General features: G+C 46.3%; 2 protein-coding genes across 2 annotated transcripts; one reads left to right on the top strand and one right to left on the bottom strand.

Annotated features, from left to right (window-relative positions):
- Positions 1-56,183: 56,183 nt before the first annotated feature.
- Positions 56,184-60,493, top strand: LOC123054125 (copper chaperone for superoxide dismutase, chloroplastic). Its single transcript, XM_044477819.1, has 6 exons — positions 56,184-56,524; positions 56,619-56,642; positions 57,911-57,983; positions 58,083-58,217; positions 58,595-58,815; positions 60,105-60,493. Exons 1-6 carry the CDS (start codon positions 56,285-56,287, stop codon positions 60,339-60,341), a joined length of 930 nt encoding a protein of 309 aa, XP_044333754.1. The 5' UTR covers positions 56,184-56,284; the 3' UTR covers positions 60,342-60,493.
- On the bottom strand, positions 60,407-63,201 carry LOC123054124 (subtilisin-like protease SBT1.3). Its single transcript, XM_044477818.1, has one exon. The coding sequence runs from the start codon at positions 63,167-63,169 to the stop codon at positions 60,650-60,652; it is 2,520 nt and encodes an 839-aa protein (XP_044333753.1). The 5' UTR covers positions 63,170-63,201; the 3' UTR covers positions 60,407-60,649.
- Positions 63,202-72,089: the final 8,888 nt, after the last annotated feature.

Below are 72,089 nucleotides of genomic sequence, written 5' to 3'. Positions count from 1 at the left end.
ATTATGCGAGCATTTGTTTAGGTTTGAGATGTGCACATTTCTTTATCATACAAGAACACTTGGATTCTAGTGATATGTATAAGTGGATGCATAATTGACTGATGAGAAAACTGGGAGTCTTACTGATGAGAATACTTGATCGCCAATGAATTTGACAATGTGGCAATTCAATTCAAAGTGAGAACATACCGAAATACAAGCATTTCCAAATCAAAAATAAATGGGACCAGTTGAAATTTTATTACAACATATTTAATAAGCTCAAGTTGAGGGATACCGGATGGGGATGTGGCTTTGAGTTCAACACTGTAAACAAGATCATGAGTAGTGTAAAAATGAGTCCATTGTGAGTTGTCATGTTTATGTTTTGCATATCTTTTGATGAATTCATATCACTTCTATTATTACTAATGTTTTATTTTAATGTATGACATGACTTTAAAGGTTGTGGCTAGTTCAAGAAGTATGGAGTTCACAATGAAGAAAAGTTGCACGTCGTGTTTGGAGACATCATTAGCGGTTGTACATATCACTAGAATCCAGGTTTTGACGTGCCACCACTTCTACTACAGCAATAACAATTGCCTTGGATGTTGATGCCATCCAAAATGTTGAGTTCTTAGAGGATCCCGAAGTGCCACCTTCTCTTTTTACGCCTTGAGTCAATAGGAGCTAAAAATGCACTGATAAGAGGAAGAAGAAAAAAGACCCTAAGACAACACAACTTTCGGGAACACCAGAAAGTATGTTGTGGTGCTAGATATGTTAGTACTGGGATTGCCCCCCCCCCCCGCCCCCGGCCCCTGACATGGAGAGATGCCCTTTGGGCCCACTTAGTATTATGATGTCTAGCATCGCATGACCAGGTATTGTGACTAAGGAGTTAGTCATGGGGATACCGAAATACGATAATGGGAAAAGAGTACAAACAGACGACGAGGATAACTATATATAGTGATTAAAGTGTTGATCACGTAGATAACTGTCAAAGTCTTTCCTCAGGTTATGTAACATATCGCGAAGCAAAAGGAATTGTATGCGATAACACAAGGTTCACCCACTAAAGATCTTCGACAATATGTGGAAATTATTGTGGGTGTCCATGTCTTGCTAATAATTATTGACCGGAAGGTATTCTAGACATGTCCACATATGCCCAAATCTATAGGGTCGCATGCTTAACGTTTTAGCAACATGTCAGAATGCTATGATTTAATGGAGAATGAGTGAGAAGGGTTTCATAAGTGATTTGGAAGGTCTTGGAAGTGTTCCACGAGGTCCTGGAGTGTCCCAATGATATTAGGTTTCGGAGGTATTGGAAGGTTTTGAAAGGGTCTCGAAAGTTTCAAAAGATTCTAGAAGATTTCTATCGCCCCTCGCCCCGATTGCTTGGGGGGCAAGGCAACCCAAGGGGCCCAAGTCGGCGAAGCCCCTCTTGCCTTGAGAGGCAAGCAAACCCTGGGAGTACCAGTAGCACTCCACCTGGGGGTCGGTTGACCCCTTCCTTTTGGCCACCTATATATGGGACTAGGGGCACACCAGGAAAGCACCCAAGCCTTTGGCTGACCCTCTCATATATTGGTTGGATCCTTCCCCCTCTAGTAGGCCACCTCTCCCCTATGTAGATTAGTTCTAGTTCTTCCTTGCTGCTCTTTATGTTGGTCAATAAAGTGTTGTAGTGTTGCTACTTTGATACACGTGAATACCTTAGGCATCATAATCTTTGACGCGTGATTGGGCAGATCGTCACAAGGGGAAACTTTCATGGTTGGGAGGCTTAACTGTCGGTGTCAAAACCGGCGGATCTCGGGTAGGGGGTTCCAAATTGTGCGTCTAGGGGCGATGGTAACAGGAGACGGGGGGCACGATGTTTACCCAGGTTCGGGCCCTCCTGATGGAGGTAATACCCTACTTCCTGCTTGATTGATCTTGATGAATATGAGGATTACAAGAGTTGATCTACCACGAGATCGTAATGGCTAAACCCTAGATGTCTGGCCTGTATGATTGTGATTACCTCTACAGACTAAACCCTCCGGTTTATATAGACACCGGAGGGGCCTAGGGTTGTACAGAGTCGGTTTATAGAGGAAGGAATCTTCATATCCGAACGCCAAGCTTGCCATCCACGCAAAGGGGAGTCCCATCCGGACACGGGAAGAAGTCTTCTGTCTTGTATCTTCATAGCCCATTAGTCCGGCCCATGTTACATAGTCTGGACGCCCGAGGACCCCTTAATCCAAGACTCCCTCAGTAGCCCCCAAACCAGGCTTCAATGATGATGTATCTGGCGCGTTGATTGTTTTCGGCATTGCAAGGCGGGTTCCTTCTCCGATTACTTCAAAATACCTGACCCGAAAAGCTGTACTCGGTTTGTGCTTTAATGTCACACCCTTTGACTTCTGCGCCTCCATTCCTTCTGCTTCCACATGTCGAGCAAATATGAGAGGTCAGGGTATTTTTTGCACATAACACCCCGGCCATGTAAGAAAGGCATCTATTTAAAGAGACTGGATCTCAGATCCCATTCCACACCAAGCGGAAAATCCTTAGAGCTTGCTAGGAGAAAACCATTCCAACATGGCTAGCGTTCCTAGTTCTTCCTCCCGCCCCCACGGCTCCGAAAAAGGCGATTGGGAGAGATGTTCCGTATCCCACGATCAACTGATTAAGCTTCAAACGCAGGGATTTCTTCCCCCCGCGGATCTAATCCCTGTTCGGGCAGGATTGACCTCCTTCAATGCCGAAGCCCAGGCGGAGAATTTCCTCAATCCAACCAGGGGGAACGAGTGTGCTTCGTTTCCTACTTGTTAAGAGGCGTCGGATTTCCAATTCACCCTTTCCTCCGAGGCCTCCTGGAGTACTATGGCCTCCAACTGCACAACTTCACTCCGGACTCCATTCTGCATATCGCGGGTTTTGTTGCTCTTTGCGACCTATTCCTAGGCTGCGAGGCCCACTTTGATCTATGGAGGAAACTTTTCTGCCTCGTCCCTCGTACCCAAAAGGGATCCGTATTCAAGGTGGGCGATGCCGAGATATGGCGCATAGCAGGGACCGGATACCTGTCCGGCACACCGAAGAAGGCGTCTGAGGAGTGGCCTTCGGAGTGGTTTTATATCGAAGATGTCGCTCTCCCCGATCCAATCCGAATGGGCCTCCCCGAATTTTCCAGCGCCCCGTTGAGGAAACGCCACAACTGGCGTCCTCGGAGCCTCGAGGAGGAGGATAGCGCAGAAGTCCATCAATTAATGGGCAAGATAAGGACACTCGCTCAGTCCAGATTATCAATAATCGAGGTAATGGCAACTTCCATAGTGCGGGGTGTTCAGCCACTCCAATTCAGAGGACTCCCTATGTGGCACTACAATGGGGAAGACGATGCCTCACGTTGTGGACGGAAAGGTCCGGACACCCCTGCCGCCCTGGCCACAATATTGGCCGATCTGTATAAAGGGAAGAAAGAGGAGTTTACTCGCCTTAAGCACCAAGAGGGATTCTCCATGTACAATCCCCCTAGCTGGGTGAGCTTTAATCCCACATCATTACTCAATCCCTTCCCCGAGTCATGTTTAATTGACATTCACTCGTTCATTTCTAACAGGAATGGCGAAAGGCTATTGCGGGGATCTATAGCCCCGCTCCACAGCCGGAGGACCATAATCAAGACCTCGATCCCGGATTTGAAGAGGATCCGAACATATTTGTAGAACTCCAAGAGGGAGTCTTCTACCAGGCGAGCTATGATGCCACAGAAGTGGCCATCGTGGCCGATTATCCTGGCCTCCTTCCTGCCTCACATGTAAGTAGCCAGGAGACATTTCCTCCGAAAGAGCTTCCTCATTATGCCTCACCCACCGCACTATCTCGTGCTCTGAAGGGGAGGCGCTCGGAGCGTCATGCCGCACCAGAGGCGTCTCATAAGAGAGCGGCGCCTACGCCGGGCGGGTATTTGAAGAGAAAGGCAAAGGACAACGCGGCCGAGCCTTAGTCGAAGCGGTACGACTTTAAATATGCCCCCTGGCAGTCACATCAAATCGTGACATTGTCCATTGTGTTTTATCAGGAAGAGTGTTCGCCAGACTATGTCCGGGGATCCTGCCGGTCGCGCCTCCATCAGTCAGATTCCAGACCCTGCCTCTCGGGAGGGGGCTGACACGGGAGCGACGCCGGATTGTCCTCCTTCAGAGGATTTGGATAATGTATCTGTCACGAACTCTGAAGTGGAGAGCGCCATGAACCATCGGCGCCGGAGGGCCGCGCTCCGCGACCCCGAATTTGCTAAAGAGGCGTTCGACGCCTTCAGCTCGGCTGATGCGTACATCCGAGCTGCTCGGGATGGGCTTACCAGAGCCACTAGCCAGTATTTGAAAGATAAGCGGGTAAGTATGCATTGTAAAGATCTGGTAATCATGTACCAGTAGCCCCCGAGACTTGAAATAGTTGAAACAACTGATTTAAGGATCATTGTATAATCAGGTACTCATAGAGAAGAACAACATGCTGTCTCATGAGCTAGAAAAGTGTCGGACTCAGCTAGCTGTTGCTACCGCCGAACTGAAGAAGTCCGAGGAGGCACCGCCTGCTAATGTTCCCCTCCATCCGGAAAAAGTATAATCATGTACCAGTAATGTTAATACTATTGTGTTTCCGATGACAAGGTCAGCAGATCAACTGAAAGAGGAACTGAAAGTCGCGCAGGCGGGTGAACAAGAGGCCAAAAGGCAACTGGCCGCAGGCGAACGTGTGCTGACACGGGTCAGGGATGAAAAGAACAAGCTGCAGGATTCCAATACCCTGCTGGGCAAGAACTAAAAGATGTGCGAGCCCAGCTAACTGACACCGTCAAGGAGAATAGGAGGCTACGAGGCGGCATATTCAGTATGCTTTTGAACTTACCTTCATGTAATTCAACAAAGAAATGATCTAACAGATTTATGTCTGCAGGTATGCTGACTGGTCGTCCCGAAGAGGAAATGTCCGGCTCTCAAGGCGACCTGCTGCAAGAGCTGTCCCAACTGCACGAGTGAGCTCGGCAAGCAATGCGGAGCGTTGCCAAAGCTTTGTGGCCATCCGCCTCTCCTCCAGGAAGTATGGAGGAGCTTGTGAAGCTATTCTAAGGAGCTCGGCGGCGCTTCCAATTATGGAAGATATCGGCCTGCCGAGAAGGTGCGCGAGAGGCCTGGGCCATGGTAAAAACACGGTACACCAAGCTTGATCCGAATCATATGGCCCGGGTCGGACCTCGGGGGTCGGATGGAAAAGAAATTCCAGTTAGTCTGGTATATGACCAAGTAAAGATAGCCGCCAAATTTTCCCAACAGGATTGTAAGCTAGACAGCCTGATAGACGGCATAGAGGAAGACATTTTTGAGTCCAAGTGACTATGTACTTCAATTGACAAATTTTTCCCTAGCCGGATTGTAAAACAATTTTCATGGCAGACCTTTTCTCTTCGACCTCTGGACCCAAAGGTGCGGAGTGTTTCCGAATACTAGAGCGGCAGTACAGACCGGGGTATGCGTGGAAACTAGGCGTAGGGGTCATAGTTGCTTGAACAGACAAGTTGTATCCAACTAGCTATGTTATATTACATGTTGATTGTAAGAAACATCTTCCAGGGAGAATAGTTTCGTTAAGGGTTCCTTTCCCTGGGTGAACATGCGTTCGTATGCATGTCCGAACTGTGATCGAAAAGTCGCAGTATACGTAACATCCGGGGGTTCATAGTGTAATGAGTGTAAAACATATTTAGTCCGCCGACCGAATATTCCCTTAAGAACGCTACCTCCGGCTTCACCCAGTCTGAGGTACACGTCCGGATGACCCGGCTGTAACAATCGCAGAGGTGCTCCCTTTATGCTCTAGCCGAACAAACGGGAACGTAGGGCATAAGCACAGGAGCTAGGCAACCCAGCTTGGCAAAAACTTAAGTCATAACGATGCATATAATGGCGAAGAAAAGGTACATATGAGGAAAGGACACATATGTGTGGAGCTTGATGCTCGGAAAATAATAATAATAAGCTTCTATAAAAGAAGCCCCCAGGCATTATGGGCGTATACATTTAAGGATGTGTACGTCATAGTTGCGCGGTTTAGCCGCACAAGAGCTTAAATCTAGAAAAAAAGTTAAAGAGAGGAAAAAACGGAGACAAAGGGAGAAGAAAATGAACAAAGAGTCCGGCTCTAGGCGTAGTGTCTTCGGAGTCTGGCGGCGTTCCACGGATTCGGCTCTAGGCGATTGTCCGATGCATCACACAGGCGATACACTCCTCCAATGAGAACTTCATCTATGATGAAGGGACCCTCCCACTTGGGCTTGAGTTTGTCCTTTTTCTTTCCTGGCAAGCGTAGAACGAGTTCACCAACATTATAAGTCTTGGCCCGCACCTCTCTGCTTTGATATTTGCGAGCCTGTTGTTGATAGAATGCAGAACGGGCTTTTGCAACGTCACATTCCTCCTCCAAGGCATCTAGACTATCCTGCCGATCCAACTTGGCTTCTCTCTCTTCATACATTCACACTCGAGGTGAGTCATCAATAATGTCGCAGGGCAAAACGGCCTCTGCGCCGTACACCATGAAGAATGGTGTGTATCCGGTAGTGCGATTGGGCGTGGTCCGCAGCCCCCAGAGTACGGAGTCGAGCTCCTCAACCCAGTGCTTGTCTGATTCTTTCAACGGCCGCACTAGTCTAGGCTTAATGCCGCTCATAATAAGACCATTAGCTCGTTCAACTTGGCCGTTTGTTTGTGGGTGATAGATCGAGGCGTAATCGAGCTTAATGCCCAATTTAGCACACCAGGTTTTCACTTCATCGGCTGTGAAATTGGAGCCATTATCGGTGATGATGCTGTGTGGGACACCATAACGGTGCACGACACCGGATATAAAGTCTATCACCGGTCCGGCTTCAGCCGTTTTCACTGGTTTGGCCTCTATCCATTTGGTGAATTTATCTACCATGACTAGCAGATATTTTTTCTTATGGCTTCCTCCTTTAAGGGGTCCGACCATATCAAGCCCCCAGACCGCAAAAGGCCATGTAATGGGGATTGTTTGTAGAGCAGTAGGCGACATATGGCTTTGATTGGCGAAGAGTTGGCATCCGACACAATGTTGGACCAGGTCCTGTGCATCTGCTCGGGCCGTCGGCCAAAAGAAACCTGTACGAAAGGCCTTACTTACAAGGGCCCGAGCTGCGGCATGGTGACCGCCGAGACCAGCATGGATTTCGGCTAGGAGCTGCCGTCCCTCTTCTTCGGAGATACAACTTTGAAGGACTCCAGTAGCACTTTTCTTGTAGAGATCTCCGTCATGGACCTTGTAGGCTTTCAAGCGCCGAACAATGCAGCGAGCCTCATTCTGGTCCTCAGGGAGCTCTCGCCTATTAAGGTAGGCCAAGAAGGGTTCGGTCCGTGGGGCAATTACTGCCATTATTAGATGGGTCGATGATGTTATCTCGGTGGCTGAGCCCCCGATGATATCGGTATTGTGTTCGGAATCTGGGGGTGTAATCGGGTCTGGACTGGTATTGCTGCTCTCACCCTGCCATACCATGGATGGCTTGAAGAGCCTTTCCAGAAAGATGTTAGGCGGGACAGGGTCATGCTTGGCGCCCATGCGAGCAAGGACATCCGCCGCTTGATTACTTTTTCTCGAGCCACATGATGAAACTCGAGTCCCTCAAACCTAGCTGATATTTTGAGTACGACGTTACGATAGGCCGCCATCTTCGGATCTTTGGCGTCGAAGTCTCCATTTATTTGGGATATTGCGAGATTTGAATCCCCGCACACCTCCAGGCGTTGTATGCCCATGGAGGTAGCCATCCGAAGACCGTGCAATAAGGCCTCGTATTCGGCTGCATTGTTCACTACAAAAAAATACACTTCCGTGATGATACGTGTTTGTCACAGTAGGTCGCGTTTTTTGTCATGCATGTACATCCATGACAAATTCATGACAAAATCAAGATAGTCATACCTGTGCTGTCGTAGAAGTGTTCCATGACATTACCAAAATTATCATCACGGAAGTGTCCACTTCCATGACGATAAATCGCGCGTCACAGAAGTGCTTTCGTCAAGGGTGACCGACACGTGGCATCCACCGTAATGGAACGCCGTTAAGCTATCGGGTTGGGTTTTGGATCCGATAACCCGTTGACAGCCCCGACCAATGGGGATTTTCCACATGTAAAATCATCATTGGCTAGAGGAAACACGTGTCGGCTCATCGTTGGGATAGATGTCATCCACTCACTGGACAGAAGGCGCCTATGATACGTCGACACGTGGCACGGCCCAACAGTGGCCCATTCCTGTGAAAAGTGTTGGAAATATGCCCTAGAGGCAATAATAAATTGGTTATTATTATATTTCCTTGTTCATGATAAACGTTTATTATCCATGCTAGAATTGTATTGATAGGAAACTCAGATACATGTGTGGATACATAGACAACACCATGTCCCTAGTAAGCCTCTAGTTGACTAGCTCGTTGATCAATAGATGGTTACGGTTTCCTGACCATGGACATTGGATGTCGTTGATAACGGGATCACATCATTAGGAGAATGATGTGATGGACAAGACCCAATCCTAAGCCTAGCACAAGATCGTGTAGTTCGTTTGCTCAGAGCTTTTCTAATGTCAAGTATCATTTCCTTAGACCATGAGATTGTGCAACTCCCGGATACCGTAGGAATGCTTTGGGTGTACCAAACGTCACAACGTAACTGGGTGGCTATAAAGGTGCACTACAGGTATCTCCGAAAGTGTCTGTTGGGTTGGCACGAATCGAGACTGGGATTTGTCACTCCGTGTAAACGGAGAGGTATCTCTGGGCCCACTCGGTAGGACATCATCATAATGTGCACAATGTGACCAAGGAGTTGATCACGGGATGATGTGAGTTACGGAACGAGTAAAGAGACTTGCCGGTAACGAGATTGAACAAGGTATCGGGATACCGACGATCGAATCTCGGGCAAGTAACATACCGATAGACAAAGGGAATTGAATACGGGATTGATTGAATCCCCGACATCGTGGTTCATCCGATGAGATCATCGTGGAACATGTGGGAGCCAACATGGGTATCCAGATCCCGCTGTTGGTTATTGACCGGAGAACGTCTCGGTCATGTCTGCATGGTTCCCGAACCCGTAGGGTCTACACACTTAAGGTTCGATGACGCTAGGTTATAGGGAAAGTATGTACGTGGTTACCGAATGTTGTTCGGAGTCCCGGATGAGATCCCGGACGTCACGAGGAGTTCCGGAATGGTCCGGAGGTAAAGATTTATATATGGGAAGTCCTGTTTTGGTCACCGGAAAAGTTTCGGGTGATATCGGTAATGTACCGGGACCACCGGGAGGGTCCCGGGGGTCCACCAAGTGGGGCCACCAGCCCCAGAGGCTGCGTGGGCCAAGTGTGGGAGGGGACCAGCCCCAGGTGGGCTGGTGCGCCCCCCCACCAAGGCCCAAGGCGCATGGAGAGTGGGAGGGGGCAAACCCTAGGTCCAGATGGGCCTAGGGCCCATCTAGTGGGGCGCCCCCCCTCTCTCCCCCTTGGCCGCCCCCCTTGATGGGATCTAGGGCTGGCCGCCACCCCTTGGGGGGGGAACCCTAGAGGGGGCGCAGCCCCCTCCCCCCCTATATATAGTTGAGGTTTGGGGCTGCCCAAGACACGAGAACGTCTCTCTTTCGGTGCAGCCCTACCCCTCTCCCTCCTCCTCCTCTCCCGCGGTGCTTGGCGAAGCCCTGCGGGATTGCCACGCTCCTCCACCACCACCACGCCGTCGTGCTGCTGCTGGACGGAGTCTTCCCCAACCTCTCCCTCTCTCCTTGCTGGATCAAGGCGTGGGAGACGTCACCGGGCTGCACGTGTGTTGAACGCGGAGGCACCGTTCTTTCGGTGCTTAGATCGGAATCAACCGCGATCTGAATCGCTACGAGTACGACTCCCTCATCCGCGTTCTTGCAACGCTTCCGCATCGCGATCTACAATGGTATGTAGATGCACTCCCCTTCCCCTCGTTGCTAGATTACTCCATAGATTGATCTTGGTGATGCGTAGAAAATTTTGAATTTCTGCTACGTTCCCCAACAGTGGCATCATGAGCTAGGTCTATGCGTAGTTTCTATGCACGAGTAGAACACAAAGTAGTTGTGGGCGTAGATGTTGCCAATTCTTCTTGCCGCTACTAGTCTTATCTTGTTTCGGCGGCATTGTGGGATGAAGCGGCCCGGACCGACCTTACACGTACGCTTACGTGAGACAGGTTCCACCGACTGACATGCACTAGTTGCATAAGGTGGCTAGCGGGTGTCTGTCTCTCCCACTTTAGTCGGAACGGATTCGATGAAAAGGGTCCTTATGAAGGGTAAATAGAAATTGGCATATCACGTTGTGGTTTTACGTAGGTAAGAAACGTTCTTGCTAGAAACCTATACAAGCCACGTAAAAAACTTGCAACAACAATTAGAGGACGTCTAACTTGTTTTTGCAGCATGTGCTATGTGATGTGATATGGCCAGAAGATGTGATGAATGATATATGTGATGTATGAGATTGATCATATTCTTGTAATAGGAATCACGACTTGCATGTCGATGAGTATGACAACCGGCAGGAGCCATAGGAGTTGTCTTTATTTTTTGTATGACCTGCGTGTCATTGAATAACGCCATGTAAATTACTTTACTTTATTGCTAAGCGCGTTAGCCATAGAAGTAGAAGTAATCGTTGGCGTGACAACTTCATGAAGACACAATGATGGAGATCATGATGATGGAGATCATGGTGTCATGCCGGTGACGAAGATGATCATGGTGCCCCGAAGATGGAGATCAAAGGAGCAAAATGATATTGGCCATATCATGTCACTATTTGATTGCATGTGATGTTTATCATGTTATGCATCTTATTTGCTTAGAACGACGGTAGCATAAATAAGATGATCCCTCACTAAAATTTCAAGAGAAGTGTTCCCCCTAACTGTGCACCGTTGCGAAGGTTCGTTGTTTCGAAGCACCACGTGATGATCGGGTGTGATAGATTCTAACGTTCGAATACAACGGGTGTTGACGAGCCTAGCATGTACAGACATGGCCTCGGAACACATGCAAAACACTTAGGTTGACTTGACGAGCCTAGCATGTACAGACATGGCCTCGGAACACAAGAGATCGAAAGGTCGAACATGAGTCGTATAGTAGATACGATCAACATGGAGATGTTCACCGATGATGACTAGTCCGTCTCATGTGATGATCGGACACGGCCTAGTTTGACTCGGATCATGTATCACTTAGATGACTAGAGGGATGTCTATCTGAGTGGGAGTTCATAATCAGATGAACTTCATTATCATGAACATAGTCAAAAGGTCTTTGCAAATTATGTCATACTTGCGCTTTAGTTCTACTGGTTAAGATATGTTCCTAGAGAAAATTTAGTTGAAAGTTGGTAGTAGCAATTATGCGGACTGGGTCCGTAAACTGAGGATTGTCCTCATTGCTGCACAGAAGGCTTATGTCCTTAATGCACCGCTCGGTGTGCTGAACCTCAGCGTCGTCTGTAGATGTTACGAAACATCTGACATACACGTTTTGATGACTACGTGATAGTTCAGTGCGTAATGCTAACGGTTTAGAATTGTGGCACCAAAGACGGTTTTGAAACGTCGCAGAACATATGAGATGTTCCGAAGACTGAAATTGGGATTTCAGACTAGTGCCCACGTCAAGAGGTATGAGACCTCTGACAAGTTTCTTAAGCCTGCAAACTAAGGGAGAAAAGCTCAATCGTTGAGCATGTGCTCAGATTGTCTGAGTACCACAATCGCTTGAATCGAGTGGGAGTTAATCTTCCCAGATGAGATAGTGATGGTTCTCCATAGTCACTGCCACCAAGCTAGTAGAGCTTCGTGATGAACTATAACATATCAGGGATAGTTATGATGATCCTTGAGCTATTCGCGATGTTTGACACCGCGAAAGTAGAAATCAAGAAGGAGCATCAATTGTTGATGGTTAGTAAAACCACTAGTTTAAGAAGGGCAAGGGCAAAAGGGATACTTCATGAAACAGCAAGTCATTTGCTGCTCTAGTGAAGAATCCCAAGGTTGAACCCAAACCCGAGACTAAGTGCTTCTGTAATGAGGGGAACGGTCACTGAAGCAGTACTACCCTAGATACTTGGTAGATGAGAAGGCAGGCAAGGTCGACAGAAGTATATTGGATATACGTTACATGAATGTGTACTTTACTAGTACTCCTAGCAGCACCAGGGTATTAGATACCGGTTCGGTTGCTAAGTGTTAGTAACTCGAAATAAAAGCTGCGGAATAAATGGAGACTAGCTAAAGGTGAGATGACGATATGTGTTGGAAGTGTTTCCAAGGTTGATGTGATCAAGCATCGCATGCTCCCTCTACTATCGACATTTGGTGTTTGCGTTGAACATGATTGGATTATGTTTATCGCAATACGGTTATTCATTTAAGGAGAATAATGGTTACTCTGTTTATTTGAATAATACCTTCATGGTCTTGCACCTAAAATGAATCTCGATCGTAGTGATACACATGTTCATGCCAAAAGATATAAGATAGTAATGATAGTACCACATACTTGTGGCACTGCCACTTGAGTCATATTGGTATAGAACGCATGAAGAAGCTCCATGTAGATGGATCTTTGGACTCAGTCGTTTTTGAAAAGATTGAGACATGCGAACCATGTCTATTGGTATATATGCATGAAGAAACTCCATGCAGATGGATCGTTTGGACTCACTTGATTTTGAATCACTTGAGACATGCAAATCATACCACATGGGCAAGATGACTGAAAGGCCTCGTTTTCAGTAAGATGGAACAAGAGAGCAACTTATTGGAAGTAATACATTTTGATGTATGCAGTCCAATGAGTGCTGAGGCATGCAGTGGATATCGTTATGTTCTTACTTCACAGATGATTTGAGTAGATGCTGAGTGTATTTACTTGATGAAACACAAGTCTGAATTATTGAAAGGTTCAAGTAATTTCAGAGTGAAGTTGAAGATCGTCGTGACAAGAGGATAAAATGTCTGTGATATGATCATAGAGATGAGTATCTGAGTTACGAGTTTGGCACACAATTAAGACATTGTGGAAAGTGTTTCACAATTAATACCGCCTGGAACACCATAGTGTGATGGTGTGTCCGAACATCATAACTGCACCCTATTGGATATGGTGCATACCATGATGTCTCTTATCGAATTACCACTATCGTTTATGGGTTAGGCATTAGAGACAACCGCATTCACTTTAAAAGGGGCACCACGCAATTCCGTTGAGACGACACCGTTTAGAGAAACCTAAGTTGTCGTTTCTTAAAAGTTTGGGGCTGCGATGCTTATGTGAAAAAGTTTCAGGCTGATAAGCTCGAACCCAAAGCGGATAAATGCATCTTCATAGAAAACCCAAAACAGTTGGGTATACCTCCTATTTCAGATCTGGAAGCAAAAGTAATTGCTTCTAGAAACAGGTCCTTTCTCGAGGAAAAGTTTCTCTCGAAAGAATTGAGTGGGAGGATGGTGGAGACTTGATAAGGTTATTGAACCGTCACTTCAACTAGTGTGTAGCAGGGCACAGGAAGTTGTTCCTGTGGCACCTACACCAATTGAAGTGGAAGCTTATGATAGTGATCATGAAACTTCGGATCAAGTCACTACCAAACCTCGTAGGACGACGAGGATGCGTGCTACTTCAGAGTGGTACGTGATCCTGTCTGAGATATCATGTTGTTGGACAATACTGAACCTACGAGCTATGGAGAAGCGATGGTGGGCCCATATTCCGACAAATGGTTAGAAGCCATAAAATCCGAGAGGATCCATGTATGAAAACAAAGTATAGACTTTGAGAGTACTACTTGATGGTCGTAAGGCTGTTGAGGTAAATGGATCTTTAAGAAGAAGACGGACATGGACGGTAATGTTACCGTCTATGAAGCTCGACTTGTGGCAAAGAGTATTTCCACAAGTTCAAGGAGTTGACTACGATGAGATTTGCTCATCCGTAGCGATGCTTAAGTCCGTCGGAATCATGTTAGCATTAGCTGCATTTATGAAATCTGGCAGATGGATGTCAAAAACAAGTTTCCTTACCAGTTTTCGTAAGGAAAGGTTGTATGTGATACAATCAGAAAGGTTTTGTCGATCCTAAGGATGCTAAAAGGTATGCTAGCTCCAGCGATCCTTCCATGGACTAGAGCAAGCATCTCGGAGTCAGAATATACGCTTTGATGGAGTGATCAAAGTTTTTGGGTTTATACAAAGTTTGTTAGAAACTTGTATTTACAATAAAGTGAGTGGGAGCGCTACAACATTTCTGATAAGTATATGTGAATGACATATTGTTGATCCGAAATGATGTAAAATTTCTGGAAAGCATAAAGGGTTGTTTGAAAGGAGTTTTTCAAAGGAAGACCTGGATAAAGCTGCTTACATATTGGGCATCAAGATCTATAGAGATAGATCAAGACGCCTGATGATACTTTCAAAGAACGCACACCTTGACATGATTTGAAGAGTTCAAATAGATCAGCAAAGAAGGAGTTCTTGGCTGTGTTACAAGGTGTGAGTATTGAGTAAGACTCAAGACCTGACCACAGCAGAAGAGAGAGAAAGGACGAAGGTCGTCCCCTATGCTTTAGACGTAGGCTCTACAGTATGCTATGCTGTGTACCGCACATGAAGTGTGCCTTGCCATGAGTTGGTCAAGGGGTACAATAGTGATCCGGGAATGGATCACATGACAGCGGTCGAACTTATCCTTAGTATCTAGTGGACTAAGGAATTTTCTCGATTATGGAGGTGAAAAGGAGTTCGTCGTAAAGGGTTACGTCGATGCGAACTTTGACACTAATCCGGATGACTCTGAGTAGTAAACCGGATTCGTATAGTAGAGCAATTATTTGAAATGGCTCCAAGTAGCGCGTGGTAGCATCCACAAGATGACATAGATATTCGTAAAGCACACACGGATCTGAAAGGTTCAGACCCGTTGACTAATAACCTCTCTCACAAGCATAACATGATCAAACCAGAACTCATTGAGTGTTAATCACATAGAGATGTGAACTAGATTGTTGACTCTAGTAAACTCTTGGGTGTTGGTCACATGGTGATGTGACCTGTGAGTGTTAATCACATGGTGATGTGAACTAGATTATTGACTCTAGTGCAAGTGGGAGACTGTTGGAAATATGCCCTAGAGGCAATAATAAATTGGTTATTATTATATTTCCTTGTTCATGATAATCGTTTATTATCCATGCTAGAATTGTATTGATAGGAAACTCAGATACATGTGTGGATACATAGACAACACCATGTCCCTAGTAAGCCTCTAGTTGACTAGCTCGTTGATCAATAGATGGTTACGGTTTCCTGACCATGGACATTGGATGTCGTTGATAACGGGATCACATCATTAGGAGAATGATGTGATGGACAAGACCCAATCCTAAGCCTAGCACAAGATCGTGTAGTTCGTTTGCTCAGAGCTTTTCTAATGTCAAGTATCATTTCCTTAGACCATGAGATTGTGCAACTCCCGGATACCGTAGGAATGCTTTGGGTGTACCAAACGTCACAACGTAACTGGGTGGCTATAAAGGTGCACTACAGGTATCTCCGAAAGTGTCTGTTGGGTTGGCACGAATCGAGACTGGGATTTGTCACTCCGTGTAAACGGAGAGGTATCTCTGGGCCCACTCGGTAGGACATCATCATAATGTGCACAATGTGACCAAGGAGTTGATCACGGGATGATGTGAGTTACGGAACGAGTAAAGAGACTTGCCGGTAACGAGATTGAACAAGGTATCGGGATACCGACGATCGAATCTCGGGCAAGTAACATACCGATAGACAAAGGGAATTGATACGGGATTGATTGAATCCCCGACATCGTGGTTCATCCGATGAGATCATCGTGGAACATGTGGGAGCCAACATGGGTATCCAGATCCCGCTGTTGGTTATTGACCGGAGAACGTCTCGGTCATGTCTGCATGGTTCCCGAACCCGTAGGGTCTACACACTTAAGGTTCGATGACGCTAGGGTTATAGGGAAAGTATGTACGTGGTTACCGAATGTTGTTCGGAGTCCCGGATGAGATCCCGGACGTCACGAGGAGTTCCGGAATGGTCCGGAGGTAAAGATTTATATATGGGAAGTCCTGTTTTGGTCACCGGAAAAGTTTCGGGTGATATCGGTAATGTACCGGGACCACCGGGAGGGTCCCGGGGGTCCACCAAGTGGGGCCACCAGCCCCAGAGGGCTGCGTGGGCCAAGTGTGGGAGGGGACCAGCCCCAGGTGGGCTGGTGCGCCCCCCCACAAGGCCCAGGGCGCAGGAAAGGGGGAAGGGGGAAACCCTAGGCACAGATGGGCCTAGGGCCCATCTAGTGGGGCGCCCCCCCTCTCTCCCCCTTTGGCCGCCCCCCAAGCCCCATCTAGGGCTGGCCGCACCCCTTGGGGGGGAACCCTAGATGGGGGCGCAGCCCTCCCCTCCCCTATATATATTGGGGTTTTGGGGCTGCCCAAGACATGAGAACGTCTCTCTTTCGGTGCAGCCCTTCCCCTCTCCCTCCTCCTCCTCTCCCGCGGTGCTTGGCGAAGCCCTGCGGGATTGCCACGCTCCTCCACCACCACACGCCGTCGTGTTGCTGCTGGATGGAGTCTTCTCCAACCTCTCCCTCTCACCTTGCTGGATCAAGGCGTGGGAGACGTCACCGGGCTGCACGTGTGTTGAACGCGGAGGCACCGTTCTTTCGGTGCTTAGATCGGAATCAACCGCGATCTGAATCGCTACGAGTACGACTCCCTCATCCGCGTTCTTGCAACGCTTCCGCATCGCGATCTACAAGGGTATGTAGATTCACTCCCCTTCCCCTCGTTGCTAGATTACTCCATAGATTGATCTTGGTGATGCGTAGAAAATTTTGAATTTCTGCTACGTTCCCCAACAACAAATAGACGCATATAGCCCATTTACAGCCCGCTAACCCAAGGCCCGTTACGCCCTATCCGAATTAGGCCCAGTAGCGTCATCTGGGCCATCCAATATGATTCCAGCCCGTTTTCACTTCTGGCCCATGTATAGCCCATGACGTCTTTCAGCCCATATGAGGCCCTTTGTAACTCTTGGCCCATTAGCGGCCCGTGCTGAAACTGGCCCGTAATGAACAGTGTATTACTTTACACCCATTAACGGCCCGTGGTGAAACTGGCCCGTAATGAACAGTGTATCACTTTATACCCATTAACGGCCCGTTATTCCGTTGGGCCGTTTCCAGCCCAAGTTAACTTTCGGCCTTCTGAGGGCCATTTATTCTTGGGCTCATTTGCAGCATTCGGTTACTTATGGTCCGTTACTGTCATTTTCTGCTTGTGGGCCAAATTCAGCCCGTCGTTACAGTCGTCCCGTTTGTGGACCGTTAGTCTGTTGGGCCATTTTCATAGCATCACCAAATACGGCCTATTAACGATGGCCCGTTATGGTCGGCCCATGAACGGACGATTCCAACTCTAGCCCGTTTACGGCCATAATGCGGTCTGTTTGGCCCATGTTTGGCCAATCGATCATACGGCCTGTATAAGGCCCATTGATGATATGGCCCGCAGAAGGCCCATTGTTTCTACGGCCCGTAGAAGGCCCATTGTTTCTACGGCCCGTAGAAGGCCCACTGTTTCTACGGCCAGTAGGAGGCCCAGTGTCACTACAGTAAATATTAGCCCATGGTTATTGTGGCCTAGTTTTAAAAAATAGGTTATTGCAGCCACTAGCTAACCGCGGAAAAAGAACTACAATGACTACAAGCAAACAAATAAACAAGACAACAAGGAAATAAATAAGCAAGCAACTAACGCTTGGCTATCACGGCTATTACAAATATTACATCCACTGGGCATCAAAGTTGGCGACCAGCGCAAATAAACGCCGCAGCAAAACAAATCCAGAACTGAAACCACTTCAGAAGATCTCAAGAAACAATATCCTGGGTACCCATAATGCTGGCAAGATGCTTAGCAAGCTTATTAACTTTCTCTTGTTTGGCGCTTAAATCCTCCAGCGCTTGCTGTTGCACCAGAAAATATGCATCTGAATTCTGCAGGGACTTCCTCAGTCCTTCAGCTTCCTGTCGCGGCACATCTGATCGATGTCTTTCAACTTGAAGTTGAGACTCAAGAAGACGAAATGATTCAGGCAGCGAGTTCGAAGAGCTTGTGCCAGCAGTAGTGGCCAGTAACTCGAACACTACATCAAGACAGGACTTTTGGGTTCCCTCACTGTCGTCAAGATAGTTTTTATCAGCTTTCTTGGAGACCAACAGGGATGTCTCACTATCTTGAACCTTATCTGCATTACTTCCTTTACCATTGGATAACGCGGTACTGTTCTCCAATATTTTGTCCGCATTCTAAAAGAGAAACAAGCAGACACATCACATGTTTACCATGTTGTATATGAAACTCATTTTGGTAAATGAGTTCAGTAGTAAAGTGGACAGGATAACAGCATGAAACAAACATATATCTATGTACCATGGTCACTTTATGGTCTATATCATTCTAGTTTTTGTTGCCAAATCAAGATAGAGACACAGTTCAAATAATATTTGTTCAAGACAAAGCAGAATAGACAGAATATAAGTGTGGGTAACTATAGAGCAATAACAACACTTGTAATGTGCATGACATGAGAACATAACTGTTTATTCAATTGAAACTGAAATCAACATAGAGCAGGTTACAACAGCAAACCAGTTAAAGAAACAGGTTTAAAACATACCTGTTGCGCCATTGGAGTTTCAATTCCATCCTTCAAATTTGAAAATAGTTGGTATGAGTAAATACAGTAATGCAAGAGCAAAGGAGTATGAACCATAGCTACAGAACCTGACCTGAGAACAAATCTTCTTCTCCTTTAAGCGTTGAGTTGGGATTCGGAGTGGTGGTCCTCGTGCTTTGGGCACTGCAGTTCCCTTACTAACTGCTCGTGTTTGGGTGCTCTGTGGTGGAGACGGTGCTGTGTCAACTGGAACTGGGTTACTATCTGCCGGGGTTGGGGTTAGAAGGGGTGTAGCTGGTTCTCTGTCCAACTGGGTAGGGGTACAATCTGCGAGAGTCTGGGTTATGTGTGGTGGATCTGGTCCTTGGGCAAGTACAACCGTGGTTCTATCTGCATCAACTGGTAGCACTATCTTTTCTGAAGACCGTGTTGTTACTCCCTTAGATACTGCCATCACGCTCTCCAATTCAAATGGCTGATAAACAAGAAAAGTAATTGAAAGTATAGACATTGTATGATAGACAGGTGCAATGGATAGTGGGGAATAAAAGAGGGCATGAAATAATTCATATTTATGTTGTCTAACCAAACAGGATAGCATGACACAATTTCACATATATGATGGCTAACTAAACAGGATAGCATGACACAATTTCACATTATGATGGCTAACTAAAAAAGATGGAAAGACATAGTTCAAAATATGAGACTATGTAAACAGGATGACATGACATAACTATATAATGTGTTTATTAAATAGGTTGGCATGCCATAATTCACATACATTCACGGATAGAATGCCATAATTCAAAATATGATGACTGTAAACACTAAACAGGATGAGATGATATAACTATATGATGTCTTTATTAAATGGGTTGCCATGCCATAATTCAGATAGATGATGTGTATGTACTATGTAAACATGATGGCATGATATAATTCAAATATATGATTTATATAGTAAGCAAGTAAGCAGATGGCAATCCATATATGATGTAAAAACTAAGCAATGCAAGACAACATGCATGACATGGGTAATATAACCCTGCCAAGTTTGAGCATAGACCTCAGGGGGGAAATAGGACTGGTCATCAGTCTCTGAATCCTCCTCTGAGGAGCTCTCTGTAACCAGCAAGATGTCTGCTTCAGCAGGTAGCATTGTCTGCTCTGAATACCTTGTTTTCACTCCAGATACTTCCATCACCGCTTCAAATGGCTGATGCACAGGAAGAGTAGTTGAATATACAAACGTTGTCGACAAATGGAACACGTAATACAAAAAAATGATAGCATGATATAATTCACATACATGATGATTGGCTAAACAGCATGGCATTGCATAATTCACATATATAATGCCTTTGCAACAAGATAGCATTGTATAATTCACATATATAATGTCTTGCAACAAGATGGCAATGCATAATTCACATATATGGTAATTAGACACTGAACAGGTGGCATTCACACAAAGCATGTCTAAACTAATCAAATGACATAGCAATGCGAGACACCATACGCACGATATGAGCAACATAACCCTGCCAAGTTAGAGCATACACCTCGGGGGGGGGGAATAGGACTGGTCATCTGTCTCTGAATCCTCCTCTGAGGAGCTATCCGTAACCAGCGAGATATGCGCTTCGTCAGATAGCATAGTCTGCTCTGAAGACCTTGTTTTCACTCCAGAATTTGCCATCACCGTGTCAAATGGCTGATGCACACGAAGAGCAGTTGAATGTACTAACATTGTTGACAAATGTAATATGTAACGAAAAAAAGGATGGCCTGATATAATTTACATATAAGATGACTGGCTAAGCAGGATGGCATTGCAAAATTCACATATATGATGCCTGGCTAAACAAGATGGCGTTGCATAATTCACATAAACGATGAATAAACTAAACAGATGGCATTCGCACAAAGGATGTCTAAACTAAGCAGATGACATATTTGATGTATAAAGTAAGCAATGCAAGACACCATATGCATGATATAACCAACATCAGCATGCCAAGTTAGAGCGAAGACCTCAGGGGGTAAATAGGAGTTGTCTTCTCCTTCTGAATCCCCCTCAGAACAGATATCTTCCTCTCGATTACAATCCGAAATGCGTGGAGGGGGGCTGCCTTTGCGCCTACCATGGAGCGACGTCTGCATGAAATTTTATTGCCACGCAAGGCTCGTCTCTTTTGCTCTACATGTTCAGTTCCATTGTTTACAATAACTGTCATGCATAGGAATAAAACATAGTGAGATTATGTAAGGAGTGCATGCAGAAATCCAGAGTGATGGTAGCAACCTGTGGATAGACCCAAAACCAATAATAGCAGGCAGATAATGGCTTCAGTTAAAAAATACAGATAATGGCTTCTTTACTGTTTGTTTCCCACCCAACATGAAACTCATAGTAGACACCGGAGATTAACCAGATAGTAGATAGATACTATTGATAGCGGCCCCGATATGTACCCCACAACCATTTAAAAACTCAAGTTTGACCATTAGTTTGGAGCTGACTCAGAGTCTAATCGGTGAACAGGACGATAAAGTAGCATGTAATATTAAGCGATGCATAACGTAAGCAGACACGAAAGAGTGCGACCTCTCTTGCGGACCCGTGTAGTCCTCGAGGTCATCTGCTCGGTTGATGATGGTAATGCAGTTTTCATGGCTGCCAGCGGCGGGGAAGAAGATCTGAGGCGGCGAAAGACAGTCTGGAGGCCGGATCCCTGCTGTGCTGGACCCTTCTGTCGTTGGAGCAGCTGAGCTGGGGTGGACGACGGCGCAGCAGGAGCGGGACAAACCACGCAAGGTTTTCTTTGACAACTATCTGTAAGAGAAGTAATTCTGTAAGGGCTCGTTTGAATTGGAGGATTCCAACAATGCAGGGATAGGAAATAGACAGGAATAGGATAGGAATGCACGTGCAAAACAGAGAATTTAAAAACACAGGATTTCTGCCAATCTGGGTGTTTGATTCACAACAATTGGAAGATCACAGGATGCAAAGAAGCATGGTGAGATTAAGTCAAACCACAAGAAAATGTACGGTTATAATGCTATTATGCTACTATCTCTTAGTCTTGTGCTTCATGAATAGGAATTTGAAAAGGAGGACAAGTGAAAATTAAAATTCCTACGTTTTTTCTTTCAAGGAGACACTAAAGGAACAAATCCGTGTGCTCAGTGGACAATATATATAACATGTAGAGTAAAAAAGAGATGCAACAAGTGTACAACCTCTTTGGCGAAGCCATGTCGATCTCAGCGTGATTGGGTTGGCCGGTGAGGATGCTCCGGCTGACTTTGCTGTCGGAGGAGGGGAAGAAGATCTTAGGCGTCTGGAGATGGAGCCCGAGGTACTGCTCCGCTGTGATGGAGGGTTTCGTCGTTGGAGCAGCTCCGGTGAGTTGTACGACGCCGAGGCTGAAGCAGGACAAGAGAGACAACGAACAACGTTAACCTGAGTGGAATTCTAATAGCATCTCCAATACATGACGTAAAATACATAACCACAAAGTGCTAGATGTAAAATACATCAGCCGCTCATCTCTGAACTTAACTGTCGAAACTGAACTTAACTGTCGAAACTGAACTTAACTGTCGAAACTGAACTTAACTGTCGAAACTGAATTTTGCTGTCGAAACTGAATTTTGCTGTCGAAACTGAACGCACTAGCAAGGTGAGGCTACACGTCGGTCGACTGACTTTTTCATCTCTGGTCAGTCGATTTTGCAGCCGTTGGATACGAAATCAAGGGCCTGCGGTTCATCTTCAACCTCCACCCCCTGAGCCGCCAGCCACCACCGGCCAAACAGCAGCCCCCCGCCGCCCGCGGCCGGCGGTGCGCCGCCCCGCCCGCCCCGAAAACACTCCCCACCGCCGGTCCGCCGCCGCCCCGGCCATCCCTCTAGGCCCCCCCCGTGCCGAGCTTTTTCTCCGGCGATCCCCACGCCACCGCCCCGCCAACGCCCCGCCACCGCCGGCGACCACCGCCCCCATCCTGAACCCTAAGATAGATAGTGGGGTACCTCTCCGGCGAGCCCCCCTCCCCGCTGCGGCTGGTTCTTCCTTCACCCCGGCGAGCCCCCCCCCACCCCCTGAAAATCGACTGACCCAAAAGTCGATTCAGTCGACTGAAGTGTAGCTAAATCGGAGCAGCATCGCAAGCAAGAGCAAGAGCGAGAGCAGCAGCGCGAGCAAGAGCAATAGCAAGAGCAGACCAGGCAGGGGACCGAGAGCAAGAGCAGAGCAGCAGCGCGAGCGAGAGCTAAAGCAGCAGCAGCTCCTACTGATGTGGACGTCGCCGCCGAGGGAGCGACGCCGTGGAGGAAGTGGCCGGCGACGCCGCCGTGGATGGAGCCGCGCCGTGTCGGCTCGGGACCGAGCGCCGGCAGCACCGTGAGATCGAATCAAGAAGAAAATGCGGCGATTAGTGTACAACCTCTTTGGTGGCGCCGATTAGGCCGCAGCTTCATCCGAGGAAACGGTGATGATGATGCTCTTCCGGTGGTGCAGGTGAAGACGGCGGTGTGGGAATGGAGGTGGCGCGAAAGACGAGGGGAACGTCGGGGCAGCTCCTTGGAGGTGGAGGACGGGGTGGCTGAACCGGCGGGACGATGAGATCGACGACGGATCCTCATCCGGTACGGTGGATGAGGGACGTCGAGGTGTTGCTGTGGACGACGTCGTCGGGGAAGAGGCTCCGGCTGGGTGGCGGACGGAGCAGGGTGTGGGGTTTCGTCGCGGGTTTTCGCGGCCTCGGTGTACGAATGGGTGGGCGGATGGGATGGCAGTGGGGAACCATGGCTTAGAGACGCGCTTGTCCGAAATGTGGGGTAAGTTACGAAAGTACCCCCACCGATTTGAGGCGGTTCTTTCGGTTCAGGGGTACCACGGGCATTTCGCGTGTCGGGATTTCACAGGAGGTGGGAGTTTTCGCGCGCGTTGTAATTTCGGAATAGCAAGGCGCGGGTTGAGATGGAGGGAGTTGTCGGAGCACAACGAGACAAAGATATATCTTAAATATTTCGGGCTAACAAGGCGCGGGTTGAAATTTCCGGACAAGCCTAACGTGTACTGTACCAAATCAATGCGCACTACAAATGTCATTCAAAACTTTGAATTCATGTTATGTTCAATTAAAATATTTCGCTACGTGTATAATGCATGCAACCTACTACTCAAATGAACGTTTTAGTGCATTCCAAACGTATATACTACCGCTTCAATATGAACTAAATTTGAATTCGTTTCTCTATTTGAATAAGATCTACAGTAATGATTGTTGTGAAGTCAAAGCATTTGAATTCGTTTCTCTGTTTTAATAAGATCTACAATCATCATTATTGTCAAGTTAAACCATCGTTTGTGTATTATCTTCACAGCACACCACATGATTAGTCTCGAGTTACATATGAACTATGTGTACTATATGAACTCGAACTAGATTTTTTGAATCCACTTTATTTTGATTTCAAATCACATTACATTTCTAGCTCTAGCTAGATCTTCATAATCTAAACCATGTCTCATATGTATAATGTGTTTATCACATTATGTATGGTGCCCCGCCCCCTACGCCTACAAGTATTTAGATGTGAGTTGCAAACACCACACATTACCACAAATTCAAATAAAATGTGAGAATGTTCGATATATAGTATTGTTTAGATTGTTCGATATTTAGTTGTAAGCTGCAAACGCCACACATTATCACAAATTCAAATAAAATGTGAGATTGTTTGATGTATAGTATGGTTTAGATTGTTCGGCATTTAGCTGTGAGTTGCAAACGCCATGCATTATCACATTATGGTATAACATGTGCACAGCACGTGTATCACCGCTATATTCATGCATGCAATGTTTAAAACACTATGATCTCCTATTCAAATATATGAATCCGCTTTCATATCAAATTATGATCTTTGTTAGTCTCTTACACCCACACAATCCTCTAACCTTTGTAGCTACCACTAACTTTCTCTCGTGCATGCACACGCCCTCCTCGCCCTCCCCCTCCCTCGGCATTCTATCCACCGGGCACATTCATTTTTTTCTTTAGGTCGTTCTCCCAGAGTCTCCACAACTCCTTTCCGACACACACCGATCGATAAACCTCTCCAGCGATGCCTGCCTACAACATACACACACACCTTCAATCTCCTCCTTTATGTGTCCTTGCCTCGTGTCTCTCATACGGTCAGACACACGTGTAAACTCTCGCCCCTCTTTTCATCGATCTCACAACCGCACACTCCTCCCCCTATCTAGCTAGTAGTTGGGCCTCTCGCACCACCTCCTAGCTCCATTCTCTCTGTCTATCCGTCTCGCTGGGCCTTATTTGCCTCTAACAAATGGACGTACACCGACCGATCTCTCGCTATACATATAGCTAGCTAGGTCCTTATAACTCGTTTTTACCCACACGTCAATCGATCTACCTCATTAGTTGTGTCTCTCCCTTCCTCCGACAAACAACAATTGATCTACCGATCTAGTTAGGTTTGCTTACCAAACACATGGTTCCCCTTCATCATCCATGGATGCGTCCCGACAGATCTATCACGCACAGGCACACACAGAAACACATCCCCACTCTTATTGATAACATTGCAGTTCCACCCTCAGTTTGTCTAGTAGGCCTCTCCCACCATCTTCGAGAAGCAACTCCATCACCCATCCAGCACTCTACCCCTCTCCCTCCCTCTCCCTCCCTCTCTCTCTCCTCTCTCTCTCTGTCCCATCATATTTCCCGTCCTTCAGTTATGTATGGATGTCGACCGATCTCCCTCAAGACATAGCTGGGTCTCTCCTTCTCAACACATATACGAGTCGTTCTACCTCTATAGTTAGGCCTCTGCCTACCCCTCCCCCCACCCCCTCCCCCCCACACACACCGATACATCGAGCGCTCTAGTCATGTCTCCCTGCCACACACAAACTTGACATGTGCCCTCTAACGTTCCGGTAGGCCAGTCGCCCTATATCTTTGACTTGCACACACACACAATTTCGATGGCTCTCTTCATCGATCTCGCACCCACCCACTTGATCCTCTCTTCGACTCTATCGATAGCTATGACCGCTCCCTCTCTTCTCGTGGATTGCCCGACCCTCTATGTATGATATGGATAGGCCTCCATTTCACACACATTGCATGCAAAATTTTGTTTGAGATGTCATCGACACATATTCCCACAAATAATTCACGAAATCAACCCCCCACCCCACCCCCACCCCAAAACAAAAAACACTCACGAACGCGGTTTGTATCTCTCACACACACCCACGTAGGTGGGGGACGTGCACGAAGAGAAGAGGTGCATGCACGGCGCACGTACTCCCGTCTCTTTCCCAACCACACCCGCGCGGGTACACGGTGGAGCTCATTTCTGTACGAAAAAGGCAGCCCACGTGGTAATTTGGCACGTGTACTGGTTGTCCACTTGGTGGAGGGAGGATCGTCTACCACGGGTGAACAAACAAATTGCGACTTGACGTGTTATGTTAAAAAAAGAGGCAAACCATGTGGGGCCTACCTTAGAGGCAAGGCTCTATACACTGGAGTACTTTTGATGTGTCCCGTCAACTCGCAGAACGAGGAGAAGCTTGCTTAGTACGCCGTCTCCCCCGCCCACGGGCGCGGTGGCTCGCAGGATGAGGTGAAGCTTGCTCCGCCTTACGCCCGCTCCCTCGCCCATGCGCGCGGTGGCTCGCAGGACGAGGAGAAAAATTTACTACTCCCTCCGTTTACTCCTCGTCCCTACTACCTTGGTTATAGAGATTATATCATATTGTTTGGAATATATATGTCCTTTAGTAGATTTCAATATGAACTACTAGTACATACTCCAAACACTGATGTATATAGACGTATTTTAGAGTGTAGATTCACTCATTTTGCTCCGTATGTAGCACTCTCCCTCGCCCCTCGACCCTCGCCCACGTGGTGGACGTGCAGCAATTCATTCGGTCTCATATAGCCAGAACGATATATACTGCACTACCATTATTGCTCGACTTCCCGAAGAGGCGAAGAGCCAATCGCAAGGTTAATATTTTGGAGATGCCAAGCGCAAGGTTATAGGAGAACGAGTAGTAGGTGCCGCGTCATTTATAAATAAAGTTTTTTTCTTCAGTGGCACGTACGCAATATGATAGGTTCATATGGAGAGAAAAGGAAACCGCTCCACTATATACATAGTCAGGACGGGCCAGCCTACACGGTTGCTTGCTGGGGTTGCTCTCTTCACACTCTCTCGCACAAAACGACTGTGGCCACATCTCTAACATCCCGGCGGATCACGTCCGCTTGGGGAAGGGGTGGATGCTTAGTGTAGATGCGGTGGCCGTCGCCGACGGCGAAAACCCACTGTCGGCACGTCCCGATCAGGGGTCCCCGCCGTTCTCTCTCACAAAGCCGGTGAGGTTGCCTTCGTCCCTTGCTCACTGCCGCGACGTGGGCAGTTGCCGCCTCCCGCCGCCCTCCTCAAGGTTGAGCTACGTCCCTCAGGTACAACTCCCTTTACAGCCGGCTTGCACCACTGCTCCAGCTGCCCACATCACTCCCTGTGGATATTTCTCTACTTCTTTGCCCCGCACATACCTCTACTGGCTTCTACGTACTGTATTTGTGATGAGTTTATGTCTCATCAACTAGTCCCAGTAATCTTATTCTAATCACGCTTCTTCAATTTCTTTGCCACAGGGATGCTCATCTCGATTTTGGTGAAACTGCACAAAATGATCCGATGGTCAAAAGGTTGCAAACTTCATTTATTAGGAAGCTCGAACGTTGCCAGCAAATTGAAGCCTGGTCAGGGTTCACGGTTCAAGGGCTAGGGACTGCATGGATCGTTTTTTTCTTTAGCTGCCTCTGTTCCAAAATAAGTGTCAACTTTAGTAGTAGTACAACTTTGTACTAAAGTTTGCACAAAGTTGAGACACTTATTTTGGAACGGAGGGAGTACATATTTGCTATGATCTGTCAATCATTGAGATGCAATAGCATGCATGTTAGTCTCCTTTGTATTTGATGAAATGTTGCAACGGGCAACCTTGGACGCAAGATACATGTAACAGAAGCTGGAAGCTTCATAGCATTGTACAAATTTATCTCGCTGATAAATTACAGTACGTACTATACTAGTACTTCCTCCGTTCCTAAATATAAGTCTTTGTAGAGATTTCACCATGAACCACATGCGGATGTATATAGATGCATTTTAAGTGTAGATTCATTCATTTTGTTCCGTATGTAGTGGAATCTCTACAAAGACTTATCTACTAGTAATAGCTAGCCCCCACTACTAGGAATTCTCTATCCTCTCCTTGAGCCACATCATCAAAATTGATGTAGCCGTTAGATGAAGTAAATCAGTCCATAATAGCCGTCTGATCTAGACGTTGAGAGGCTCCGCACTAAGCCACATGCAAGCATGCAGAAATACCGTGGCACATGCATGTGAGTGGGTTTTAAATCACATCAACATGTCTGCATGCAAGCATGCACCGGTAGCATGCATGTAAGTGAGCTTTTAAGTCCCATTAACATGTCAAAAAGAAAAATATAATCCCATTATGCAGTAGGAGTTGGCTGATCTTTTTTCCTTACGTGGGATGATCTAAATGATGATGGGAGTTTATTTAGTTTGGCTACCACATTTGTCATGCGGTTATAGAGTTTTTTTAGTTCTATGAAATCGATAATTTTGCGCAGAGAGATATACCGCTGTTCCGCGGCAACGCGCGGGGACTCATCTAGTAATATTTAGGAACGGAGGGAGTACTATGTAAAGAGTTAGGTGTCGCACGGTGATAGTGTGAGGTGGGCCATGTAATCACTGAGCCTGCGTGTTTTCACTGCTCTTGCACGCCTCCGCTGTAAGAATGGAGAAAATTGTAATCTAGTAGTAGTACCTCCTTTCGCCGAAAGCGTGGGACATCCAGCAGTCCTACCACCTCAGTAATAAAGACCAATGAGCCGTCAAATCACATAGACCCAGCAGTAAGTTGGACGGACGAAGCAACCATCACTCTTGCGCCAGTGAGAGGTCGCGTCCGCTCTGCCCGGGCATGAATGCGGCACCGATTCTTTGGAGCGGCGCTGACCGTTTCGGGCGGGAAGCGCGCGCGGGCGATGGAGGGGCTTTGGGTGGGCCAGGCTGGTCAGGAGCGGGCGTGGCAGCTGTCCGCATGTCCCTACCGGACACGCCCGGAAACGAGAGGATGCACCGACTCTCGCGGCTAAAATCGTACACTACACAACATCTCTCTGTAGGAGTAGGTCGATCTGTCGCTCTCTCTAACACACACATGCTGTTAAACACACACACACACACACACGCACACGCACGCACCTTGGTCCCGTTGCACCTTCTAACGTGACTTATTACACCTAGACGGAGGGAGTAGTAAGTATACGAGATACGGTGGCACACTGACTTAAGTCGAATACAAGTGCCCAAAATTTGTGTGCATGTTATAATAAGGATTCACTTAAAATAGTACGTGAGCGAACAGAGGGATCAATTGGACAGTGTTCCCGAGCAGTAGCGAGATGTGTGAGGTAAGATACACCGCTGGCGCTTTTAATTTTTCTTATTAATTTGTTTGTTTCACCCTCTGACTGGTGGGACCCAACGTACTACGTGGAGAGAGGTAAGGTGACTAAGGCTGCATTATTTCTGCACCACTGTGGATAGTCTTACCACCAAAGCCACATGACACGATTATGATTGAAATCCCAATGACTCCCACACACACACAAAAAAACACGGCATGCTTGTCACACGAATGCAGGAATGTATAAAAGGTTATTTCCCTCTCGTTGAACATAACGGGAGGGTTGTGTAGCTGGTTAGCCTGTTCGCTCATCAAACTTGAGGTCTCGGGTTCGATAACTACACTTGAGCATAATTTGTGCCAGGAGGATTCTTTGACTGGTCAAAATGTTTTCTAGGGTTTGCACGCTTCACACTCTCTCTCCAGTATATATATACACGCTGGAGCCTCAGCGCTTGTAGTTGCTCTCTTCACACTCTCTCGCCCTCTCCCGCTGGAGCCTCAGCGCTTGTAGTTGCTCTCTTCACACTCTCTCGCCCTCTCCAGATCTAAACAAGACTTCGTTGGCCTCTCTCTCCCCTCACTGCTGCTCAAAGAGCCGGCAGGATCCGTCCGCCGGGAAGGGAAGGAGGCTTAACGCTGTCGCCGTCGGCGAGGGACTACCGGCGCAGCTGTTCACTTTCCACCCAGCGGCGGCGCGGGAGGGCCTCCGACCCCTTCTTCTTCGCCGCCGTCCCGTCGCCCACCGAACCACGCCCCAAGAACCTTAAGGTATAATTTACTTACTCCACATGCATTGCTCTAGCTGCATGTATACCATGAATCTAGGACGTGGTTCAAAGAGGAAAGGAGTGGGGGAAAGTAGTGGGAAAAGTTGTATATAGCATGAATCTAGGACGTGGTTCAAAGAGGAAATGAAGGGGGAAAGTTGTATAGCATGAATCTAGGACGTGGTTCAAAGAGGAAAGGAATGGGGGAAAGTAGTGGGGAAAGTTGTATCGCATAAATCTAGGACGTGGTTCAAAGAGGAAAGGAAGGGGCGAAAGTACTAGTTCAAAAAGGAAAGGAAGGGACAAGGCTGTAGAGTTTGAGCAGGACTAGATTTGCTGCGCTCACATAGGGAAAGGTGTCTAAAGATAACAAAACTGGGACCAACACAAATATGCTCCTTGGTTGTTTGTTCTTTGTTGCAACAGACTGTGCATGACCACAGTACATCGGTAGATGCACATGGTGCTGGTGCGTCCACTGTCCCGTGCAACTCATTAGCTGTTGTTAATCTAAGGCCCTGTTTGGTTAAAAACTCCCTAGTCCCTACCTGCTTGGTTCCAGGGACTAAACATGGACTAGAGGTTATTAAATGACATGCTAAAAGACCATGTTACCCCTAGTAATGAACTAATAGAGACAAGGTGCGATGCGTGGCAGGGGCAACTGTTGGAAAAAGTCCCAAAAAGACTCCCTCGGGGTCTTCTTTCTTTAGTCCCAAATGCCCACTTTTAGTCCCTAAAAGTCCCTCCTGTTTGGTTTAGATGGGACTGACACGGAGTTTTTTTAGTCCCTACACCAAAATGTCCCTGTAAACAAACACCCTCTAATAATGCCGCTGGAAAATTGATGCAATGCCACAGTTAAAAGCAAATTACATGTTTAACGAATTTTATTGTTAATATAATCTCTATGTTAATATTAATCAATGCCACCGTTTGAGAAATGCTACTGTCTTGCTTTCTTTCCCATTTAGATAAGGTAGATGCTTCTTTTTGTTGGCTTCTGTGTCATCCACCGTTATTGACCACTAATTGTTTCCTTTGCACCTCTGTGTAAACAGGGTTATCTACTTCACCTCGTTGCCATTGTGACCTTTTGTTGCACTGCACAAAACACTTTTGTTTTAAGAGTGTTTTGTGCAGTTCAACCAAAATGTCACACCGACAACGTTGCTTGATTGCTTGATCTTAGTGGAACTGCACAAGAGGAGATCTTACTTCCTATCCGTTAAGGCGAATTTGGTTCAGATCTTCTTCTTGTGAGTTGTTTGAATTCCGCATCATGAGAGGTCAGTACTAGCCTTCTTTCACATGATTCTGCAGTGTGCTTTCATATGTTGTGCTACTTGTACGATAATGTTGCTTGATTTTAGTGAACTGCACAAATGGAGACAAGACTTCCAATCTGTATGTGCACCGTAATATCCCATTGAGGTAAGATAAGGATATTTCACAACTGCTGGCCTGTATTTTGCCACTTTCATCAGAAAATTAAGTTTAGTACTATACTTGTGCTCCCTAATTGACATGCCAAATCTTACATTGAAGGCGAAGCTTGTCTGTTATTGAACCAAGTGATGAAGGGGAAGAACAAGCGGAAGAAAAACAAAAATCAACTCCCGGTGCTGTAATGAAGCACTGGAACTGTGATGACACAAGTAATGATATAGTTTTGCATCTTAATTTATTGCTATGGCTGGAACGAGCAATTGTTTTGCCACTGATTTGATGCCACTCTTAATGTAATATGTAATTATCTCTACTTGTGCAAACAGGGATCTTCTTTGAAGATACCATATATTTTAGTGGAACTGCACAAGAAGATGTTGGAAACATTAAACTAATCGAGGAGTATATAGTAAGCATGGCCACCACCGTAGATAGCAACAGATGGTTCCGGAGAAGTGCTTCATCTGTATGCTCTACACAATAAGCCTCCTGACAAAGGTTGGTACTCGCCCACTGATTTCATCCATATGATTGAGCTTTGTCATCTCTATTGGTGTTGTGCTACTGTTTAGATACTGTCATGAAAAAGTGGTATTGTCCTTGAGAAGTGCTTCATCTGTGTTGTTTTAAATATTTCCTTTCCTTTTTTTCGAGCAAACAGGGATGCTAGCATTTAGTAGTCCTCTTGTCTTTGCACAACAGGATCATCTTCCTCTGAAGAAGAATATGGAGTACGTGAAGTGACTAGTTCCGATTATGCCAGGATGAAGAAGCCCTGTCTATCTTCTCATCAGAAGGAGCAGTTGAAGGATGGTTACATTACTCCCCACAAGACCAAACTAACTTCAGCTCAGAAGGACTGACAAATCTCCATTTTTTTGCTGTGATGCGCGAGTACAATGTTGTTCTAGGATTCTTTCTGGTGAGTTCCATTTTTCTAAAAGTGTGCTCTACATGGACCATGTATGTGCCTGTTGAAACTGTCAATTCATAGTACAGTTTGCTTTATACTAATCACTTTTTTGTATTTGTGCAAACAGGGGTGCTCAGCTTGATTTCAATGGGAACTGCACAAAATGTTCATGAATACATCGAATCATTCATTTCCACCACAAGAAAGGAGGTGCCGATAAGTTCAAGGCGTTGCAACATATAAGGGCGAAATCATACAAGCTACGCGCGAATTTGGTTGATTTTGGTGGAACTGCACAAAAAGAACAGCTGGTTTATTTAGCACGAGGTGCCATGTCAATGTCCGAACTGATGGCAAACCCTGCCCATTCCACAATCGTAGGCATTTGATATTTTGGAATGGGACAACCTTGTCAAATTTTGCTCATTGATTTTAGCAAGACATGCGTTTGATATTTTCGAATGGGACGCCCTTTGCTGTCAGCAGCGTCGATCAATTTTTTCTTTATTCTTTAGTTGTGAAGTAAATATTGCCTCTGACATGTGAGTCGCTGAGATGCATAATCATCGATTGTTTTGAATGTTCTCTATGAATTGCCAGGCCTGTGTGTTTGATTGCAATGTACAGAAACGCTAAAAAGCTGCTCAAACTCTTTGTACTCCTTCTGTTCCTTTTTACTTCGCACATTGTGAAAGTGCATACTTTTTTGTATAAGATTGGTCAAAGTAGAGATACTTTGACTGCAGACAAAACTTGTATGCACGACTAGAAAGGACCGGAGGGAGTACATGTGAAACTGCTGCAAACGAGGTGATCACCCTGGGAATAATGCTAGTACGTATTGTTTTGCATGTTCATCCAATGCCAGTGATACAGGAATTCGAACTAATCGAAATAAATTCATTCATACACGGTCGGATTTCATATAAACATGCCGGATTTCATTACATTTCATACATTCTTCAACTAAAAAGGGGTGCGCTGGAGGTATAATTAATTAACCGAAGCTACCCACCTGTGTCCCGCTGAGCCGAACAGAAGCTTCAGTGACTTAACTGCAGGTGCAGTTGCGTAACTGACATGTGGCCTGTTGGGCCCACGTGTCAGTCAGCCAACTGCACCAGCAGTTAAGTAGAAGCAGCGTTCTTCTCCAGCGCAGCTCTCCGACTCCACGTCGCCGCCAAGAAGCTAACCGGCCGTCAATGGTCAACCCGCCTAGCTTGGCTTCAACCGGAGGGTAGCAGCGGTGGCCTTACTTGGACCCGAGCGGCGGCGACCTACCGTGTTCTACTCTTCCTCGTTTTCTGTGTGGCGCGGCCTCGTTGGCAGCGGGGCGGGGCCTCGGCGGAGCCGGCGATGTCCTCTGTCTCGTTGCCGGCGGGCGGCGCCTCAGCGGAGCGGTGGAAATCCTCCCCCACGTTGCCGGCAGGGTGGGGCCTCGGCTGAGCCGGCGATGTCCTCTGCCTCGTTGTTGGCGGGGCGGGGCCTCGGCGGAGCCGGCGGTGTCCTCTGCCTCGTTGTTGGCGCCGCGGGGCCTCGGCGGAGCAGGGCCTCGTCGACGCCAGCGGAGCGGGGACTCGTCGGAGCCGGCATTGTCCTCTGCCTCGTCCTCGGTCTCGCCAAACAGCGCCTCGCCCGCTTCATCGCCCTCTTTGCTAGCCTCTTTGTAGGCGGCCGCAGCCTCCGCCACCCGCATGCGGTACCGCCAGCGCTCGAGGCGGCCCTTGCGGGCGGAGCGGTACGAGTCGAGCAGCGCCTCCTGCTCCGCCCGCTCCGCGGCGATCTGCTCCTCCGCCTGCAGGTGCTCCTGGAGGAGATGGTGGTTGTAGGCGGCGTCGGCCTGCGCCTCCCGGAACTGCTCCTCACGCATCTGCCTCACCCTGTCCATATATTGGGCACGGGCCTCGCCGATGGTCATGGTGCAATGCACCGGCGAGGATGGCGCGGAGGAGGGGGTTGGCGCCGGATCGTCGACTACCATGTTCTCCATTGGGACGTCGTCGTCCTCCGGCTGCCTGCCGGCCAGCCGGTCGGCAGCAATGGCTGCCATCTCCTTGTGGTCCGTCGTCCGCCCGTCCCGAAGAGCGCTGGAGCGCGAGGAAGCCATGGTGGGCAGTAGTGGTGTGGACAGGAGAAAGGGAACGGATGCGGATGACTGCGGCTATGGCCGGCGCAGCAGTTTATATAGCAATGGTGGGCGGGCGGAGGGACGGACGTGTGGCGCCGGAGTAGCCGCCTCGGCAACCGCGTATCATTAATGTGGGCGGCAGATGGACGGACGGACGGCACTTGTGTCGTTTGAAGGCGGAGCAATCGCCTGCACCGGGAAGCGGGGCGGGCGGCGCTGACTGTTTCGGGCGGAAAGCGCGCGCGGGCGAGGAGATGACTTTACTTGGAGAGGATGACAATGGGGACCCACCAGGTCCATAGCCTCACGTACGCAAGTGCCTCCTTATTATATATATATAACTATAATTTATTTTGCTTCCTCCTGGTTTCCTGACATCACGGTCCCACACCATTGTCAACCTATGTAGTAGTCAATAAACGAGAGAATTGCACAAGAAGCGGCCGACAGCTGGGACCAAGCAGCTCGAGCAGTATTTGTGTTTTTGAGGTGTGAGCACTGCAGAGTTTTTTCGATGTTTAGCCCAGATATTAATTTTTCTCCTCTGAACAACAACGAAAACATCGCTGCAGGTATTAACTGGGCGGGCTGTGGCCCGTCTAGCCCAGGCCAGATATCCAGCCCAGATATTAATTTTTTTCAAGCTGAAAATGGCTAGCCCAGCTATACTTTTTTTAGGAATACCCAGGCAAGGTCAAGTTGTTATTCTCCGCCCCGCTGGGCTGCAAATCTTTCCTAGGAGGGATGCATTAGGCTTAACAAGAAAATGGGCTTTAAGAAATAATAAATGGGATGTAATTATAAAAACTGGGCAGTAACTATAAAAAATGCACCAAACACGTGATTACTTTATAAAATATTATTTTTGGATATTGAAAATTTTAATTTCATTAATTGTTGCGAGCGCAATGTTTCGTTGGATTTTTACGTAATATAAATTTATATTGAAATTGTATTTAATCTGACTAGAAATTTCGGGATAAAAATATTTCGGATCCCATCAAAATGTGGGAAATTTTATTGAATTCTGTTTTGAACGGTTGGTTGAAATGGGCTGTACTTTTAACAAACTGTAAATGGGCTGTAGTAAATTCCATTAGAATTCAAAAATGGGCTACACATTCTTACAAATCTCAAATGGGCTATAAGTTCTCTGCCACACACTTCTGGCCTTACTAAGTTGACGCGTCCCCTAAAAAAACAGAGTTGACGCGTATGCAAGGCTTTGTCAACTTATAGTCAACACACGGTTCTAGCAGCAGTGGCCGTTGGATGTCCATCCAACGGATGCCGTGCTTCTTCTTCAATCTCGGATATTCTAGCTTCACCCGCCCAAAAAATGATTCCTCCCCCTGACATCTGGGGCGCACCGTTTCGGAAGCTGACCTGTGGGCCTACTAAGTTGACGTACCAAGGGCTTTGTCAACTTAGTCAATATAAACGATTCTAGCTGCAGTGACCGTACGATGTCCATCCAACGGCCGTCGTGCTTCTTCAACCTCTGGTCTTCTTGCTCCAGCCGCCCAAAGCAGCGCCGGTCGTGCCGCCTGCTCCTGCCTCCCGTGGCCGGCTGTGCTGCCGCGGAGGCCTCACCGCCCCCTACTACTCCCACCGCTGGCCAGGCCATCCCTCCACTCACCCACACCCCCTGTTATTCTGCGGCGACGGCAGCGCAGCCGAACCAGTGAACCCTCGTACTCCTCTCCGCGTGTGCATCCACTGCCGCGTCTTCCCCGGCTCCGCGTCGTCCCCTTCCTAGGCCTCGCCGTCGTCCACCGCCCTGGTGCTCTCGGCGCGGCGTGGTCAACGTGGTCAAGGAACGACTTCCATCGGACGTGGACTGTACGTGGAGAGGCTGACAGCTGGGTCCACGGCAGCCGCAAGGAAGTGCCTCCTTATTACGCGCAAAATAATTATTCCTCCACCTGACAGCGGGGACCCACCGGACGGGCCACCGTATTTCGCGAAAAAATGATTCGCCCCCTGACTGCTGGGACCCACGAGCTACATCTTCGCACGCAAGGAAGTGCGTCCGAAAAAAACGATTCGCCCCCTGACTGCTGGGACCCACCAGCTACATCTTCGCACGCAAGGAAGTGCGTCCGAAAAAAAACGATTCGCCCCCCGACTGCTGGGACCCACCAGCTACACCTTCGCACGCAAGGAAGTGCGTCCGGGCAAAAAAAACGATTCGCCCCCCTGACTGCTGGGACCCAGCAGCTACACCTTCGCACGCAAGGAAGTGCGTCCGGGCAAAAAAAAACAAAACGATTCGCCCCCCTGACTGCTGGGACCCACCAGCTACATCTTCGCAGGCAAGGAAGTGCCTGATAGTCGGGACCCACCTGGTCGAAGCGTACGTAGCGTTGTCATTCTGGTCGCGAACGTGTACGTACATACTGGTCGATGCAGAGGCGCGCACGTGTCGTAGTAGAGGCACGCACGTAGCATGTACACGTACGTACAGCGGCCAGGGTGCAAGAAAGAAAATACGGCCACGTATGTGTACATACGGGCAAGGTCTCGAACACCTACTCGCGCATACGTACGGCCAGGGCTCGTGTACATGGCTGGGTCGGAACGGAGAAACAGCGTCATCATTGTGTTCATGGGGAGGCAACGGAATGCGTCGTGTTCATGGGGAGGCAACGGAATGCGTCGTCTTCATGGGAAGGCAACGGAATGCGTCGTGTTCATCGGGAGGCAACGGAATGCGTCGTGTTCATCGGGAGGCAACGGAACGCGTGGGAGCCAACCGGCTGGGTCGGAACGAAGGCGTGGTCGTGTTCATCGGGAGGGCTTGGACAGAACAGGCGATGGAAACGAGGCCTGGCGTACCGCAGAACGGAGGAAACGGACCTCCTACGTTCGGAACGGGGTCCTGTTGATCGGGAGGGGTGTGGCGTACCGCAAAACGGAGGAAACGGACCTCCTACGGTCGAAATGGGGGTCCTGTTGATCGGGAGGGGTGTGGCATACCGCAAAATGGACCTCCTACGGTCGAAACGGGGGTCCTGTTGATCGGGAGGGGTGTGGCGTACCGCAAAACGGACGAAACGGACCTCCTACGGTCGAAACGGGGGTCCTGTTCATCGGGAGGGGTGTGGCGTACCGCAAAACGGACGAAACGGACCTCCTACGGTCGAAACGGGGGTCCTGTTCATCGGGAGGGGTGTGGCGTACCGCAAAACGGGACTCCACGGGATACCGTTCATCTCCACCGTCGACCTCCTCCAGCCTCCACGGGCTACCGTCGACCTCCTCCAGCCTCCACGGGCTCCTGTTCATCCAGCCTCCACCGCGCGCTACTCCACCGGCTACTGTTCAACCACCCCTCCACGGGCACCCCTCCACCGTCTACTGTTCATCCAGCCCTCCACACCACGGGGTCCTGTTCAACCACCCCTCCACGGGCACCCCTCCACCGTCTACTGTTCATCCAGCCCTCCACCACACCACGGGGTCCTGTTCATCCAGAGGCAACGCCACCGCTCACTGTTCATCCAACCCCCCCCCCGCAACGCTCACTGTTCATCCAATCGATCGGCTTCAGTTAGCAGCAGTAGCGAAGGAATCGCTCGATCGGGTTCAGTTAACATCCATCGATCGATCGCTCGGGTTCAGTAACGCGTAGCCTGCAGTGCAATCGCTCGGGTTCAGTTAGAGCCCAACGCCTCGCTCGGGTTCAGTTAGAGCCAACGCCTCGCACACACGCGCGTATGTGTATGAGAGAAACGCGCATCGCTCGGCCCCCGACCTCCCACCGTAACCGGGAATTCCCCGAAATTTTCCTCCCCCTCGCTTCTACCACGGTTTTTTCCGTCATGGACGGCCCAAAGAATGTCATGCAGCTGCGTCTCCGGCCCGCCCAGGATGAAAAGCCCATTTTCTGTCATGATTTTTTGTCATAGAAGTAGGAGCCCACCACATCTATGATGATACCGGGTTTTGTCACAATTATCGTCATAGAAGTGTCATATGTATGACAGAAAAAAAATTCGTTCGGCCCAAAATGTCACGGATGTGTCTTTTTTTGTAGTGGTTGGAGTCTGTGTATAATATTTGGAGTACGTACTGGACTATGTCTCCAGTGGGATACGTTAAAATGGCACCAGCTCCTAAACCGGCCAGCATTTTAGAGCCATCGAAGTACATGACCCAGTTGGAATATGTGTCGTACTCTTTAGGGAGTTCGGCCTCTGTCTATTCGGCGACGAAGTCGGCCAATACTTGGTATTTAATGGCTTGGCGCGGTTTGTATGTTATGTCGAATGGCGGGAGCTCAATGGCCCACTTAGCAATCCGGCCCGTAGCGTCGCGGTTGTTTATTATGTCATTGAGTGGTACTTCGGAAGCCACCGTGATAGAGCACTCTTGGAAGTAGTGTCGTAGCTTCCGGGATGCCATGAAGACCGCATATGCTATCTTTTGGTAATGAGGGTACCGGGATTTGCATGGTGTGAGGACATTGGATACGTAGTATACCGGTTTCTGGAGTGGGAATTTGTGTCCGTCCGCCTCTCGCTCAACGACGAGCACCGCGCTCACCACCTGGTGTGTTGCAGAGATGTATAATAACATTGGTTCGCCGACGTTCGGAGCGGCCAGGATTGGGTTGCTCGCTAAAAGAGCCTTTATTTCTTCCAGTCCAGCCGTTGCCGCATCCGTCCACTCGAAGTGGTTAGTGCGTCGAAGATGGTGATAAAGTGGCAATGCTTTTTCTCCTAATCTGGAGATAAAGCGGCTTAAAGCTGCCACGCATACGACTAGTTTTTGGACCTGTTTAAGGTCTGTTGGTATAGCCAATTGTGACAAAGCCCGGATTTTGGCTGGATTTGCCTCAATTCCTCTATTGGAAAAGATGAAGCCCAGCAGTTTTCCAGCGGGAACGCCGAAAACACACTTTTCCGGATTGAGCTTGATGTCATATGTGCGGAGGTTGTCGAATGTGAGACGCAGGTCGTCTATTAATGACTCGACATGCCTAGTCTTGATGACAACGTCATCCACATATGCTTCAACTGTCTTGATGATTTGTTTCTCCAGGCATGATTGAATCATACGTTGGTAGGTAGCGTCGGCGTTTTTGAGCCCGAAGGGCATAGTGTTGAAGCAGAAAGGCCCGTATGGGGTAATGAATGCCGTTGTGGTTTGATCGGACTCCTTCATTTTGATTTGATGGTATCCGGAGTATGCGTCGAGAAAACACAATGAATCATGTCCTGCACTAGCATCAGTAATCTGATCGATGCGGGGGAGGGGGAAGGGATCCTTAGGGCAGGCCTTGTTGAGGTCTTTGAAATCGACACACAGGCGCCAGGATTTGTCCTTCTTTGGACCATCACTAGCCAGTCCGGGTGTTTTATTTCTCTAATGAATCCGGCCTCGATTAACTTCGCTAGCTCCTCCCCCATAGCTTGTCTTTTGGGTTCGGAAAAGCGCCGCAATGTTTGCTTGACCGGCTTATATCCCTTCAATATAGTGAGGTTGTGTTCGGCCAACCTGCGTGGGACTCCTGGCATATCAGAAGGGTGCCAGGCGAATATGTCCTAGTTTTCCCGTAGGAACGCTCGTAGTGCGGCGTCAACCGTTGGGTCCAGCTGTGCCCCGATGGAAGCTGTCTTCTTGGGGTCCGTCGGGTGGACTTAAAATTTGACTATTTCGTCTACTGGTTTGAAGGAGGTGGATTTGGGCTGCTTATCAAGAATTACATCGTCCCTATCCACCGTGGAGCATAGTGCGGTTAACTCTTCGGCCGCGAGGGCCTCGGACAGTGCCTCGAGGGCCAGGGATGCAGTTTTATTTTCGGCACGGAGTGCTATGTCTGGATTGCTGGTGAGAGTAATAATACCGTTGGCTCGAGCATTTTGAGCTTCATATACCCGTAATGGGGTATGGCTTGAAAGCGTGTGAATGCGTCTCGCCCCAATAGGGCGTAATATCCACTGTTGAAAGGGGCCACTTGGAAGGTTATCTCTTCGGACCGATAGTTCTCCGACATGTCGAATACCACGTCGAGTGTGATTTTCCCCGCGCATCGCGCCTCCCGGCTGGGAATAATCCCTCGGAATGTCATATTACTTTGCTCGATGCGGCTCTTGTCTATTTCCATTTTGTTGAGTGTATCCTCGTAGATGAGGTTTAGTCCGTTGTCGCCGTCCATGAGCACTTTACTGAGCCGAAAGCCGTCCACAATTGGATTGAGGACCAGGGCGGCTGGTGCCCGGACTGACCGGAATTTTGGTTCGTCACTGGCATTGAAAGTTATGGCCGTGTCGTTCTAGGGGTCTATTGCTGCGACTTGGCAGACTTCGGCGAGGTCGCGGAGTGCCCTCTTGCACCGATTGTTTGAGGCGAAAGTCTCGAAGACCGTCAATACTCTGAGGTCGTCATCCAGGGGACGTTGCTCTGAGGTGTTTTTGGTGAGGATATCCTCGCCGCTCTTGGCCACTTGCCGGAGTATCCAACATGCTCTAAGGCTGTGGGTTGGTTCGGTGTCCGGTGTCGTGTGTATTTTGCATGGCTTATCGAGTCATCCCTCTAGAACGGTTCCGCGTCCCATAATGAGCTTAGTTTTCTTCAATATGGGGCCGGGTGCCGCGCGAGGGTGCACCCTTTCGCCCGCCCGGGGGGTTGAGCGGAAACCGGGGGTTCCCAGCGAGCTGTCTGAGTTTTCCAGGCGCTTTCCATTGCGCAGTACTTTTGTACTATAGTTGCCAAGTCAGGGAAGTGTAATACGCGATGACGGTTGATGGAGTTGAGGATTCCTTCGTCCGTGCAATTATTGCAGAATACTGAAATCGCGTCCTCGTCGTGGCAATCTTTAATCTTGTCTTTGACAAGGAGGAACCTGGCCCAAAAGTGATGGACTGTTTCCTGAGACTGTCGCCGTATGTACATGAGGTTGCATATATCCGGAGGGTCGGAATTTCTTGGTGAATATTACTTGTGGTGGGTGGGTGTCTTTAAATCCGAACCCTGGCCCAATTTGGGGTCCGGAGTTTGAAAAACTTCCGAGCTTAATAGTTCGGGCTCCGGGATGTCAACTGATTTTTCAGGCCCAACGTCCGACTCTAGGTTCGGAGGACTGGGAGTGTCGTTCCGTAGACAGTTATCCGGCTCATCGAGCTCGGAAATCCGAACATAGTTCGTCTTCAACATAGAGGAAGGGTTGTTGTTTTGCTCCTCTACGACCGCTATCTCATGGGTGATCGGCGGAGATTTCATTTCTCTCTGATCGGGTTTAAGCCCAATCCGATCGTAGTCTGTAGCGACCCATATGGCGGCGATGCGATCCAGGAGTTTGTTTAAAGACGACAACTCCGCCGGATCCATCCATTTGGAATATTCGAAGTCGATACGGAGACGATTTTCGATGATCTGAGTGGTCATCGTCGCCTTGATGGCCGCACGGGCGGTCATGTTAAAGCCGCCCAGCCGGAGGGTTTGGTGCTACCTCTTGAGCATGCGTTGGTTTTCCCTTGAAGAGGAAAGGGTGATGGAGCAAAGTAGCGTAAATATTTCCCTCGGTTTTTGAGTACCAAGGTATCAATCCAGTAGGAGACTACACGCAAGTCCCTAGTACCTGCACAAACAAATAAGAACCTTGCAACCAACGCGATAAAGGGGTTGTCAATCCCTTAACGGCCACTTGCAAAAGTGAGATCTGATAAAGATAATAAGATAAATATTTTTGGTATTTTTGTTGTATAGATTGAAAAGTAATGATTGCAAAAATAAACGGCGACAGAAATAGCTAGTTGACGGAAGATTAATATGATGGAAAATAGACCCGGGTGCCATAGGTTTTCACTAGTGGCTTCTCTCAAGATAGCATGTATTACGGTGGGTGAACAAATTACTGCCGAGCAATTGATAGAATAGTGCATAGTTATGATGATATCTAAGGCAATGATCATGAATATAGGCATCACGTCCGTGACAAGTAGACCGAAACGATTCTGCATCTACTACTATTACTCCACACATCGACCGCTATCCAGCATGCATCTAGAGTATTAAGTTCATAAGAACAGAGTAACGCATTAGGCAAGATGACATGATGTAGAGGGATAAACTCAAGCAATATGGTATAAACCCCATCTTTTTATCCTCGATGGCAACAATACAATACGTGCCTTGCTGCCCCTGCTGTCACTGGGAAAGGACACCGCAAGATTGAACCCAAAGCTAAGCACTTCTCCCATTGCAAGAAAGATCAATCTAGTAGGCCAAACTAAACCAATAATTCGAAGAGACTTGCAAAGATATCAAATCATGCATATAAGAATTCAGAGAAGAATCAAATAATATTCATAGATAATCAAGTTCATAAACCCACAATTCATCGAATCTCGGCAAACACACCGCAAAAAAAGTTACATCGAATAGATCTCCAAGAGAATTGAGGAGAACTTTGTATTGAGATCCAAAGAGAGAGAAGAAGCCATCTAGCTAATAACTATGGACCCGAAGGTCTGTGGTAAACTACTCACGCATCATCGGAGAGGCCATGGTGTTGATGTAGAAGCCCTCCATGATCGATCCCCCCTCCGGCAGATCGCTGGAAAAGGCCCCAAGATGGGATCTCACGGGTACAGAAGGTTGCGGCGGTGGAAAAGGTGTTTCGTGGCTCTCCCCGAAGGTTTCAGGGTATAAGAGTATATATAGGCGAAAGAAGTAGGTCGGTGGAGCTACGAGGGGCCCACGAGGGTGAGGGGCGCGCCCACCCCCCTGGGGCACGCCTTCCTGCCTCGTGGCCGCCTCGTGGCTTTCTTGACCTCCACTCCAAGTCTCCTGGTTTGCGTTTGTTCCAAAAACGATCCTCGCGAAGGTTTCATTCCGTTTGACATTCCTTTTCTGCGAAACACTGAAATAGGCAAAAAAAACAACAAATTGCACTAGGCTTTCGGTTAATAGGTTAGTTCCGAAAATAATATAAAAAGGTATATTAAAGCCCATTAAACATCCAAAAAAGATAATATAATAGCATGGAACAATCAAAATTTATAGATACGTTGGAGACGTATCAAGCATCCCCAAGCTTAATTCCTGCTCGTCCTCGAGTAGGTAAATGATAAAAACAGAATTTGTGATGTGGAATGCTACCTAACATAATTTTTCAATGTAATTCTCTTTATTATGGCATGAATGTTCAGATCCAAAAGATTCAAGATAAAAGTTTAATATCGACATAAAAATAGTAATACTTCAAGCATACTAACCAAGCAATTATGTCTTATCAAAATAACATAGCCAAAGAATGCTCATCCCTACAAAATCATATAGTTTGGCCATGCTTCATTTTTGTCACACAAAATGCTCCCATCATGCATAACCCCGATGACAAGCCGAGCAATTGGTTCATACTTTTTAATGCGCTTCAGCCTTTTCAACCCTTACGCAATACATGAGTGCAAGCCATGGATATAGCACTATAGGTGGAATAGCATATGATGATGGGGGTTATGTGAGAAGACAAAAAGGGAGAAAGTCTCACATTGACGCGGCTAATCAACGGGCTATGGAGATGCCCATCAATTGATGGCAATGCGAGGAGTAGGGATTGCCATGCAGCGGATGCACTAGAGCTATAAGTGTATGAAAGCTCATCGAAAGAAACTAAGTGGGTGTGCATCCAACTTGCTTGCTCACGAAGACCTAGGGCATTTTGAGGAAGCCCATCATTGGAATATACAAGCCAAGTTCCATAATGAAAAATTCCCACTAGTATATGAAAGTGACAAAATAAGAAACTCTCTATCATGAAGATCTTGGTGCTATTTTGAAGCACAAGTGTGGAAAAAGGATAGTAACATTGTCCCTTCTCTCTTTTTCTCTCATTTTTTTGTTTGGGCTTCTTTGGCCTCTTTTTTTATTTGGGCTTCTTTGGCCTCTTTTTTCATAGTCTTTCCTCTCATGGGACAATGCTCTAATAATGATGATCATCACACTTTTATTTACTCATAACTCAATGTTACAACTCAATACTAGAACAAAAATATGACTCTATGTGAATGCCTCCGGCGGTGTACCAGGATATGCGATGAATCAAGAGCGACATGTATGAAAGAACTATGAAAGTGGCTTTACCACAAATACGATGTCAACTACATGATCATGCAAAGCAATATGACAATGATGGAGCGTGTCATAATAAACGGAACGGTGGAAAGTTGCATGACAATATATCTCGGAATGGCTATAGAAATGCCATAATAGGTAGGTATGGTGGCTGTTTTGAGGAAGATATAAGGAGGCTTATGTGTGATAGAGCGTATCGTATCATGGGATTTGGATGCACCGGCGAAGTTTGCACCAACTCTCAAGGTGAGAAGGGGCAATGCACGGTAGAGGCTAGCAAATCGCGGAAAGGTAAGAGTGCGTATGATCCATGGACTCACATTAGTCATAAAGAACTCATATACTTATTGCAAAAGTTTATTAGCCCTCGAAGCAAAGTACTACTACGCATGCCCTTAGAGGGTAGATTGGTAGGAAAAGACCATCGCTCGTCCCCGACCGCCACTCGTAAGGAAAGCACTCAAAGAACACCCCATGCTTCAAATTTGTCACACAACGTTTACCATACGTGCATGCTACGGGACTTGCCAACTTTAACACAAGTATTTCTCAATTTCACAATTACCCAACTAGCATGACTCTAACATTACCACCTTTATATCTCAAAACTTCTATCAAGTATCATATTTATCATAGTATTTAATGCACTCTATATGAAAGTTTTTATTATACCCATCTTGGATGCCTATCATATTAGGACTAATTTTATAGCCAAAGCAAATTACCATGCTGTTCTAAAAGACTCTCAAAATAATATAAGTGAAGCATGAGAGATGAATAATTTCTACAAAATAAAACCACCACCGTGCTCTAAAATATATAGGTGAAGCACTAGAGCAAACTTATCTAGCTCAAAAGATATAAGTGAAGCACATAGAGTATTCTAATAAATTTCGATTCATGTGTGTCTCTCCAAAAAGGTGTGTACAGCAAGGATGATTGTGGTAAACTAAAAATCAAAGACTCAAATCATACAAGACGCTCCAAGCAAAACACATATCATGTGGTGAATAAAAATATAGCCTCAAGTAAAGTTACCGATAGACGAAGACGAAAGAGGGGATGCCTTCCGGGGCATACCCAAGCTTAGGATTTTGGTTGTCCTTGAATTTTACCTTGGGGTGCCTTGGGAATCCCCAAGCTTAGGCTCTTGCCACTCCTTATTCCATAATCCATCAAATCTTTACCCAAAAACTTGAAAACTTCACAACACAAAACTCAACAGAAAATCTCATGAGCTCCGTTAGTATAAGAAAACAAACCACCACCTTAAGGTACTGTAATGAACTCATTCTTTATTTATATTGGTGTTAAAACTACTGTATTCCAACTTATCTATGGTTCATACCCCCCGATACTAGCCATAGATTCATCAAAATAAGCAAACAACACACGAAAAACAGAATCTGTCAAAAACAGAACAGTCTGTAGCAATCTGATTTGTTCGAATACTTCTGGAACTCCACAAATTCTGAAAAACTAGGACAACCTGGATAATGTGTATATTGATCTACTGCAAAAAGTATTGGTATTTTATCACGTTCTGGTTAATTTTAACAATTATTTTCGTGAGCGTAAAGTTTCTGTCTTTTTCAGCAAGATCAAACAACTATCACCCAAGAAGATCCTATTGGTTCTACTTGGCACAATCACTAATTAAAACATAAAAACACATCTAAACAGAGGCTAGATGAATTATTTATTACTAAATAGAAACAAAAAGCAAGAAAATAAAATTGGGTTGCCTCCCAACAAGCGCTATCGTTTAGCGCCTCTAGCTAGGCATAAAAATAAGAATAGATCTAGGTATTGCCATCTTTGGTGTTTATCATTTTAATGGAGTTATGTTCGGATCCGGGAGGTTCCTGTTTCCCTTCATGCTCGGAGATCTTTAGATCTAAAGCATCCAACCGCTTATTGTAGAGTGTAATCAACATATTCATGCGGTTAAGATTTCCACCAACATTTTTAAGAGGTTCAATAAATTTTTTTCAATTCGCATAATTTCTCTAAGATTTGGGTTCCTTCTTGCGTAAGGTGAAGTCCCTTTTGTGGGGGAAGTACTCCTACTATCCCCTCTATAATTTCATAAGCAATATTAGGGTCAACTTCAATAAAGTTCCCTTTGGCAGAAAAATCAAGGAGTTGTCTATGGGGTAAGGTAAGCCCAACATAAAAATTGCGAAGTAAAATCTTGAAATCTCCCTCTATGGTGCAACCACGATAAGATTCTACCATCCTATACCAAGCATCTTTGAAGTTTTCTCCTTGTCTTTGTTTGAAGTGGAGAACTTCAAAATCAGGAGTACTAACAGTGATAGAAGGACTAGCCATAACGGCAAAATAAACGATCTAACACACGGACACACAAGAAGCAAGCAAAAAGCGACGAACGAAAAAGGGCGAATAAAATTTCAAAGGTGAAGTGGGGGAGAGGAAAACAAGAGGCAAATGACAAATAATGTAATGCGAGGGATAAGAGTTTGTGATGGGTACTTGGTATGTCTTGACTTGTGCGTAGATCTCCCCGGCAACGGCGCCAGAAATCCTTCTTGCTACCTCTTGAACATGCGTTGGTTTCCCTTGAAGAGGAAAGGGTGATGCAGCAAAGTAGCGTATGTATTTCCCTTAGTTTTTGAGAACCAAGGTGTCAATCCAGTAGGAGACTACACGCAAGTCCCTAGTACCTGCACAAACAAATAAGAACCTTGCAACCAATGCGATAAAGGGTTATCAATCCCTTCACAGCCACTCGCAAAAGTGAGATCTGATAAAGATAATAGGATAAATATTTTTGGTATTTTTGTTGTATAGATTGAAAAGTAAAGATTGCAAAATAAACGGCGACAGAAATAGCTAGTTGACAGAAGATTAATATGATGGAAAATAGACCCGGGGGCCATAGGTTTCACTAGTGGCTTCTCTCAAGATAGCATGTATTACGGTGGGTAACAAATTACTGCCGAGCAATTGATAGAATAATGCATAATTATGATGATATCTAACGCAATGATCATGAATATAGGCATCACGTCCGTGACAAGTAGACCGAAATGATTCAGCATCTACTACTATTACTCCACACATCGACCGCTATCCAGCATGCATCTAGAGTATTAAGTTCATAAGAACAGAGTAACGCATTAGGCAAGATGACATGATGTAGAGGGATAAACTCAAGCAATATGATATAAACCCCATCTTTTTATCCTCAATGGCAACAATACAATACGTGCCTTGCTGCCCCTGCTGTCACTGGGAAAGGACACCGCAAGATTGAACCCAAAGCTAAGCACTTCTCCCATTGCAAGAAAGATCAATCTAGTAGGCCAAACTAAACCGATAATTCGAAGAGACTTGCAAAGATATCAAATCATGCATATAAGAATTCAGAGAAGAATCAAATAATATTCATAGATAATCAAGTTCATAAACCCACAATTCATCGGATCTCGGCAAACACACCGCAAAAAGCGTTAAATCGAATAGATCTCCAAGAGAATCGAGGAGAACTTTGTATTGAGATCCAAAGAAAGAGAAGAAGCCATCTAGCTAATAACTATGGACCCAAAGTTCTGTGGTAAACTACTCACGCATCATCGGAGAGGCCATGGTGTTGATGTAGAAGCCCTCCGTGATCGATTCCCCCTCCGGCAGATCGCCGGAAAAGGCCCCAAGATGGATCTCACGGGTACAGAAGGTTGCGGCGGTGGAAAAGGTGTTTCGTGGCTCTCCCCGAAGGTTTCAGGGTATAAGAGTATATATAGGCGAAAGAAGTAGGTCGGTGGAGCTACGAGAGGCCCACGAGGGTGGGGGGCGCGCCCTCCTGCCTCGTGGCCGCCTCATGGCTTTCTTGACTCCACTCCGAGTCTCCTGGATTGCGTTTGTTCCATAAACGATCCTCGCGAAGGTTTTATTCCATTTGGATTCCGTTTGATATTCCTTTTTTGCGAAACACTGAAATTGGCAAAAAAAACAACAAATTGCACTGGGCCTTCGATGAATAGGTTAGTCCCAAAAATAATATAAAAATGTATATTAAAGCCCATTAAACATCCAAAACAGATAATATAATAGCATGGAACAATAAAAAAATATAGATACGTTGGAGACGTATAATTTGGCCTGGGGCCAGGGCTCCTCCGGAGGCGATACCTTCCTTGATAACAAGGCGAGCCATCAATCCTGTCTTTGACGTTGATACGTCCATTTTGCATCATCTTTTATATCGATGTTTATTGCATTATGGGCTGTTATTACACATTATGTCACAATACTTATGCCTATTCTCTCTTATTTTACAAGGTTTACATAAGGAGGGAGAATGCCGGCAGCTGGAATTCTGGGCTGGAAAAGGAGCAAATATTAGAGACCTATTCTGCACAACTCCAAAAGTCCTGAAACTCCACAAAAGTTATTTTTGGAAATAATAAAAAATATTGAGCGAAAGAAGTACGTCAGAGGGGGCCCACCTGGCCACGAGGGTGGGGGGCGCGCCCTACCCCCCTGGGTGCGCCCCCTGCCTCGTGGGCCCCCTGTTGGCCCTCTGGTGCCCATCTTCTGGTATATGAGGTGTTTCGTCTGAAGAAAAATCATAAGAAAGCTTTCGGGACGAGACTCCGCCGCCACGAGGCGGAACCTTAGCGGAACCAATCTAGGGCTCCGGCAGAGCTGTTCTGCCGGGGACACTTCCTTCCGGGAGGGGGAAATCATCGCCATCGTCATCACCAACGCTCCTCTCATCGGGAGAGGGCAATCTCCATCAACATCTTCACCAGCACCATCTCCTCTCAAACCCTAGTTCATCTCTTGTATCCAATTCTTGTCTCCAAGTCCGGGATTGGTACCTGTAGGTTGCTAGTAGTGTTGATTACTCCTTGTAGTTGATGCTAGTTGGTTTATTTGGTGGAAGATCATATGTTCAGATCCTATATGCATATTAATACCCCTCTGATTATGAACATGAATATGCTTTGTGAGTAGTTACGTTTGTTTCTGAGGACATGGGAGAAGTCTTGCTATTAGTAGTCATGTGAATTTGGTATTCGTTCGATATTTTGATGAGATGTATGTTGTCTATCCTCTAGTGGTGTTATGTGAACGTCGACTACATAACACTTCACCATTATTTGTGCCTAGAGGAAGGCATTGGGAAGTAATAAGTAGATGATGGGGTTGCTAGAGTGACAGAAGCTTAAACCCTAGTTTATGCGTTGCTTCGTAAGGGGCTGATTTGGATCCATATGTTTCATGCTATGGTTAGGTTTACCTTAATACTTTTGTTGTAGTTGCGGATGCTTGCAATAGAGGTTAATCATAAGTGGGATGCTTGTTCAAGTAAGGACAGCACCCAAGCACCGGTCCACCCACATATCAAATTATCAAAGTACCGAACGCGAATCATATGAACGTGATGAAAACTAGCTTGACGATAATTCCCATGTGTCCTCGGGAGCGCTTGTCTCTATATAAGAGTTTGTCCAGGCTTGTCCTTTGCTACAAAAAGGATTGGGCCACCTTGCTGCACTTTATTTACTTTTGTTACTTGTTGCTCATTACAAATTATCTTATCACAAAACTATCTGTTACCTATTATTTCAGTGCTTGCAGAGAATACCTTGCTGAAAACCGCTTATCATTTCATTCTGCTCCTCGTTGGGTTCGACACTCTTACTTATCGAAAGGACTACGATAGATCCCCTATACTTGTGGGTCATCAAGACTCTTTTCTGGCGCCGTTGCCGGGGAGTGAAGAGCCTTTGGTAGGTGGAATTTGGTAAGGAATGATTTATATAGTGTGCTGAAATTTACTGTCACTTGTTACTATGGAAAGTAATCCTCTGAGGGGCTTGTTCGGGGTATCTTCACCCCGACCAGTAGAGCAAAGAGTTGCTCCTCAACCTACTGAACCTACTGAAGATGAAAATGTCTACTTTGAGATTCCTTCGGGTATGTTAGAAAAACTGCTAGCTAATCCTTTTGCAGGAGATGGAACAAAGCATCCTGATGAGCACCTAATATATGTGGATGAAGTTTGTGGATTATTTAAGCTTGTAGGTATACCCGGTGATGTTATTAAGAAGAAGGTCTTCCCTTTATCTTTGAAGGAAGATGCATTGACATGGTATAGGCTATGTGATGATACGGGATCATGGAACTACAAACGATTGAAATTGGAATTTCATCAGAAATTTTATCCTATGCATCTTGTTCATCATGATCGCAATTATATATATAATTTTTGGCCTCGCGAAGGAGAAGCATCGCTCAAGCTTGGGGGAGGCTTAAATCAATGTTATATTCATGCCCCAATCATGAGCTGCCAAGAGAAATAATTATTCAAAGTTTTTATGCTCGGCTTTCTGATAACAATCGCACCATGCTCGATACTTCTTGTACTGCCTCTTTTATGATGAAGACTATTGAATTCAAATGGGATTTATTGGATAGAATTAAACGCAACTCTGAAGATTGGGATCTCGACGAAGGTAAGGAGTCAGGTATGACACCTAAGTATGATTGTGTTAAATCTTTTATGGATACCGATGTTTTCCGTAAGTTTAGCACTAAATATGGACTTGACTCTGAGATAGTAGCTTCTTTCTGTGAATCTTTTGCTGCTCATATTGATCTCCCTAAGGAGAAGTGGTTTAAATATCATCCCCCCATAGAAGTAAAAGTAGCTGCACCTATTAAAGTTGAAGAAAGGACTATCACTTACGATGATCCTATTGTTCCTACTTCTTATGTTGAGAAACCACCCTTTCCTGTTAGGATAAAGGATCATGCTAAAGCTTCAACTGTGGTTCGTAAAAGCAATATTAGAACTTATACACCTCCTGAGCAAATTAAAGTTGAACCTAATCTTGATATTGTTAAAGCTTTGGTCATCGTTGCAATTAATAGGAAGTAATAAAGAAAGAGGGGTTTCACATATAAATATACTATCTTGGACATCTTTTATGATTGGGAGCACTCATTAAAATATGACATGCTAAAGAGTTGATGTTGGACAAGGAAGACAACGTAATGGGTTATGTTTTCTTATATCTGAGATAAAGTATCTTGTCATGGATCATCCAACATGTTGAGCTTGCCTTTCCCCCTCATGCTAGCCAAATTCTTTGCACCAAGTAGAGATACTACTTGTGTTTCCAAAAACCCTTAAACCAGTTTTGCCATGAGAGTCCATCATATCTACCTATGGATTGAGTAAGATCCTTCAAGTAAGTTGTCATCGGTGCAAGCAATAAAAATTGCTCTTTAAATATGTATGATTGATTGGTGTGGAGGAAATAAGCTTTATACGATCTTGTGATGTGGAAGAAATAAAAGCGACGGACTGCATAATAAAGGTTCATATCACAAGGGGCAATATAAAGTGACGTTCTTTCGCATTAAGATTTTGTGCATCCAACCCTGAAAGCGCATGGCAACCTCTGCTTCCCTCTGCGAAGGGCATATCTTTTACTATTATCTTCTACCTTATGCAAGAGTCATCGTGATCTTCACCTTTCCTTTTTTACATTTTATCCTTTTGCAAGCACAGTGTGTTGGAAAGATCCTGATATATATATATATATATATCTAATTGGATGTGGGTTAGCATGAACTATTATTGTTGACATTACCCTTGAGGTAAAAGGTTGGGAGGCGAAACTATAAGCCCCTATCTTTCTCTGTGTCCGATTAAAATTCTGTAACCACAAGTATTGCGTGAGTGTTAGCAATTATGAAAGACTAAATGATAGTTGAGTATGTGGACTTGCTAGAAAGCTCTGACATAGACTCTTTCTGATGTTACGATAAATTGCGATTGCCGGCTGAGATTATAGTTTGTTAATTCTCAATGAAGTTTCTGATTCATACTTTGCATTGTGAATAGATTATTACTTGAGCATAAGAAATCATATGACAATATTCATATATGTTGCTGTTATGAGAATAATCATGATGCCCTCATGTCCGTATTTTATTTATCGACACCTCTACCTCTAAACATGTGGACATATTTATCGTTATCGGCTTTCGCTTGAGGACAAGCGAGGTCTAAGCTTGGGGGAGTTGATACGTCCATTTTGCATCATGCTTTTATATCGATGTTTATTGCATTATGGGCTGTTATTACACATTATGTCACAATACTTATGCCTATTCTCTCTTATTTTACAAGGTTTACATAAGGAGGGAGAATGCCGGCAGCTGGAATTCTGGGCTGGAAAAGGAGCAAATATTAGAGACCTATTCTGCACAACTCCAAAAGTCCTGAAACTCCACGAAAGTTATTTTTGGAAATAATAAAAAATATTGAGCGGAAGAAGTACGTCAGAGGGGGCCCCACATGGCCACGAGGGTGGGGGGCGCGCCCTACCCCCTGGGCGCGCCCCCCTGCCTCGTGAGCCCCCTGTTGGCCCTCCGGTGCCCATCTTCTGGTATATGAGGTATTTCGTCTGAAGAAAAATCATAAGCAAGCTTTCGGGACGAGACTCCGCCGCCACGAGGCGGAACCTTGGCGGAACCAATCTAGGGCTCCGGCAGAGCTGTTCTGCCGGGGACACTTCCCTCCGGGAGGGGGAAATCATCGCCATCATCATCAACAACGCTCCTCTCATCGGGAGAGGGCAATCTCCATCAACATCTTCACCAGCACCATCTCCTCTCAAACCCTAGTTCATCTCTTGTATCCAATTCTTGTCTCCAAGTCCGGGATTGGTACCTGTAGGTTGCTAGTAGTGTTGATTACTCCTTGTAGTTCATGCTAGTTGGTTTATTTGGTGGAAGATCATATGTTCAGATCCTATATGCATATTAATACCCCTCTGATTATGAACATGAATATGCTTTGTGAGTAGTTACGTTTGTTCCTGAGGACATGGGAGAAGTCTTGCTATTAGTAGTCATGTGAATTTGGTATTCGTTCGATATTTTGATGAGATGTATGTTGTCTATCCTCTAGTGGTGTTATGTGAACGTCGACTAAATAACACTTCACCATTATTTGGGCCTAGAGGAAGGCATTGGGAAGTAATAAGTAGATGATGGGTTGCTAGAGTGACAGAAGCTTAAACCCTAGTTTATGCGTTGCTTCGTAAGGGGCTGATTTGGATCCATATGTTTCATGCTATGGTTAGGTTTACCTTAATACTTTTGTTGTAGTTGCGGATGCTTGCAATAGAGGTTAATCATAAGTGGGATGCTTGTTCAAGTAAGGACAGCACCCAAGCACCGGTCCACCCACATATCAAATTATCAAAGTACCGAACGCGAATCATATGAACGTGATGAAAACTAGCTTGACGATAATTCCCATGTGTCCTCGGGAGCGCTTTTCTCTATATAAGAGTTTGTCCAGGCTTGTCCTTTGCTACAAAAAGGATTGGGCCACCTTGCTGCACTTTATTTACTTTTGTTACTTGTTGCTCGTTACAAATTATCTTATCACAAAACTATCTGTTACCTATTATTTCAGTGCTTGCAGAGAATACCTTGCTGAAAACCGCTTATCATTTCCTTCTGCTCCTCGTTGGGTTTGACACTCTTACTTATCGAAAGGACTACGATAGATCCCCTATACTTGTGGGTCATCAGACGTCACATCGAAACTCTAAATGAAAGCACCAATGTCGGTGTCAAAACCGGCGGATCTCGGGTAGGGGGTCCCGAACTGTGCGTCTACGGTCGATGGTAACAGGAGACGGGGGGCACGATGTTTACCCAGGTTCGGGCCCTCTTGATGGAGGTAATACCCTACTTCCTGCTTGATTGATCTTGATGAATATGAGGATTACAAGAGTTGATCTACCACGAGATCGTAATGGCTAAACCCTAGATGTCTAGCCTGTATGATTGTGATTACCTCTACGGACTAAACCCTCTGGTTTATATAGACACCGGAGGGGCCTAGGGTTGTACAGAGTCGGTTTACAGAGGAAGGAATCTTCATATCCAAACGCCAAGCTTGCCATCCACGCAAAGGAGAGTCCCATCCGGACACGGGAAAAAGTCTTCTGTCTTGTATCTTCATAGCCCATTAGTCCGGCCCATATTACATAGTCCGGACGCCCGAGGACCCCTTAATCCAGGACTCCCTCAATAACCTTGCTGTGAGAGTCAGAGAATCACATCGACATCGTCAACATCTCCACTGGGCTGACAGGTCATCGAGGGTACGGACTCGTTACCTGCACCTCGATAGTGATCTTGGTTGGATCTTGTGCTGGTATTTTTTTACATAGCATGTTACCCTAATATTTGAAAGGGGGAAGAACACTCTTCGCGGTACACAAAAACACATCACACATATCAAAACAAAGATCCAGTCGGTGAAGACCCTCCTCCACTTACTCCCTGCCGATGGCAAAACAACTCACTGCCGAAAAAAGGACGAAGTCGGGAGGACTTATTCAACGGAGGGTCACCGCCGCAATCCTAACCCCTTCCTTTACGCACCAAAACCTACTATTTTACACCACCTAATCCCATATCGGTGCTCCCTCACATCCACACGGTATCCTGAGGGCGTTGAAGTCGGGCGAGGGGGGGGGGGTTGCCAATCCCGATGACGGGAGCAGAGGAAATGAAAGCCTTGCCTTCGCCTCTCAACCGCCTTTATCACCCTGAGATCCTAACATATATGCTCGAGTTTTGGTCTTTACATGCTTGGTTGGATGTAATTAGAGGAAGGGAATGCAAACTTAGGGATTACATGACATAGAGTCACCTGTGGTTTTAGATAGTTTGGAAACTTACAAGTGATAACGGGTGGGAGTTTAGAGTCGAACTTCCACCATTTCATTAGCAGTGAAGTGGTGGGAACTCGAAGGGAATCGATTCACATGGAACTTCTTACTAACCAAACAAGAGAATAAATGTCTCCTCAGATGGTCAAACCTAATATCATTCAATACCAAACAAAGGATTGTGAAAAAAAAGAGATCTATCCACTTCTAATCTCACCATAATTCTCTCCTAACTCTTATTCATCTTCCCAAAAGTTGTCAAACTCGTGTCATTGTCGTGTCCTTATACAACTATACAAGGCGTAATTAGGCCGAAATTAGGCCTATCATTGACCTTTTTTGCTGTAGCTCTGATGAGCTTGTATTTTCTTCTGGTACACTTTGGCTTTAAACCTGAGGGCTTTACATCTCTTAATGATTTTTTTGAGAAATCTTAATGATTCCTTAATGAAATTGAGGAGGAATCATTTCCTTACAAAACCAACTGATTTTAAAGCCCAAGCTAGCCCAACTAAACCATATTCAAGCCGGGCCATGCTGAAGCAGTGGGTTGCGGATTTCAGTCCCCACCCAGCCCAGCCCAGCCCGGGAAGTTTCCCGAGGCCGCTGGAGCCTGGAGCGAGCAAAACCGAACGCAACCTGCGGTTCTGAATTCTACTGGAACAGCCGTCAAGTTCAGAAAAACTTGCAAAAGGAAAGAAGGTTCTCAATCCAAACCGGAGCTGTGGAAGCGAAGACTTGAGAGTACAAAAGGCAGAGGCACAAATGGTGGGCTTCCTCCGGGCCTTCACCGCCGCATCCGCCGTGCCAGCAGCAGCCGTCGCCGCGGCCGCCCTCTGCTCCTCCTCCTCCCCCTCCCGCTCCCCCTCCTCCAGGCTCCGCTTCCCCCTGCCCTCCCTCTCCGCGTTCGCCGCCTCCTCGTCCTCCTCTTCTCCCGTGCGCGCGCCGACCGCCGCCCCTCCGATGGCCGCCGCCGCCACAGCCGATCTCTCTGCCCCCGACAAGGTTGGGCCGCGTCCTTATTCGATTTCCCTATGTGCTTGCCTCGCCTAGGGTCTTGAGCCTTTTGGTCTTATGCCTGCTTCCTCGTGTTTTGCAGGGCACCGCGCTTCCGGAGCTCACGGTAAGCTCCCCAAACAACTCAGGACATCATTTTGTTTTCCTTATTAGTATGTCTGTGATTCTACTAGAGCAGGAAGATGATTGGGAGGGCCTTACTAGTTATTGAGAGATTACGTAACTGACTCAACTCAATTGGTGCTTGAGATGTGGGCAATTTAGTTAAAAGAACATTGCTCTAGGTTTAAATTAGTTGGCCTACGGTGTTTCTAACGGTGCCCAATTAGGTTTGGTACGATGGCTGCTGTTAGCTTTTATTGCCTGGGTATATCGTTTTCTGTCATTGGTTGGTGCTTTGCAGTTCTCCATGGGGCTGCTTATACATGGCTAAATTGGGAGTTACAGCGATCACACATTGATTTAGCTATTAGTGTGTTTGCATCAAAACATATCTTATTAGCATGTTGAATGTAATGGTTTTCCTTGCGGCGGAGGTTTGATGTATTAGGTTATCAAAAGGACTGCTGTGTTCACTTCTGTTTCATTGTTCACAACTTGCTCCAAATGATCTGCCAAAGCTTAGATAATCCATAGATATCGAAGGACCAGGAGAAGAGCCCAAATGCCCAATTGAGCTATTCTCTCTCATACCAACTATCTGTTTTTCAGGCTAATACTTTGAGAAAGACTTATCAGTTTGGCTTTACGCCATTACTTGATGAAAATTTTCAGTACAGAAAGTTGGGTAAAGTGGTGGGGCACTTTAAATGGATAAATATTCCCTTAACTGTACATGACTTGTGAAGATTGGATATAATAAATTTTGACCCACTTATCAAAATGCAGCAAATGCTGATATGATGATTCTCAAACTGGACATACAAACTATCCAGAACCCCATCCCCAAGGTTTCCTTTTTGAATTTATTGAAATGAGGTGCTATACTGCTACACCATATTTGTGAAGATCAATGTTTTTAGGAAGATTCCGTAATTCAGGAAATAAGGTGCATTGTCTGAAAAATTGCTGTTACATGGGGTTGTGTTTCCTCACATAAGTGGGGTTGTTTTGTTTTAATAAGACTCATGTGTTTGAGGTTAGACTTAGGAAATTAGTTGTACTGTTCAAAAACTCACTCTAGATAAAACTACAGAAGTTATCCTTTTGGAACTAATACTAAAATGGTCTCCCTAAAACTATACTTCACTTTAGCAACATGCTTCCTTATACATTACCAAGGGAAAATTAAGGAGGGCTGCACATTTCTTTGAGATGTCGCTTGATTTCTCAGTGCAAACAATTATTTAACAGTACCTTTTTGTATGTCTGAAGACCGAATTCATGGTGGACATGAAATGTGAGGGCTGTGTCACAGCAGTGAAAAACAGGCTTCAAACACTTGAAGGTACAAATTTTTTAGTGCTCTATGTTGTATATAATCGTTTGTGTGTGCCTTTTCTTTCAACTATTTCCTGTTGGTTTTAAAGACTGCATCTTACTACAGGAATACAAAACATCGAAGTGGATTTGAATAACCAAGTAGTTAGAGTTCGTGGGTCTCTCCCAGTGAAGATAATGTTGGATGCTCTGCATCAAACAGGACGAGATGCACGTCTGATTGGGCAAGGGAACCCAGATGGTTTGTGTTAATTTCTTTATTATTAGCATGATTTCCCCTCTAAAGTCTTTCATATCAGCCTACTAACACAGATGTTAGTGTAAAATCTCTAATGCTCTGTCGTGGAGTGTAGAAATCAGTGCTTTTTGAATTTTCATACTAGACTTTCATTCCTACAACTGTGTAGCCATTTGTAGCTTTGGTCCTTAAATAGCTTCTATGCTTTTAAGCTGCAACATGCCCCTTCTGAACTCATTCTGTTATCTGGCAAAGCATTAATTCAACTTTTGTGTTGGCAAATGCTATCATAGATCTATCCTCTGATTGCTGCCATGTTTAGTTTGTGTTCTGCACATCTGCTCTATATGAGAACTAATTGTTTGCCTTAACATTTGCAGATTTCCTAGTTTCTGCTGCCGTGGCTGAGTTCAAAGGGCCAGTTATATTTGGTGTTGTTCGTCTAGCCCAAGTTAACATGGAATTGGCTAGAATTGAGGCTACTTTTAGTGGTCTATCACCTGGTAAACATGGATGGTCAATAAATGAATTTGGGGATTTGACAAAAGGTGCAGAAAGTACTGGCAAAGTATACAATCCACAGGATTATCTATCTGATAAGGTAATATTCCAACGCTTAGTCACTGCAGCGGTTGATAAATTATGTATACCTATGATAACATGGGATAAATGGATATGCCTTGGGGTCCTCACCTGTTATTTTAACTTCCAAAGTAAAAGATTATAACAGAAAGCTAACCCTTGGGGTCGATTCTTTATGATATTGTCGTATTACAATTTAGAAAGTCATGCTTTCTCAGAGAAGATAGTGATGTCTATAGCTTCTTACATCCACATTACGTCTTCTCTGACAGTTCTATCCCATATCTCATGCAATCGCTTTCAACAAAATAAAATCTTGTAGGTCATAGTTCGGCACAGTTGTATACTGTAATTTTTCACACTGCGCTGTCTATCTCTGTTTCCTAAATGGTCCCTGGTGTCTATTATTCAAAATGTTTATTAATATGCCAGACAATTGAACAAACTGATTTTGTTTCTCATTGTAAGGCATATTGTTTTGCAGTTGCAATGCAGTTCTTCATATTTGGTCAGTTTGTATACCATCCTGCTATAGTAATGCAGTATGAGTCTGGAAATAATTTATTGAAAAATCTTTTCAACTTTGGGTTGCACAAGCAACATAAATGTGCTGATCTAAAACAGCAAGCAGCAGCAACACTATCCAGCTCCACTTTTTGTTTTGTGCAACTCACAAATGAAAGCACTTTCCCATGAAAATCTGCAGATTCGTAGTGTATTCCACATGATTTTTTGTTTGGTTGCGATTCTTTTGAACCTGTATCATTTTTGTTTACTACAGTAATAAAGAGATAACTTGGGCTCTGGAGCCAAAATCACCTATCGCTAGACTAGATCTGTTATTATTATGTTTCCTTTTACAGGTCCACTTGGGCTCCAGAGCCAAAATCACCTATTGCTAGACTAGATCTGTTATGTTTCCTTTTACAGGTCCTTTTGATCTAGTATGCAGAAAGCATTCATTGCATCTTCAATACAATGACCAGATTCACCAAACTACATAGCTGCAAATATTGACACACTGGCGTTCCTGCCTTCTTCTGTATATATGCTGTAGCGCATGTGCTGTCAGAACATAACAGATCAGAATTGAACAACTGTAGCTCACCTCACTTCTTTCGTTAGATCTGTTGTATGATTTTACAGTGCATATATATCTGGTGAAAATGACAGTTGATTGCAAAGTGAAGGCCAGGGTAACCATCCTGTTTTTGGCTGAGTGTTCGATCCTTTAAATTGTTCTCTAAAATCGTTGAAGTATAGAGGTTCAGCAGCAAGTTAAGATGACATGCACTTTTTTTGAAACAGCCCCTTGGTGACCTGGGAACACTAGAAGCTGGAGAAAACGGAGAAGCCCAGTTTTCAGGATCAAAAGAGAAACTGAAAGTTGTCGACTTGATCGGTCGCTCTATTGCGCTGTATGCAACCGAGGACAGATCAGACCCAGGCATTGCAGCTGCCGTGGTCGCGAGAAGTGCGGGCGTTGGGGAGAACTACAAGAAACTCTGCACATGCGATGGTGTCACAATTTGGGAATCGAGCTAAATTCGCCCTGATGGAGTTCTCCACACCGCTGGGTCACACCCAATATGTTGTACACACACAAGTTATGTAGAAACAATCAACCATTTACTGAACATTTGGAATAAGCGTGAATACATTTGTGGAATAAAAGCTTGTTTTGAGTTGGAGCTTCACAACATCTTTCTTCCGGCAAGTGCTAGTCCTGTGCAGCTGGCTGCTGCTACGCAACTGATTCATCAACCTCGCTTACCAAGAGGCCGGGGCACAGCTGCTTCTGCTCCCAGGCCCTCGACTAAGGCAGAACAACGATACAGTACTAGGAGAAAAGCTCACATTGGCGGCAGCCATGTGAGGACCAGGGGGCTCCGGACTACGTGAACGCCGTCGCTCCATGACAGGGCACCGTACTCGGGTGTCTTCTGAGCGGCCTTGGTCCTCAGTGTAACCTTGTAGGCGAGCTTCTGGTTTGCGCTGCTGAAGTGCAGGGTGCTCGGCTCGACGACGACGTCCGCGCCTTTGAACTTTGTGACCTTGACATGGTACGTCGACGACGGAGGACCGACGTTCGTCACGGTGCGGCGCACCATCAGCGGGGTGGCCGGCTGATCGCTGAAGACGGCGGAGATGGCCGGGTAGTTGAGGTCGCCGGGCGAGCTGAAGCTGCCCTTGCATGTCATGTTGGAGTTCTTGGTGAAGCCCTTGAGCTGCGTCCGCGTCAGGTTCTGCGTGCAGAGGAACTCTAGGTACTCGTTCTGCCCAATGTCGTAGACCAGGCCCGGGTTGAGCGCTCGCACCGGGTGTATGTGGCCGGCCCCGTGCTCGAACGGCGTAGACGCGTCGCCGGTCGCCGCGTCCTTGAGCACGTGGTAGGTGTTGTCGTGGACGTAGGCGGTGGTCATCAGCGCCGACTTGATCTGCGCTGGGCTCCAGTCCGGGTGGCTTGCCTTGAGCAGCGCGGCCACGCCGGCGACGTGCGGGCACGACATGGACGTCCCCGACAGGATGTTGAACCCGACGCGGCGGCGGTCGCTGGCCAGGCTCGACGGGCTGGCGTCGCCGCTCCATGCGGCCAGGATGTTCACGCCGGGCGCGATGAGGTCCGGCTTGAGGATCTCCAGAGTCAGGTAGTTTGGCCCCCGGGAAGAGAACGCGGCGACCACCGGCGACGGCCGGATGCCGAGCTTGGTTCCGGCGAAGCTGAGTGTCCCCGTCGGCTTTGGGGCCGTCCTGGTGTACTTCTTTGCCGCGACGCCTTCGGATTCCCCAACGGCCACGGCTGGCAGGAGGTGGCTGTCGGCGACGAGCTCCTCGCCGTTCGCTGCGGTGTTGGCGAGGATCATGCCGATGCCTCCTGCTTCCTTGACAACCTGACCCTTCTGCACCCGAGGACTGATGCCGCGGTCGCATATCACGATCTTTCCGGCGACGGCGTTGGGCTCCAGTGTCCCCTCGAGGCACATGGACCTGGGGTTCGGGATGCTCGAGTTGCCGCCCATGTAGACCACCGGATACTGCTGCCGAGGCGAAAGGTTCTTCCTGCCCTTGTAAAGCGAGACGCCGGTGATGTTGGCGCCGTTGCCAAACGTCACTGTTGCCGGGAAGTCACGGTCCATGGTGCTCGCGCCCACCGTGGTGATCCACGGCGACAGGTTCGTGAGGCTTATCGGGTCCGGGCCGGCGTTGCCGGCCGAGCAGGCGATGAACACGCCCATCTGCATGGCCCCAAACGACGCGATTGACAGGCTGTCGCGGTAGTAAGGGGAGGCGCCGCCGCCGAGGGAGATGGAGAGCACGTCGACGCCGTCCGACACGGCGCGGTCGACGGCCGCGAGGATGTCGGAGCTGAAGCAGCCGCCGGTCCAGCACACCTTGTACGCGGCGACGCGGGCGCGGGGCGCCATGCCGCGGGCGACGCCGCGCGCGTAGCCGAAGAGGCCGGCGTCCGGCACGGGCGAGCCCGCGGCGGTGGCGGCGGTGTGCGTGCCGTGGCCGTCCTGGTCGCGCGGGGACTTGAGCTCGGTGGTCTCGTTGATGGGGCCCGAGGAGGCCTCGTAGCCGCTGTAGAAGATGCGCGCGCCGATGATCTTGCGGTTGCAGTCGGCCGTGGTGAAGCCGCGGCCGGTCTGGCACAGGCCTTTCCACTTGGACGGCACGGGGCCGAGCCCCTTGTCGCTGAAGCTGGGGCTCTCGGGCCATATGCCGGTGTCGAGCACGCCGACGACGACGTCGTGGTCGGCGAGGCCGGAGGCCCAGATTCTGTTGCTGACCTCCGGGCCAATGCCCAGGAAGTCGGGGCTCCTGGTGGTGTGCAGCTGCAGGACCGTCTCCGGGAGCACGGCCAGCACGCCGGCCGCCTCGGCCATCCGCTCAGCCTCGTCCTCGTCGAGGCGAGCCGCGAAGCCATGGATGGCCGTCTCGTAGTTGTAGACGATCCTCGCGTAAGCATCCTCCTCCTCCTCAGCTTCAATCTGCGCAGAGCTCACGGACTTGACCGTGGAGGCGTACCACTCGTGGTGAAAATCGAACGAGCTGGGCTTCTCCGACGCGGCCATGTGGACGATGTAAGTCTTCGGGGCTCCCGCGCAGGCAGAAATGCTCGCTTGGAGAAGCACGAGCACCAGGCACAGCGACGGAGCCGTCCATCTCTCGCCGCGAAGATCCATGGCGAAGAGGCGAGGCCGAGAGTGAGAGGAGAGCGAGTATGGAGAGCTCTGCTTGCTGCTTATGAACGCTCCAGCAGCCCACGGGGTGGTGAGCTGTGGGGGAGTTGAAGAGGAGCAGGGGGCTGAACCGCTGAACAGTGAGACTGAAGAGCGGTAATAAAATGCGGTGGCTGCTTCTGGCCGCATTGAAGCGAATTCATTTGGCTGCGCGGTGACCCTGCGAGGATAGCTGTTGGAGTAGGTTTGCTTTGCTTGTCACACATTCTTCTTTCACTTCTCGGAGATATTTCAGGAGGGGCCCCTTGACGCCCGTGTCTTCTTCCTCTGCTCCAGCTGCAAGGCGTCTCTCTGTTCCTCAAAGGAGGACATTAACGCGGCGGATCTACTACCTGCCAGCGGCAACGGGCAGTAGGGTTAGCGCATTGATTCGTCTCAGCGGACGGTTGCTCGGGCTCCTCACGGGAGCGATTCATATGCCACGTCTTTATGGCGCCACTGCTAACGGCAGGCAGTGGCACTGTGTGCTTTCTGCTGAGGGGAAAATTTGGTAATGGCAAATTGACAACAATGACACCGCCTCCTTCAAGGAAAGGGATGCGAGGCTGTACCGTACGATTTTAGATGGAATGGAAATGGATTGTACGATGATTAGGGTAATCTGGGACGGGTACGTGAGAGCTGCGCTGCTATCACAAGAAAGGAGACAACTCCTGGCCTCGCCCAGCTGTATCATTATGAGGGAGGAGGGCTCCATGGCTCATGTATGTAGAAAGTTTCATCGGGAGCGTCGGATGAAGTGCTGCTGACTTGACGGTACGGGCGATAAATTATTGGACGATGGACACTGGATCGTAGTGTCACATGAAAATCTGGCAGAAGTACACAGCAGGATTGAGGTGTGCCTTAGATTGCACACGTCACAGAATGTTTACAATCTTCTCGAAACACAAAGTAAAGAAGCTAGGAATAAAGTTAATCCACATGCATCTTCTCTTAGTAAGACTAGCTTGGCGGGCACAAAGATGTGCCAGTTGATTTGCTTCGCGCCCTACATGAACCAAATCAAAACTCTGACAACCACCAGAGATAGCTTCAATTTCCATCAGGATGGAGACAATTTCAGATCTTCCTTCACCCCTGTTTTTCTGTTGAGAAATGCAATGCATACATGGAAAGCTCTAGAAATATGAAGAACACTTCAAGAAGCTTCTAGAATATTATGGAGTATTTCATGAGAAAGGAGAAATATTTTGAAGAAGGTTCTAGAAGCTACATGAGTAACCATGGTGGGGATATTTAGAGAAAACTCTAGAATTATGGAAAGTTCTAGAGTGAGGTATTTTGGTGTAGTATGAAATATCTAGAAACTAGATTCTTGCCATGAACACTCTAGAAGAAACATTGGACATGGTTTATGGCAAACACTAGATAAATCTAGAAATAAGTTATTTGTATGGATTCTCTAGAATTGTGTTGTAGGGCTTGGATGGATGCCACTTTGGCAAACATCCAACGGTTTTGTAATCCTATAAATAGGGGTGTCACCCCTCCCATGTGTGTAAGCAAGAAAGCAAGCAAGCTATGAAGTAAGAGCTATCAAGTGAGAGATGTAGCCACAACTAAAGAGTCTTATCAAGTTTATAGTCGTGAATAATAAAGGGCTGAGTTACTCTATCACAAGAGTGGGATATCCCAGGTCTGTGAAGGTCCCCAAGAGTGCGGGTATTAGAGCCACCACACGACGGGTTCTTACAGTTCATCTCGGACCTGAGGTAGCCCTCAATTTTTCAACAATTGGTATTAGAGCAGGCCGTAATGGATCAACGAGAGGAGTAAGAGGTGAGTGATGGGCACTTACATTGGTCGGTGAAGTCTCCGGCAAGGAGCTGGTGCTTACATTGATTGGAGTCACTAAGAGGCGCTGAGGGGAGACTCTGTCAGAGCACAGTCTGGGACTGTGAAGATCGCTAGTCTAGGACTAAGCGAAGGGCGCGGGGTGTCAGTTGAGATGGCAGATCTCATGAGCGCAAGAAGTGGTTTGAAGAGACTCAATAACCACAACTATGGCTATTGACAGACCTGCATGGGTTCCTATCTACAGGGTCATGAACTATGGGAGGTCGTTGCAGGCACCAAGACTACTCCTCTAGAGAGTGCAGAAGCCTTGCGGAAGTGGCGCATCAAAGCAGGCAAGGCTATGTTCGGATTAAAGACCACCATTCAGGACCTAGTGGAGCATATTCGAGATGCGGAGACACTGAAGGTGGCTTGGGATACTTTGGCAAAGTTGTTCTCAAGAAAGAATGAGGCGCGACTCCAGCTCTTAGAAAATGAGCTCACTGGTATCTCACAAGGCACTCTAAGCATCAGCCAGTACTTTACAGAAGTAAAGAATATTTGTCGTGAGATATCCCAGCTTGACCCCGAAGAGAAGATAAGTGAGGCAAGGATGAGAAGGATCATTATCCATGGCCTACTACCAGAGTACAATGGTTTTATGGCCGCAGTGAAAGGATAGCCTACACAACCATCTTTGGTTGAGTTGGAGAATTTGTTGGCTAATCAGGAGGTGCTAGCTAAGGAGATGGGTGGGATCACCTTGAAAGAGACAGACGAGGAGGAGGCGCTCTTTGTCAAAAGAAAGAAGAGTCCACTAAGAGGTCGAGAAGATGTGAAGGGGAAGTGGACAATAAGTGAAAGGTGGTGCCCAAAGGAGAGCAACTACTCAGGGGGAGCTCAGAGAAGAAGATGAACATGACCTAATAGAAGAAAGAAGAAAATGAGGCGAGTGCTTCAATTGTGGAAAGAAAGGCCATCTTGCTAGGGATTGTTTGAGTCCAAAGAAGCTCAGAAGAAAGTGTGGCTACTACCATGAATGTTGTCGTGGCGGAATGTCCATGTGAGGAAGAGTGGGATGCTGAGGTAGCAATCTGCATCGAGGATGACGAAGTTACTTCATGTAATACCTCACATCGTGTGGGCATCCATTAACTGGTGACTGCTACTTATGAGCTGCGTTGGGATTTCCTCGAAGAGGAGAGCATGATGTTGTATAATAGAGATAAGTATTTCCCTCAGTTAAGAACCAAGATTATCAATCCAGTAGGAGAATCACGCAAGACCTTGTGAACAACACCTACACACAAAAGAATAAATACTTGCATCCAACGCGATCAAGGGGGTTGTCAATCCCCTTGGCTATTAATTGCCAGGATCAAGTCTGATAATGGTAGATAGATAAAAAACATAAATAAAATAACGGTAAATAAATTGCAGCAGGGTATTTTTGGATTTTAATATATGATAAAGATAGACTCGGGGGCCATAGTTTTCACTAGAGGCTTCTCTCTTGAACATAGCATATGGTGGGTAAACAAATTACTGTTGCGCAATTGATAGAAAAGTGCATAGTTATGACAATATTCAAGGCAATGTTCATGTATATAGGCATCATGTCTGAGACAGGTAGACCGACTCCTGCGTGCATCTACTACTATTACTCCACCCATCGACTGTTATCCAGCATGCATCTAGAGTATTAAGTTAATAAATAACGGAGTAACGCCTTAAGCAAGATGTCTTGATGTAGAAAAAGTAAACCCAAGTAATATGAATAAACCCCATCTTTTTATCCTTAATGGTAACGATACAAATACATGTCATGTCCTTTTCTGTCACTGGGATTGAGCATCGCAAGATCGAACCCATCACAAAGCACCTCTCTCATTGCAAAATAAATCAATCTAGTTGGCCAAACCAAACGGATAAATCGGAGAGAAATACAAAGCTATAACAATCATGCATATAAGAATTCAGAAAAGACTCAAATAATATTCATGAATAATCTGATCATAAACCTACAATTCATTGGATCCCAACAAACACACCGGAAAAAATGATTACATCGAATAAATCTCCAAGAACATCGAGGAGAATATTGTATTGAAGATCAAAGCGAGAGAAGAAGCCATCTAGCTACTAGCTATGGACCCGTAGGTCTGTGGTGAACTACTCACGCATCATCGGAAGGGCAGCAAGGATGATGTAGAAGCCCTTCGTGATTGATCCCCCCTCCGATAGAGTACCGGAGAAGGCCTCCATATGGGATCTCGTAAGAACAGAAACTTGCGACGGTGGAAAAAATATTTTGGGTGGCTCTCTGATGTATTAAGAATATTTGGGAATTTATAGAGCTGAAATTAGGTCAAGAAGTGCCAGGAGGCGTCCACAAGCCTGGGGGACGCCCCTGGGGCTCGCTTGGCAGGCTTGTCGCTCCCTCGTGACTCTTTAGGTCTTCTCCCGAAGCTTCTAGGGTCCCTTCTGGTCCAGAAAGAATCGTCAAAAAGTTTCGTAGCGTTTGGAATCCGTTTGGTTCTGATTTCCTGACAAGACAAAAATGAGCAAAAAACTAACAACCGGCACTGGGCACTAGGTTAATAGGTAATCCCAAAAAGATATATAATTGCATAATAAACATCCAAGATTGATACTGTAATAGCATGGAACAATAAAAAATTATAGATACGTTGGAGACGTATCAGTGACGTTCCCCATGAAGAAACCAAAGAAGAAGAAGAAGAAGAAGAGTGGGATGCAGAAGGTGGCTTCTCCACAGAGGCGAGCAATCAAGAACTCATTAGTGAATCTATGGTATTTGGTCATGATAGTGAAGAATGCCTAGAAGTTCTCGCCAATGCGGAAGAGGATACCAAGTTAAAGGAGATAGAGCATGTACCCTTTCACGGTGACAAGTCACAAGAGGTAAAGCACAACAGACATATAGATGGAGCACTAATTTATCAAAGAGATGTTGGATAACGCAGTATTTCAAATTTTTTACCTACGATCACGCAAGATCTATCTAGGAGATTGCTACCTCTTGAGCACTGCGTTGGTTTTCCCTTGAAGAGGAAAGGGTGATGCAACAAAGTAGCGTAAGTATTTCCCTCAGTTTTTGAGAACCAAGGTATCAATCCAGTAGGAGGCTACGGGCGAGTCCTTCGCACCTACACAAAACAAATAAATCCTCGCAACCAACGCGATAAGGGGTTGTCAATCCCTACACGGTCACTTACGAGAGTGAGATCTGATAGATATGATAGGATAATATTTTTGGTATTTTTGTGATAAAGATGCAAAGTAAAATAAAAGCAAAGTAAAAAGCAACGGAAATAACTAAGTGTTGGAAGATCAATATGATGAAGATAGACCCGGGGGCCATAGGTTTCACTAGTGGCTTCTCTCAAGAGCATAAGTATTTTACGGTGGGTGAACAAATTACTGTTGAGCAATTGACAGAATTGAGCATAGTTATGAGAATATCTAGGTATGATCATGTATATAGGCATCACGTCCGAGACAAGTAGACCGACTCCTGCCTGCATCTACTACTATTACTCCACACATCGACCGCTATCCAGCATGCATCTAGAGTATTAAGTTCATAAGAAAAGAGTAACACCTTAAGCAAGATGACATGATGTAGAGGGATAAATTCATGCAATATGATAAAAACCCCATCTTGTTATCCTCGATGGCAACAATACTATACGTGCCTTGCTGCCCCTACTGTCACTGGGAAAGGACACCGCAAGATTGAACGCGAAGCTAAGCACTTCTCCCATTGCAAGAAAGATCAATCTAGTAGGCCAAACCAAACTGATAATTCGAAGAGACTTGCAAAGATAACCAATCATACATAAAAGAATTCAGAAGATTCAAATATTGTTCATAGATAAACTTGATCATAAACCCACAATTCATCGGTCTCAACAAACACACCGCAAAAGAAGATTACATCGAATAGATCTCCACGAGAGAGGGGGAGAACATTGTATTGAGATCCAAAAAGAGAGATGAAGCCATCTAGCTAATAACTATGGACCCGAAGGTCTGAGGTAAACTACTCACACTTCATCGGAGAGGCTGTGGTGTTGATGTAGAAGCCCTCCGTGATGGGTGCCCCCTCCGGCGGAGCTCCGGAACAGGCCCCAAGATGGGATCTCGTGGGTACAGAAGGTTGCGTCGGTGGAATTAGGTTTTTGGCTCCGTATCTGATCATTTGGGGGTACGTAGGTATATATAGGAGGAAGGAGTACGTCGGTGGAGCAACAGGGGGCCCACGAGGGTGGAGGGTGCGCCTTAGGGGGGTAGGCGCGCCCCCTACCTCGTGGCTTCCTCTTTTGTTTCTTGACATAGGGTCCAAGTCTCCTGGATCATGTTCGTTCCGAAAATCACGTTCCCGAAGGTTTCATTCCGTTTGGACTCCGTTTGATATTCTTTTTCTGCGAAACTCTGAAATAGGCAAAAAACAGCAATTCTGGGCTGGGCCTCCGGTTAATAGGTTAGTCCCAAAAATAATATAAAAGTGAATAATAAAGCCCAATAATGTCCAAAACATAAGATAATATAGCATGGAGCAATCAAAAATTATAGATACGCTGGAGACGTATCAAGCATCCCCAAGCTTAATTCCTGCTCGTCCTCGAGTAGGTAAATGATAAAAACAGAATTTTTGCGGAGTGCTACTAGGCATAATTTCAATGTAATTCTTCTTAATTGTGGTACGAATATTCATATCCAAAAGATTCAAGATAAAAGTTCATATTGACATAAAAATAATAATACTTCAAGCATACTAACTAAGCAATTATGTCCTCTCAAAATAACATGGCCAAAGAAAGTTCATCCCTACAAAATCATATAGTTTAGTCATGCTCCATTTTCGTCACACAAGAATGCTCTCATCATGCACAACCCCGATGACAAGCCAAGCAATTGTTTCATACTTTAGTAATCTCAAACTTTATAAACCTTCATGCAATAGATGAGCGCGAGCCATGGACATAGCACTATGGGTGGAATAGAATATGATGATGGGGGTTATGTGGAGAAGACAAAAAAGGAGAAAGTCTCACATCAACGAGGCTAATCAATGAGCTATGGAGATGCCCATCGATTGATGTTAATGCAAGGAGTAGGGATTGCCATGCAACAGATGCACTAGAGCTATAAATATATGAAAGCTCAACAAAAGAAACTAAGTGGGTGTGCATCCAACTTGCTTGCTCACGAAGACCTAGGGCACTTGAGGAGGCCCATTGTTGGAATATACAAGCCAAGTTCTATAATGAAAAATTCCCACTAGTATATGAAAGTGACAAAACAAGAGACTCTCATGAAGATTATGGTGCTACTTTGAAGCACAAGTGTGGTAAAAGGATAGTAACATTGTCCCTTCTCTCTTTTTCTCTCATTTTTTTGGGCCTTCTCTTTTTTATGGCCTTTTTTTATTCCTCACTTGGGACAATGCTCTAGAAAATGATGATCATCACACTTCTATTTATTTACAACTCAATGATTACAACTCGATACTAGAACAAAGTATGACTCTATATGAATGCCTCCGGCGGTGTACCGGGATATGCAATGAACCAAGAGTGACATGTATGAATGAATTATGAACGGTGGCTTTGCCACAAATACTATGTCAACTACATGATCATGCAAAGCAATATGACAATGATGAACGTGTCATGATAAACGGAATGGTGGAAAGTTGCATGACAATATATCTCAGAATGGCTATGGAAATGCCATAATAGGTAGGTATGGTGGCTGTTTTGAGGAAGATATACGGAGGTTTATGTGTGAAAGAGCGTATCATATCACGGGGTTTGGATGCACCGGCGAAGTTTGTACCAACTCTCAATGTGAGAAAGGGCAATGCACGGTACCGAAGAGGCTAGCAATGGTGGAAAGGTGAGAGTGCATATAATCCATGGACTCAACATTAGTCATAAAGAACTCATATACTTATTGCAAAAATCTACAAGTCATCAAAAACCAAGCACTACGCGCATGCTCCTAGGGGGATAGATTGGTAGGAAAAGACCATCGCTCGTCCCCGACCGCCACTCATAAGGAGGACAATCAAAGAACACCTCATGTTTCAAATTTGTTACATAACGTTTACCATACGTGCATGCTACAGGACTTGCAAACTTCAACACAAGTATTTCTCAAATTCACAACTACTCAACTAGCACGACTTTAATATCACTACCTCTATATCTCAAAACAAGCATCAAGCATCAAACTTCTCTTAGTATTCAACACACACATAAGAAAGTTTTTACTAATCTTGAATACCTAGCATATTAGGATTTTTTAAGCAAATTACCATGCTATTTAAGACTCTCAAAATAATCTAAGTGAAGCATGAGAGATCAATAGTTTCTATAAAACAAATCCACCACCGTGCTCTAAAAGATATAAGTGAAGTACTAGAGCAAAAACTATATAACTCAAAAGATATAAGTGAAGCACATAGAGTATTCTAATAATTTCCGAATCATGTGTGACTCTCTTAAAAGGTGTGTACAGCAAGGATGATTGTGGTAAACTAAAAAGCAAAGACTCAAATCATACAATACGCTCCAAGCAAAACACATATCATGTGGTGAATAAAAATATAGCTCCAAGTAAAGTTACCGATGGAAGTAGACGAAAGAGGGATGCCTTCCGGGGCATCCCCAAGCTTTGGCTTTTTGGTGTCCTTATATTATCTTGGGGTTGCCATGGGCATCCCCAAGCTTAGGCTCTTGCCACTCCTTGTTCCATAATCCATCAAATCTTTCACCCAAAACTTGAAAACTTCACAACACAAAACTCGACAGAAAATCTCGTGAGCTCCGTTAGCGAAAGAAAACAAAAGACCACTTCAAGGTACTGTAATGAACTCATTCTTTATTTATATTGGTGTTAAACATACTGTATTCCAACTTCTCTATGGTTTATAAACTCTTTTACTAGCCATAGAATCATCAAAATAAGCAAACAACACACGAAAAACAGAATCTGTCAAAAACAGAACTGTCTGTAGTCATCTGTAACTAACGCAAACTTCTGGAACTCCAAAACATCAGACAAAATAGGACGACCTAGACAATTTGTTTATTGATCAGCAGCAATTGGAATCAATATTTTATCACGTTCTGGTGATTTTTAACAATTATTTTCGTGAACATAAAGTTTCTGGAAATTTCTGCAAGATCAAATAACTATCATCCAAGAAGATCCTATAGGTTTAACTTGGCACAAACAG

This window comes from Triticum aestivum, chromosome 2D, assembly GCF_018294505.1.
Source record: "Triticum aestivum cultivar Chinese Spring chromosome 2D, IWGSC CS RefSeq v2.1, whole genome shotgun sequence".
In the NCBI taxonomy this organism is placed as follows: Eukaryota; Viridiplantae; Streptophyta; class Magnoliopsida; order Poales; family Poaceae; genus Triticum; species Triticum aestivum.
This window is presented reverse-complemented; position numbering and strand designations above follow the sequence as displayed.

What these genes read in the sequence shown, in the direction of transcription:
- LOC123054125 (XM_044477819.1), top strand. Translation starts at nt 56,285, where the DNA reads ATGGTGGGCTTCCTCCGGGCCTTCACCGCCGCATCCGCCGTGCCAGCA. An exon ending in CAGGCTTCAAACACTTGAAG is followed by an intron (nt 57,984 to 58,082) that starts GTACAAATTTTT and finishes ATCTTACTACAG; the next exon opens with GAATACAAAACATCGAAGTG. An exon ending in AGGATTATCTATCTGATAAG is followed by an intron (nt 58,816 to 60,104) that starts GTAATATTCCAA and finishes TTTTTGAAACAG; the next exon opens with CCCCTTGGTGACCTGGGAAC.
- LOC123054124 (XM_044477818.1), bottom strand. Translation starts at nt 63,169, where the DNA reads ATGCGGCCAGAAGCAGCCACCGCATTTTATTACCGCTCTTCAGTCTCA.